This window comes from Bufo bufo, chromosome 6 (assembly GCF_905171765.1).
Source record: "Bufo bufo chromosome 6, aBufBuf1.1, whole genome shotgun sequence".
Taxonomy (NCBI): Eukaryota; Metazoa; Chordata; class Amphibia; order Anura; family Bufonidae; genus Bufo; species Bufo bufo.
This window is the reverse complement of record NC_053394.1, coordinates 32,340,954-32,412,016: the sequence shown is the minus strand read 5'-3', so window position 1 is coordinate 32,412,016 and position 71,063 is coordinate 32,340,954. Positions and strand designations below refer to the sequence as shown.

At 46.9% G+C, this 71,063-nt stretch overlaps 3 protein-coding genes and 3 non-coding genes across 9 annotated transcripts; 5 read left to right on the top strand and 1 right to left on the bottom strand.

Moving 5' to 3' along the window:
- Positions 1-2,985: 2,985 nt before the first annotated feature.
- AVPI1 (arginine vasopressin induced 1) lies at positions 2,986-9,696 on the top strand. Its single transcript, XM_040437165.1, has 3 exons — positions 2,986-3,083; positions 7,061-7,407; positions 8,982-9,696. Exons 1-3 carry the CDS (start codon positions 3,072-3,074, stop codon positions 9,157-9,159), a joined length of 537 nt encoding a protein of 178 aa, XP_040293099.1. The 5' UTR covers positions 2,986-3,071; the 3' UTR covers positions 9,160-9,696.
- A 4,665-nt stretch (positions 9,697-14,361) lies between these two features.
- Positions 14,362-49,801, bottom strand: PI4K2A (phosphatidylinositol 4-kinase type 2 alpha). 3 transcript variants are annotated; one of them, XM_040438746.1, is made up of 10 exons: positions 49,317-49,801; positions 35,979-36,179; positions 32,289-32,420; positions 28,527-28,680; positions 23,793-23,854; positions 23,608-23,707; positions 21,908-22,041; positions 19,986-20,171; positions 17,236-17,295; positions 14,362-15,435 (listed from the first exon to the last, which is right to left on the bottom strand). In XM_040438746.1, exons 1-10 carry the CDS (start codon positions 49,680-49,682, stop codon positions 15,274-15,276), a joined length of 1,557 nt encoding a protein of 518 aa, XP_040294680.1. In that variant the 5' UTR covers positions 49,683-49,801; the 3' UTR covers positions 14,362-15,273. The 3 variants fall into 3 exon arrangements, with proteins under 3 accessions (XP_040294680.1, XP_040294682.1, XP_040294681.1); XM_040438748.1 differs by lacking the exon at positions 49,317-49,801 and adding an exon at positions 41,722-41,865; XM_040438747.1 differs by lacking the exon at positions 19,986-20,171.
- Positions 49,802-50,592: 791 nt separating this feature from the next.
- MORN4 (MORN repeat containing 4) lies at positions 50,593-65,911 on the top strand. 2 transcript variants are annotated; one of them, XM_040438749.1, is made up of 5 exons: positions 50,593-50,702; positions 58,501-58,598; positions 61,636-61,750; positions 64,029-64,138; positions 65,518-65,911. In XM_040438749.1, the coding sequence occupies exons 2-5, from the start codon at positions 58,532-58,534 to the stop codon at positions 65,673-65,675; spliced, it is 450 nt and encodes a 149-aa protein (XP_040294683.1). In that variant the 5' UTR covers positions 50,593-50,702; positions 58,501-58,531; the 3' UTR covers positions 65,676-65,911. The 2 variants fall into 2 exon arrangements, with proteins under 2 accessions (XP_040294683.1, XP_040294684.1); XM_040438750.1 differs by lacking the exon at positions 50,593-50,702 and adding an exon at positions 50,784-50,893.
- Positions 56,285-56,357, top strand: TRNAA-AGC. The gene has a single exon. It is a non-coding gene; the product is annotated as a tRNA-Ala (tRNA).
- On the top strand, positions 56,666-56,737 carry TRNAG-UCC. The gene has a single exon. It is a non-coding gene; the product is annotated as a tRNA-Gly (tRNA).
- On the top strand, positions 57,039-57,124 carry TRNAY-GUA. The gene is given in 2 exon segments: positions 57,039-57,075; positions 57,089-57,124. It is a non-coding gene; the product is annotated as a tRNA-Tyr (tRNA).
- Positions 65,912-71,063: the final 5,152 nt, after the last annotated feature.

Below are 71,063 nucleotides of genomic sequence, written 5' to 3'. Positions count from 1 at the left end.
CCTAGTGTTATATGGCGGCACGATGGGCGTAGCAGAGGAAGCAGCTGCTTTGGGGCCTGGACTCAGAAGGGGCCCACCCAGGTGGAATATTGAATGAAACAGATGGAGTGGCTGCCGGGCCTCTTCTGAGAGAGAGATGTTGACTAGTCAAAGGACTGTGGGTTGCACAGGAGTTATGGGTTGCGAAGAAGTTGCTGGAGGGCCCATTCAAAAATTTGCTGTGTGGCCCAGTAAATTCTAGTTACGTCACTGGCGTGGCACACTGTACCTGCTCGCAGGTTGCACGCACATAGGCTTGGGATCCAAGTCACACAGATCAATTGTACGGTACCTGCATTTCAGTGGGGGTTTATATTGCTGTACAGCCGCATCGGGGGCCGCATTTCTAGTGGTATACCGCTCTAGGTACTAGTTCAATTCTATTGGGTAACGCAAAGAAGAATGCAGACTACATTGCAAAATAAGTCCCCATAACCATGGCTGCTGTCACGTAGGGTAGGGAACAGTGCAGCCCTGTACTCCACCTGCAGCACTAAATGCCGGCTCACAACTTGGCGACGGTCCCTGACTTGACTGGAGTGCAGCCCGACTGCCAGTGAATGGGGCTGAGCTGCACCCATGCCACGTGACATAGTCATGACTTCACTGACTACTGCGAGCGCCGCTGCCATCTCAAACAGTTGATCGGAGGGGATCCTGGGTGTCGGACCTCCACCGATCCGATACTGATGACCTATCCAAAGGACAGGTCATCAGTGAGAAAAAGGTAAAGAAACCCTTTGAGGTGAAATGTGCGGGAATCCAGAGCGCTTCTCTCCCCCTCAGTCAGTCACAGAGAAATATGTCGGCCATTTCGGTCTAGTGACTGCAGGTGAGAGGAAAGCTCAGTCAGTCAGTCTGAGAGCACGCTCACATGCTGCAGTCTGTGCATGGGGGCCACAGAAAATAGCACACCCCTGTGTCTGTCCAGGCCTTGTGCTGGACGGAGGACAGGGAGCCAGGAAACCAGTCTACCGGACATCTGGCCACCCTAACGAAGAGACAGTTGAGACATACCTCAGCTGTCCCGCAATCGCCACCGGAATCTGTTGGGAGGTGTGCTTAAAGGGCTTCTGTCACCCCATTAAACCGTTTTTGTTTTTTTTTTCTTTACTAATAATCCCTACACTGCGATCTCAGCATACATAAGCTAATTAATGATTTTCGTTCAGTAGAATTTGCTAAAAATCGATTTTTATAATATGTAAATTACCTTGCTACCAGGCGCAGGCGCATTGAGGAGCGAGCGGCCGAGTGAGTGGCCGCCTCTCAGTGCGCCGGCGCAGATTGAAGATAGGTACGGCCGCGGCGCAGGCGCCAGATATTGAATGAAAACAGGCAGGGCCAGCAGAGAACTATTCCGTTCCCTGGCCCTGTCAATCAACAAGCGGAGGGGGCGTCAGTAGGATCGGAGGATGCGGCTGCTACCAGCAAGTAGCCGCCCTACTTGCTGGTAGCAAGGTAATTTACATATTATAAAAATCGATTTTTTTGCAAATTCTACTGAACGAAAATCATTAATTAGCTTATGTATGCTGAGATCGCAGTGTAGGGATTATTAGTAAAGAAAAAAAAAAACGGTTTAATGGGGTGACAGAAGCCCTGGTTTTCTGACATTTTAATACTGATGACCTATCCTCAGAATAGGTCATCAGTATCTGATCGGTGGGGGGTCTAACACCCGGGACCCCTGACAATCAGCTGTTTGAGAAGGCAACTGCGCTCCTGAGCGCCGCTGCCTTCTTGCTGCTTTTCCTAGGCCAGCGATGTTCACATTCATTGGTCACGTGGCCTAAGAGAAGCTCAGCCCTATAGAAGTGAATGGGGCTGAGCGCCATACCAAGCACAGCCGCTATATAATGTACGGCGCTGTACTTGGTGAGCAGGGAGAAGGCAGAGGCGTTCACAGAAGTGCCGCTGCCTTCTCAAAACAGCTGGTAAGTGGGGGTCCCTGGTGTCGGACCCCACCAATCAGACAATGACTCATCAATATTAAAATGTCTGAAAACCCTTTTAAATTAGTTATGTCACTAAGGCTAAGTTCACACGAACGTGTGTGATCCGTGGCCGTATTGTGGGCTGCAATACACGGCCACAGTTCGGTGTGCATTCCGCATCACGGATGCGGACCCATTCACTTCAATGGGTCCGCAAATCCGGAATAGCGGAACGGGACCCCTCGGAAGCACTACGGAGTGCTTCCGTGGGGTTGCGTCCCGTACTTCCGTTCCGCAAAAAGATAGAACATGTCCTATCTTTTTGCGGAACGGGCGGATCGTGGACCCATTAAAGTGAACGGGTCCGCGATCTGATGCGGCTGACCTACGGCCGGCGATCGTGCATTGCGGCCCGCAGCACGGGCTAACACACGTTCGTGTGAACTCGGCCTAAGGGTTTAAAGTGCAAAAAGTGATATTTTCGGGAGTGTTTTCTTGCGGTCCACAAAACGGTTCGTTTGAAGGCACAGGTTCTTTCAAACACAGGGTGCGCCACAGACCCTGCTTATCAAAGCCAAGCACTGATTCTGACACCTAACCAACATGGCGCACAGGGGTTGTCACCCAGCCTTCTCAGATTCCTGAATGGCCTTTCTAATAAGGCAGCACAACAAGACTATTTGCTTTCCTCTAGGAAAGGTGGATGACCTTCATAGGACTTGTGAATTGGCAGCCATGTTTTTTATTTTGTTTCAGGGGTAAATGCTCTGTGCTGCTGTGGACTGTACTCTGTACTCTTTATTACTTCTGCTATGTCACCACAGGCAGGAGAGGCTGCGGCTGAGGGGAGGAGGGGTGACCGCTGTCCTCACACAATCACCTCAGCTCTCCCTCATGACGTCAATGGCGGCTCTGAGCCACGTCTCCCGCCAATATCACGGCCCCGCCCCTGACTGCGCTAATTGGCTGAGCTGTGTACTTGCGTCAATTACCTGGGGCGGGGCGGGGTTTGTACATGGCCTGAGAGGTAGTCACCGCCAGTCAGTCAGTCTGTACCGAGCGGAGGAGCGTCATTTGTCCGGCCTGCTGAGCCGCATGTCTGCACAGGTATGTGCGCCTTATAGCGTGTGATAGTACATGTGTAAACACTTCTCACACACGTTCTATGTCATACATGTACAGTGCATACACAGTGTGTGTAATATGTTTAATGTATGTAATACGTGTATAGTGTATGCAGTATAGCATGTTCTACATGTACTGTGCATGCAGTGTAATATCACATGTAATGTATATCATACATATACGGTATCACATATATAATGTATATAACATGTAATATAGTGCATATATCATACATAGTGCATATACTACCACATGTACAGATGTGTAATACATATATAATGTTACCATGTCTTGTGTATGTAATATACGGTATATATCATGCATATATACATTATATACCATGTCACATGTATGTACAGATGTGTAATACATATATTATATATATCTTATGTTGTCACGTCTATGTATGAACATGTAATATACTGTATATATCATACAGTGCATAAATGATCACATCTCTATGTATAGATGTGAATCACATTATATACCATGTCATACAGTGCACATAGTAATGTCATGTGTATGTAATATACAGTATATATCATACATATACGATCACATATGTATAGATGTGTAATTTCACATAAAGTATACATCATTCCTATACGGTGCACATAGTACCACATCAGATATCTGTGTGTTTGTGGCATGTATGTAATATCGCACCCATGTAATGTATGTAGCACATGCGGTGTGTGTGTGTGTGTGTGTGTCTGTCGCGTTGCTCTGCTATTCTGCACTGTCAGGGTAAGGTTAGGTTCACACCATATTCGACCAAAGACAATCCAAACATAAAGCGCACAGCAGTGGTGAAACTACAACTCCCAGCATGCCCAGACAGATCCTTTCACAGCAGCTGTAGATCTGCAGGGCGTCAGCGACCTCCGGCACGCCAGCTGCTATGAAAACACTTGCTGGGCTGTTCTGCAGCAAGGTCCCCCTTCAAATGAATGGGACTGAGCTGCAATACCAAGCACAGCCACTGTCCAATGTACGGCGCTGTCACTGAGGGGTGTAATGTCCCCACGAGACCCTTCACCCTCCGTAGAATTATCCAGCTTGCTGCAGGAACCTTTGGACTTGTTTGTATAAAGTACAGTGAGAGCAAATTAGTTTTGATGAGGGGGAGGGTTCTGAGTGCTGAGACCCCCACCGATCCCTAGAACAAAAAGGGACAAGCTTGCACACATCGCATTCTCAAAACTTTTCATAGGCCTCTATGAAAACTAAGTGACCCTGATGTGGATTCTGGATAGTCCGGTGCATATTAACCATAGGCTTGGGCTGATTTCACATTAGCGTTTTTTGCCGATCCGTCATAACGCTTCCGTTGCAATAATACAACCGCATGCATCCGTCGTGAACGGATCCGGTTGTATTATGTCTTCTATAGCCATGACGGATCCGTCTTGAACACCATTGAAAGTCAAAGGGGGACGGATCCGTTTTCTATTGTGTCAGAGAAAACGGATCCGTCCCCATTGACTTACATTGTGTGCCAGGACGGATCCGTTTGGCTCCTCTTCGTCAGGCGGGCAGCATCCGGGGCGCAATGGTGACTCAACGGAGGCAAACTGATGCATTCCGAGCGGATACTTTTCCATTCAGAATGCATCCGTTTTGGACCGCTTATGAGAGCCCTGAACGGATCTCGCAAACGGAAAGCCAAAACGCCAGTGTGAAAGTAGCCTTAGAGGCAGACCAAATACTTCTCACAGCTGAAGGTTTGTCACAGCTGCAGTTGTATCCTCCTGTGAGCTAAACAGCTTGGACTCCACAGACTGATACATTGTAGCAAACTGTCATGAAAGGGCAGAGAAGGGTGGTGATGTTACAGAATTACATAGACTGGATACATTTGTAGCAAACTCCCCCAGGAGTGAATAGTATTAGATTTTGTACAGGGTGTAATCCTCTGCTTGCTGTAAGTGAATGAATACATTCTTGTTCATATCCAGAGATTTTGAAAAAGGTGACAAAACAGAATCTTATTGTAAAGCAGAACATCAGTCCTACATGCAGAGTGCCCACTGTGCCTACACCACCCATAGTTGCATAGGGCATGGTGGGCGATGCCTATCTCTGGGTGCCCATGAGGTTGGCCCATCCTGTAGGGTGGTAAAGACTTCAGCGTGCAGGATTGTACCAGTACATGCTGTGTATAGAAGATTATTCGCTCCAACCCTGATGTATATTTGTACAGCATGTGATAATTATGTGACTCACATGGGCAGAGCCCCGGATCATAAGGCTGGCGCGTCTCCAGGGCAGGACGTGTGATGCCTTCTAATCACAGATAACGCAGGAAGGGTTAGCTGGGATTTAGGCAGCTTGGCGTGTGCTGTGGGTGATGCAGCAGGAAGGCCCCCATCAGTGGCGGTTACTGTGTGTCACTGTCATATGTACCCGAGCAATGTGACATCTTGCCAATTTCCTGTACTGGGGACCACAACCTCAGTGCAAGCAAAGCTAAATCTCCTTTCTTTTTTTTTTTTCTACATTGGTAAGGTTGGTTGCACATCGCCGAAACTATAATAGAAAATGCCTAATCTTGTCTGCGATTGCGGACAAGAATAGGACAGGTTCGATTTTTTTTGCGGGTGCGGATCCGGACAGCACATTCCGGCCCCATTGAAAATGAATGGGTCTGCACCCGTTCCGCAAAATTGCAGAACAGATGCGACCCCATTTTGCGGATGTGTGAATGGACCCTGAGGGTATGTTTGCATGGTTTAAAGTGCGGATTTTGGTGCATATTCCTGGGGGTAACATGGCAAATCCCCAACCCATTGTTTATGATGGAAATCCACTTTGCCATCCATATAGCTCCAGATCATTTCTGCATGGGGCTCATCCACCATTGGATCAGCAGCATAACAAACTACAAATCTGCATCAGAAATCCAAGGATCAGCCTTGTACTTCTGCTGCAAACTCCCCATCAAATAGACATTGCATTTAGAAGCGTGTGAACGTGCTCTTATGGTGAACGAAGTTCAGTTAAAGGTCCAGCTTTGGTGCCGCTGTATTGCATCCGTCTGACACTGTGCTTACGGTGTTTCTTTAGTTGACATAGAACGGGCCGCTGAGCTTGTCATTAGTCTCTGTTCCCAGTGGGGCTCGCAGTTAATGATCCCATGTCACACACGTTCACTAGGGCCCATTTAATAGGCCAAATACCTCTTGGCATGCAACTCAAATACTGGGAAGAACATATACGGTAGTCTGTGTGCAGATGAGGCCTAGGTCAAAGTCAGGGCCACAGGGGCTCCATGCTTTTAAAAAATCAATTGGAATCCTTAGGGCAGTGGTCTCCATGCTCTCCAGTATTGACAAGACCTCTGCCCCCTGCAAACCCTGGGGGTCCGACCACAGGGACCCTCACTAATCATGAGTAGAAGGGCTGTCTGGTATTGCATTTTACCGAAATGGAACTAATCTGCCAAAGCACGTGCGTTGCATGGTCCAGAGTGGCGCTGTGTACCATAGAACTACATTGAGTACCATGTTTGGCGAGTCCTCACCAACCAGACTTTGGAGGTATTTGGCTTGCCAGCTGTTGTGAAACTACTACGCCCAGCATACCCACACTAGGGGTTGTAGTTTCGCCACAGGTTGGAGACTCCAGACTTAGGAATGTTTTATCAATGTCGAAGTGTGCAGGGCCCCAGACTACTCCACGGAGCCAGGTAGCCACGGTGCTGCTTCAATATTACTTACAGATGAGAGCTGGGTGCAGAGATTTAAAGGGTTAACCCTCAGTGACTAGGTAATCTGGCTGAAGACACACCTGGCCAGGGCAAAAAGCAGAACTAGTTACAACAAGGAACTGAAACTTGTTTTTGCTCCGATATGGGGGAGGTAGGATACATAGCTCGCATGCATATCTTAATGAGACATCTGGATGCAAATCTTGATCTCTGAGCAGCTTTCACTTCATATTTTTTTTGTCTCTTGCAGTATTTGTCAGGCTGTTCCATCATGGGCACGCCAGCTTCTGTCATCAGCGCCCCTGCAGCAGCAGCAGCGTGGCAGGCCCCAGAACCACGGACCAGGAAAAAGGCCTCAGCCAACATTTTCAAAGACATTGACCTCCTGCAGATACAGACTCTCTTCCGCACCAACGGGGACGAGCTCGCGGATGAACGAGCTCAGATCATCTACAACTACGCCGGAGACAGGCACGTCGCAGACGCCTTGATCAAGCTCCGGAGAAAGAAGAGGAACAAGGGCTTTCGTTTATCGCATCAGAAACGGAGAAGTGATGGAATCGGAGGACTGTCTGTGCAAAACTTCAGTAAACTCTGGTAAGGGTCCTTTCTGTTGTGAGCCAGAATATCGTCTCTCCCCATTGTCTGGAAGATATGGGAAAAGTCAAGCAATAGAGGGACTGTACAAAAGCAGCCAGGCACCCTCGGATCGGTGGGGTGATTTTAAAGGGGTTGTCTCACTAAGGCTACTTTCACACTCGCGTTTTGGCTTTCCGTTTGTGAGATCCTTTCAGGGCTCTCACACGCGGTCCAAAACGGATCAGTTTTGCCCTAATGCATTTTGATAGGAAAAGGATTCGCTCAGAATGCATCAGTTTGCCTCCATTCCGCTCTGGAGGCGGACACCAAAACGCTGCCTGCAGCATTTTGCTGTCCACTTGACTAGACTAAACCAAACGGATCCGTCCTGGCACACAATATAAGTCAATGGGAACGGATCCGTTTTCTATGACACAATCTGGCACAATAGAAAAAACGGATCTGTCCTCCATTGACTTTCAATGGTGTTCAAGACTGTCTTGGCTATGTTAAAGATAATACAAACGGATCCGTTCTGAACGGATGCAGACATTTGTATTATCTGAACGGATCCGTCTGTGCAGATCCATGACGGATCCGCAACAAACGGGAGTGTGAAAGTAGCCTAACACTACCTGATCCTATACGGGTTCTGGCAGACTCGGTCCATCACTGAATAAGACTACTTTCACATCTGCGTCGTCTTGTTCAGGATTTGAGATCCGATAAAGGATCTGAAAACCTGAATTACATGGTTAGTATGCATCCATTTATGTCCTGCCGCCGGACACAAAACCATTGCAAGCAGTGTTTTTGTGTCCGGTTTGCAAAATGCAACTAACCAGATCTGGCATGAAAATCATTGTGAGTCAGTGGTGCCAGATCAGCATTTTTAGTTGGGGGGGTGGGGGGAATAAAAACTAGACTTGTATTATGGCGGATCAAAACAGAATGCCTCTTACAGCCTTCCGTTTTGCATTCCGTCATAGAATTCTGTTAAACGCAATCCATAACTGGATTCCTCCACTGCCCGAATGCCGAACCCATAAAGTTCAGGTTCGCTCATCTCTACTGATCACCAGGGGTTCCTGAAGCTGGACCTGTGGCCGATTTTAACTTTCTAACAACCAGGAATTGTTCAAAAGCGGAGAACCATTTTAAAAGGTGCATTCTAACCTTGGGCATTTATAGAATAGCCACAGGATATGCCGTTAACGTCTGATAGAAGCAGAAAGCTCCGGGACCAGAATTTTTGGGGAGAACAAGGTTTCCCGGCCTGCCTGGTGAGGGGGCTGAGGATAAATGGAGAAGCGGCCCCCATGTCTTTGTCGCTCTCCATACTTGTTCTACTGTTTTGTGTAAATCCCATAGAAGTGAATGGAGGGGGCCGCACACATGAAGCTGCTATCTCTCCCTTCATTCTCTGCCTATCCAGGTGGGTCACCCTCAACAGACATTTATGGCATATATCCTGTGGATATGTCATAAAGTGGGAATACCCCTTTAAAATTCATGATTGAACTACTTTTTTTTTTTTTTTTATTCCTCTCTTCTGAGAAGGGCTGACAGTCATTTTTCTAATTCCCTTACAGCATTAAAGAAGATGGGAATTCTGGGGAGGAGGACCCCCCTCAGCCCGTCGGTGATGCTCAAGATAGGCCAGCACTCTGCGGGGCCAAGAAATCTTCTGGAATCCACAGACAAAAGAATAAACTAAGACTGCACCAGAAGAGGCAGATCCCAGACTACCTGCACCAAATCAGGCGATGAACTGTGCAAAGTCCTGGGACGGTTGTCACCACTGCTGCTTCACAAACTGGAAACCTATGCAAGAACCAGCAGCTGACGGCGACCACGACTGCTGCTGCCTCTTATGTAATTCTGCACTACTGACACTAAATCCTTAGGTAACACTCCAAATTAGTAACTTTACATGGTGAAGACGTGGAACCATCCTGGCCGTTATTTATGGTATTTATTACAGGCAGCTATAGGGGAGCTGCGCCAGAGAAACACTATGTACCATTGATTATGGGCTGTCTATTGATCTCTAGGAAAGTTCTTATGGCCGAGTCTTTATAGTCCGATTGGGATCTGTCTACAGTGTTGTCCACCGCCGATATGATATCAGAGGTGCGATATCTCGCAGGAAGATATTTATTCAAAAGACTGGGATAAGTCTGTAGTCTGCTCATCTGAGCAAAGATCGATCCATGCTGAAGCTTAGTTATTACTGTAGATGGCGGCAAGTAAATAACATTGGGGAAAACCTCATCTTCTGCTCGGACAATAAAAAGTAAAAGCATTGTCGCGTGTCTGACATTTTACTGCAAACCCTGTGTGAATGCATTAGGCCGTGTTCAGTAGAAATTTCTGCTGCAGATTTACCAGGACTGCTGTTACACAGGGGGCCGCGTCTGGTGTTATATCGTTACACAGTTGGTCTGATGATCTCATGGTGCGGTATCGGATACACTACTGAAACCACCCACTGAGCTGACTTGATTCTAGCCTAACCCAGTGGTCACACCGCCGCCGATCAGACACTATCCTGTGGCTGGGGGATAAGTTCTGGTAATGGGACAACCCCTTTAAATGACTCAACACAACTAATATAACAAGTTGTTTCTCAAATTCCACACAATGTCATTTTGATTACAATAATCTCAGAATGATTCAACCCCTTCATGACTGTCTTTAGCACAGCCCCCTGCTTTTATGAACTTCTGCAAATATGATGTATAGCCGGACGCCAGCTTCTAGCAGTGTTCATGAGGACTCTTGGCCCATTTTTCATAGTTCACTAATATTCTCAAGGCTACATGCACACGACCGTATGTGTTTTGCGGTCTGCAAATTGTGGATCTGCAAAAAACAGATAACATTCGTTTTTTTTTTTTTTTTTGTGCGGATCCATTGTAACAATGCCTAAAACGGACAAGAATAGGACATGTGCTATATATATATTTTTTTTTTTTTGCGGGGCTACGGAATGGACATACGGATAGCACACTGTGCTGTCCGCATTTTTTGCGGACCCTTTGAAATGAATTGGTCTGCATCCTATCCGAAAAAAAAATGGAACGGAAACAAAATACGTTCGTGTGCATGAGGCCTATTTCAGGTGAGCGCGTGCGTGAGCTTGATCCTCCATTCTGGACGCTGCTCGTCTTGCAGGAGTGCACTGCATTATAATGATTTATAATGCTGTGTGCCTCTGCAGGACCTTACTGATACAGAATTATACTGACATAAAGCTGTCCCTCTGATCCTGTAGAAGTAAGGTCCTGCAGAGGCACACAGCATTATAAATTAGTATAAGGCCGAATGCACACGGCCGTGTTATGCCGGGCTGGATTCCTGTTCAGAGCAGGAGCGCACGGCGTCATTGGTTGCTATGACGCTGTGCACTTCATGCCGCCGCTGCTGTACAGTAATACACTCATATAGTGTATTACTGTACAGCAGCGGCGGCATGAAGCGCACGGCGTCATAGCAACCAATGACGCCGTGCGCTCCTGCTCTGAACAGGAATCCAGCCCGGCATACCATGGACCGCTCTCGGCCGCAGAACACGGCCGTGTGCATTCGGCCTGAGGCTGTGTGCTCCTGCAAGACGAGCGGCATCCAGAACGGAGGATCACTGAGTGTGTGAAATGGCCTTTAGGTTTGCATGCTGCAGCTGCCTTCAACTCCCACCAAAGATGTGGGTTCAAATCAGGCGCCTGTGACTGCTCTACAGAATCTTCTAGGACTTCTCCTGAATTCAAGCCTTGGTGGACTTTGAGGACTGCCTGGAATCGCTGTGCTATTGGAAGGTCCAATGGCGCCCAAACTTTAGTTTCCTCACAGAAGGCTAGTTAGAATTTTCTTTTAGTAAGATTTCCTCATACTTGATTGAATCCATCTTGCAGGTTTCCAGTGTCACAGGAAGCAAAGTAGCCCCAGAGCTTCGCCATGTCACTGCAAGCAGCAAATGCTTCGATTTTCCTCCTCCAGGCATAGATAGATCTGTAGGTCCAAAAGGTTCCCATTTAGTTTCATTGCTCCACAGAACATAATCCCAAACCTTTGTGGCTTATTCATATGGCTTTGAGCATGTTGAAGCTTTTGGGGCAGTAGATGTGTACGTCTTGGAATTCGAGGATGGAGACCATTGTTTAGTATTTGCCTCTTGCACATGACTGGATCAGTATTGAGGTCCACAAAATACAGATACTGTATTTTCTCACTATAAGGCCTCTTTCACACAACTTTTTTTTTTTTTCCCGTTTATGGGCCATTCTGTATATGGAACCATTCGTTTTTTCAATGGTTCTGCAAAAAAACAGAATGTACTCCGTATGGATTCAGTTTCCGTTCCGTTGAAAGATAGAACGTGTCCTATTATTGGCCGCAAATCCTGTTCTGTGGCTCCATTCAAGTCAATGGGTCCGCAAAAAAAAAAAAAAACACAGAACACATACGGAAATGCATCCAAATGTCTTCCGTATCCATTCCGTTTTTGCAGAACCATCTATTGAAAATTTTATGCCCTACCCAATTTTTTTCTATGTAATCACTGTATACGCCAAACGGAACAGAAATGTAAACACAACCGGAACAACGGATCCATGAAAAACAGACCACAAAACACTGAAAAAGCCATACTGTCGTTTGAAAGAGGCCTAAGGTGTGTGCCCCGTTGCCGTATTGCAGATCTGCAATGCACGGGAGCTGTTCCATGGGAATTCCGCATCACTGATGCGGACCCATTCAAGTGATCAAATCCGGAGATGCGGAACGGAACCACTACAGAGTGCTTCCGTCCCGCAAAAAGAGAGGATCGCGGACCCAATAAAGTGAATGGGTCCGATCCGCTGCGGCTGCCCCTCGGACAGTGTTCGTGCGTTGTGGGCCGCAGCATGACCACGGGGTGCACCCGTTCGTGTGCAGGAGGCCTAAATGCACTTTGCAAAATGAACAGGAATAAGACCTGTTCTATAATTTTTAGGATGGTGACAAGGATGCAGACGGCACATAGAGGACATCTGTGTACTGTGTTTTTTTTTTTTGGTTGGGGGGGAACATCATAGAAATGACAGTGTCACATCTGCAAAAATTGGGTATAGAATGTGGTTGTGTGCATGTGGCCTTACTGTGCAAACTGAAACCTCAGCGCCTGCTGTTAGCAAATCTTGCCGGATTTTTGCAGTTGCTTAAAAGGGAACCTGAATTTTGTGTATAGAGCTGAGGACATGGGTTGCTAGATGGCCGCCAGCACATTCCGCAATACCCAGTTACCATAGCTCTGTGTGCTTTTATTGTGTAAAAAAAAACAATTTCATACATGAGTCATATCTTAGGCCTCTTTCACACTTGCGTTGTCCGGATCCGGCGTGTACTCCACTTGCCGGAATTACACTCCGGATCCGGAAAAACGCAAGTGTACTGAAAGCATTTGAAGACGGAACCGTCTTCCAAATGCTTTCAGTGTTACTATGGCACCCAGGACGCTATTAAAGTCCTGGTTGCCATAGTAGGAGCGGGGAGCGGGGGAGCGGTATACTTACAGTCCGTGCGGCTCCCGGGGCGCTCCAGAATGACGTCAGAGCGCCCCATGCGCATGGATGACGTGATCCATGCGATCACGTGATCCATGCGCTTGGGGCGCCCTGACGTCACTCTGGAGCGCCCGGGGAGCCGCACGGACGGTAAGTATACTGCTCCCCTGCTCCCCACTACACTTTACCATGGCTGTCAGGACTTTAGCGTCCCGGCAGCCATGGTAACCACTCTGAAAAAGCTAAATGTCGGCTCCGGCAATGCGCCGAAACGACGTTTAGCTTAAGGCCGGATCCGGATCAATGCCTTCCAATGGGCATTAATTCCGGATCCGGCCTTGCGGCAAGTGTTCCGGATTTTTGGCCGGAGCAAAAAGCGCAGCATGCTGCGGTATTTTCTCCGGCCAACAAACGTTCCGTACCGGAACTGAAGACATCCTGATGCATCCTGAACGGATTACTCTCCATTCAGAATGCATTAGGATAATCCTGATCAGGATTCTTCCGGCATAGAGCCCCGACGACGGAACTCTATGCCGGAAGACAATAACGCAGGTGTGAAAGAGCCCTTACTTGTGTGACCAAAGAGTCATATTTTAAGCTCTGACTCACCTCAGGTTAATTTGCATATGTATCTAATCGTTTTTTTACACAATAAAAGCACACAGAGCTATGGGGACTGGATATTGCGGCCATCTAGCAACCCATGTCTTCAGCTCTATACACAAAATCCCGGTGACAGGTTCCCTTTAAGGGTCTCTGACCACTTGCCTCCTCAGGAATCTGCCGACAGCCTCCTCTTTCTGTCACGTCCAGGTAGTGTAGATAGTGGGGGTCATTTACTAACTCAAATGGCATATAAAAAGTTGCAAGACACGCGTTTTCCAACTTAAATGCCCGTGCAACAAAACTTCTGTGAAGAAGTTCGGGTCTGGGTACCAAACATGCCGATTTTTCTCACACTCTTGCAAAATGCATTAAAACCACGCATTTTCCCGCAACGCCCGTGTGAACCCAGCCTTACACTGTGGTTTTTCTGCATGAGAATCTGCAATGGGTGCAGGTACCATTAGGGTACAACCACACGGTCAGGTTTCCTGATGTCGTTTTGGAAGCCAAAACCAGTATCGAATTAAAAAAGAGGAGATGTTGGATCGGTTCTGTTTACTCTCTCTCTCCTTTTATGATCCGTTCCTGATTTTGGCTTCAAAAACTGCATAAAAGCTGATTGTGTCGCTGCACCCTAAGGGGCCAGTCACCCGGCGTTTTATATTTTTTTGGGGCGAAATCCAGCTTGCAGCGCTGAAGATTGGCTGATAAACCTAATATGTAATAGGGGGGTGGAATAATTCTGATTGCAGCTGCACACTCGCTAGTGGTATGTGGAACATTCCCGCGGCACGTAGTCAATGAACTCGGATAACAGCAGGACCTTTAAATGGTTAACATTTATTTTATCTGCCATAGGGTTTGCGTTTAAATTTATTTTTTTAACAGCCAGTTTTCCTTTCTGAACAAATCCACAAAGATTTGCCGAAATTATAAATAGCAGATTTTATGGAGAAGGCTAAAACACAACCGATGCTATCTGTACCTTTAAAAAATATAATACAACCCTCACTGAGGGTTTTGTAACTTAAACTTTGGAGCATGTGCAGGGATCACGAGCGTGTCATTGTGTGTATATCCCCTATACACACACACGGAGCAAGAGGCTGGGAAAACAAGTCCCCCCACTGCCTTCATACAGACTGTACAACTACCAGTGCATGCAATACCACTGGAATCCATTAGGTGGCAGTCTGTACGATGCACTGTCCAGTAATCTAGAACATGCACATGTCATACCTATGCGGTACCTCTAGTTCTAGAAATTTTGTTGCAAGGTTGGCGTGCATGACTAGGTTATTTCAAAATCAGGTTTAGGGAAGAGCCAGATCCGTGGAACTACAACTTCCAGCAATCTGCTCTAGGAGAAAGTGCGCAGGTACTATATGTAGTAGTATCAGGTAGTGTGGACGTTTTCCTGCTGGCTAGCATTTCTTGGATGGATTCGGTAATAATACAATTAAAGGGTAATTGCTTCATCTTGGCTTGAATTCTGTGATTACACGCGGTGTCGTATAGCATCCCTAATGCCACATGCATGCACCCAGGAATGGATTTAGTTTAGTATATATTTCATGGCAGTGAATTAGTCAATTATAATAGCGCCCCAAAAATTCAGACTGTACGTTCTCTCCACTTGTCAGTTTTCATCTCGTTTGATGTCCAAGTAGTGGCTTTACAGCTGCAGACTGACACCTTTCTGGCGTTTCCAAAGCAAGTGGTTGTCGGTGTGTTACCACCAGGAAAAGAATGGCTTGCGGCTCTGGAAGCTCTGTGTATAGGACTCGCTGGTGCTCTTCTGATGGGACCGCGCCGTTTCCACTATGACAGGCGGAGTCTGGACCAACTGCAACGGACTCTTCTCATCCTTAAGAGCTTGAGTCAAGTTGAGGATCTGGGGGGGGGGGGGGGGAAATAAATAAAATGGAAGATCACATCTCATTTACAGAAAATAATAATTTTTCTAAACATTTCTATTATATATAAATTTTACTCCCATCATGCCTCAGGATGGAGCACAGGATTCATAACTGCTAATGCCGCCCCCTGCTGGCCAATGCATTTTGAATGTGATATGAAATGCAGTGGGGAAGGGAAGTGACAACTCCACTATAATATTGACACTAAATACTATAATAACACTAGTAAATTATAATGCTCACACTAAATACTGCTACAAAATATTACAGTGTAAAATGTTAACTGCTAAATACTAGCGCAATAGTGAAACAATACTATAATTCTGCCACTAAATACTATAAAACAAGATAATGCCGCTGCTAAATACTATAATACTGCTAGTAAAAATTATAATACTGGCACTCAATACTAAGATACTGCTACTAAATATTACAATGCCACTGCTAAACACTATAATAGTGCCACGAAACACTATAATACTGCCACCACTAAATACTACAATACTGGTACTAACTATATTAATGCCGTTGCTAAATACCATAATAATATCATTAGCACTATAATGCTGTCCCCTATGCAGAAGGGTAATGCATTTTGAATATAAAAAGAAGAATTGTTGACTACACGCATCCAAAATGTAACGTACAAAGCAAATGACATCTTCTTGGCTTCCTCCCCCACCAAGTGACGTTTCGGGGGGGACTCGGCCCACCCTTACTCTTATAATCAGCAGAGGCACACCCATACATATATATATATCCTTTCTGCGCGGCGGTGCAGGAGGCCAAGAAGATGTTGGGATCTGCTTCCTTCACATGTTGGAATTTACCCGTGTAACCAGTGATTTTGTATGAAAGAGGACACGGGTCGTGAGTACAATATAATAGCATCAATTTCATGGTTGAAGTCCGCATGACTGAATCGCTGTGATTTGGGGGAGAGTGGAGCTCCTCGTGTGGCTATTTTGGACTGTGTTCATCCTTTCGTTATCTACAATTTTAGGGCCTCATGCACACAGCCGCTGTTCGGCCGTTCCGTGCAATTTGCGGTCCCCAATGCATGTGCAAAATCCATGTGGATTCCACAGACAGGTCCAGACCCATTCACTGCTACGGGAGCGTGATCAACTATTTTTTGGAAATCCCATACCGGTGAATGGGGAGCACACTACACACGCATGGCCAACTCTCCATTCACTGCTATGGGACTGCCGGAAATAGCGGAGCGCTTTCGCATGCGTGGTGTGCTTTCCGTCACTTAAGGGGCCCTGTCCTGGAGATATGAGTAGTTCCCATCTATCCTAATGATATGCCATCAATGTCTGACAAGGGAATGCCCCTTTAAAGGGGTTTTCTGAGATATTTTTACTGATGACCTATACTCTGGATAGATTATCAGTATCTGATTGGTGGGGGCTGACACCCAGGACCCCACTGTTCAGCTGTTTGAGAAGGCACCAGCACTCGAAAATGTGTAAAGATAGATGAACAATCGTCGATTGGTGGTCCACCGATATAAAAGAATATGCAGACAGACCCCCCCCCCCCCCCCCCTCCCCTAACTTAAGCTGCAATTGCACCCACTGAAAGACACCTTACAACAATACTACATGCCTTGCGGCTGAGGGAGACCACGTGGCCGCATCAGTGGCACCTCTCTTAAGTAGGTGCTGGAGATGCGGCCATGGTCCCAATATGCCAAGTGGTCAGGTTATTACATACACAGCAAGTATATGCACGAGCAAGGACTGTACGAAGAAAGGTAAATCACTTACCTGCCCCCTCATAACTGCTATCTGCTTGTGGAACTGTCCTCGATCAAACCCCGGATCTTTCTACAGAAAACAGACATTAATAATGGGTTATTATGGCGTCCTCTTGATGAGGCTAAAGTCATATCCGTAATTACAATGCAGATGTCCAATGCTGCGTTCCTAGAGTAAAGATGAGAAGGGACAGGAATTTTTTTTTAAAAGGGTGGTTCCGGAGAGGGGGCTTAGTCGGTCTGAGATCCCAACTAAAAGACATCAAGCGAGCATCATCTGCCACAGTCTACAGTCGTGGCCAAAAGTTTTGAGAATGACACAAATATTAGTTTTCACAAAGTTTGCTGCTAAACTGCTTTTAGATCTTTGTTTCAGTTGTTTCTGTGATGTAGTGACATATAATTACACGCACTTCATACGTTTCAAAGGCTTTTATTGACAATTACATGACATTTATGCAAAGAGTCAGTATTTGCAGTGTTGGCCCTTCTTTTTCAGGACCTCTGCAATTCGACTGGGCGTGCTCTCAATCAACTTCTGGGCCAATTCCTGACTGATAGCAACCCATTCTTTCATAATCACTTCTTGGAGTTTGTCAGAATTAGTGGGTTTTTGTTTGTCCACCCGCCTCTTGAGGATTGACCACAAGTTCTTAATGGGATTAAGATCTGGGGAGTTTCCAGGCCATGGACCCAAAATGTCAACGTTTTGGTCCCCGAGCCACTTAGTTATCACTTTTGCCTTATGGCACGGTGCTCCATCGTGCTGGAAAATGCATTGTTCTTCACCAAACTGTTGTTGGATTGTTGGAAGAAGTTGCTGTTGGAGGGTGTTTTGGTACCATTCTTTATTCATGGCTGTGTTTTTGGGCAAAATTGTGAGTGAGCCCACTCCCTTGGATGAGAAGCAACTCCACACATGAATGGTCTCAGGATGCTTTACTGTTGGCATGACACAGGACTGATGGTAGCGCTCACCTTTTCTTCTCCGGACAAGCCTTTTTCCAGATGCCCCAAACAATCGGAAAGAGGCTTCATCGGAGAATATGACTTTGCCCCAGTCCTCAGCAGTCCATTCACCATACTTTCTGCAGAATATCAATCTGTCCCTGATGTTTTTTTTGGAGAGAAGTGGCTTCTTTGCTGCCCTTCTTGACACCAGGCCATCTTCCAAAAGTCTTCTCCTCACTGTGCGTGCAGATGCGCTCACACCTGCCTCCTGCCATTCCTGAGCAAGCTCTGCACTGGTGGCACTCCGATCCCGCAGCTGAATCCTCTTTAGGAGACGATCCTGGCGCTTGCTGGACTTTCTTGGACGCCCTGAAGCCTTCTTAACAAGAATTTAACCTCTTTCCTTGATGATCCTATAAATTGTTGATTGAGGTGCAATCTTAGTAGCCACAATATCCTTGCCTGTGAAGCCATTTTTATGCAACACAATGATGGCTGCACGCGTTTCTTTGCAGGTCACCATGGTTAACAATGGAAGAACAATGATTTCAAGCATCACCCTCCTTTTAACATGTCAAGTCTGCCATTTTAACCCAATCAGCCTGACATAATGATCTCCAGCCTTGTGTTCGTCAACATTCTCACCTGAGTTAACAAGACGATTACTGAAATGATCTCAGCAGGTCCTTTAATGACAGCAATGAAATGCAGTGGAAAGTTTTTTTTGGGATTAAGTTAACTTTCATGGCAAAGAAGGACTATGCAATTCATCTGATCATTCTTCATAACATTCTGGAGTATATGCAGATTGCTATTATAAAAACTTAAGCAGCAACTTTTCCAATTTCCAATATTTATCTAATTCTCAAAACTTTTGGCCACGACTGTACATCTATAACACTGGGGTCCTTAAAAAGGATGTTAGGGAAGCAAATAGTATAGAAGATGGAGTATCCATCTCTCCATTGCCATCAGCTCCTCCTTTCTCAGGATATAAAAGCCTTAAAGGGAACCTGTCACTGGGATTTTGGGTATAGAGCTGAGGACATGGGCTGCTAGATGGCCGCTAGCACATCCACAATACCCAGTCCCCATAGCTCTGTGTGCTTTTATTGTGTAAAAAAAAGATTTGATACATATGCAAATTAACATAACAGAGTCATATCTTACTTGTGTGACCAGAGAAGAGTCATATTTTCAAGCTCTGACTCATCTCAGGGACAGGACTCATCTCAGGTTAATTTGCATATATATCAAATCGGTTTTTTTACACAATAAAAAGCACACAGAGCTATGGGGACTGGGTATTGCGGATGTGCTAGCGGCCATCTAGCAACCCGTGTCCTCAGCTCTATACACAAAATCCCAGTGACAGGGTCCCTTTAAATTAAGGGGGGCGCCCAATTGTGTTCAATGACTGGCAATTGTCTACTACACAGCCTCCAGGAAATGTCTTAAAAAAGGACATCTTTTTTTTCTTGTTGACGAACCACAAACGCTCATAAATTTTCAATGTAAACCACGGCAAATTGTATAAAGTGTGGGAAGGAATGTGACACACGAGTAACAGAGGCTCGTATTGTTACCCCGAACAAACACTTTCCTCATAACGTCTGGATTCTGTGTCACGTGTGTGACCCACATACCCCGACCACTTCACATTACCTCTCATTCAACCCCCCTCCCCCCAAAAACAAACAATAAACAGTGGTTGTCTAAGGTCACCTATGCCATGTGGTACATTAGGTCTATGGGTGTCCTAGAGGTGCGCTCCTGTTCGGGAAACCCCTCTCTAATGCAGAGTAGTGCATCCTGGCCCATCCATGTGAATACCTGACGTGTAGACACTACATATCTGTGCTGCACATGTTCGGCACATGTTTGGCCGGCTGCAGCTTCCAATGCATCGAGGGAACATCTGACTGCTGGGAGTTCCAGAAGCGGAAAATGGGGCAAACCGATGACCGCTAGTTTTTTTTCATGATTAGACAACTTCTATAATATAAAGATACAAAACCAGGCGCATTATATATATGTACCTTATTTTTCACCCCATAAGACACAGCTTTTTTCCCCCTAAAGTGAGGGCGAATACTAATGAGTGCTCCCATTATGGAAGCACTCATTAGTACGGGAGGATCGGGAAGCGGTGGTCCCCTGCTGCCGGCTGTACTGTGGCTGCGCACAGCGTGAGGACGCTCTGTGACCTCATGCTGTGCGCGTTGGGTCACAGCAGAGCCGACGGCAGGAAGAAGAGAGAGCTGGATCCTGAGAGCCCGCGGCGTCCGGAGCAGGAAAGGTAAGTGGATTTTTTATTTCGTGATCTGAGGCTGGGGGCTGAAATGAGGCATGTGGGGTTGATATGAGGTATGGGGGTCTCATCTGAGGTCTGAATGGGAGGGGGGGGGGATAATTTATATTGGGCTCTTATCCGAGGTCTGATTGGGGGTCATTCACATTGGGGTCTGAGCTGAGGTACGATTGTGGCTCTGATGTCTTATTAACATTGGGGTCTGATTGAGGGTCTTATTAATATTGGGGGTCTGATAAGTATGCTTGGGTGGAGGATTGTGTCTATGTGAGTTATTTGGTACAAGAAGAAATAAAGTGCAAGAAAGTTTTATTGCGAGTGCTGGAACCGCTTCTTCCGGGTCTGACTGGTAGTCTGATCTAAAGTCTAATGAATTTTTTCTTTTTTCCTATTGCCCTCCTCTAGCTGCGTCTTATGGGCCGGTGAATCCCATAGGGCGAAAAATATGTTAATTAAAGGGGCTGTCTGGGATTTTGATACTGATGGCCTATCCTCAGGATAAGTCATCAATATCTAAATCGATGGGGGTCTGACTCTTGGCACCCCATCGATCAGCTGCTTGAAGAAACAGTGGTGCTCTGGTGAGCGCTGCAGTCTCTTCCTTGGCCAATGATGTCACGTTCATCAGTCACATGGCGCAGCCCTATATAAGTAAATGGGCCTGGGCTACAATACCAAGCACTGCCGCTATACAATGAATAGTGCAGTGCTTTGTAAGCAGTGAGGAGGCCGCAGCACTCACCAAAGTGCCACAGCCTCTTCAAACAGCTGAACAGCACAGGTGCCGGGAGTCGGAACCCCACCAATCAGGTAATGATGACCTATCCCAGGCATCCTCAAACTGCGGCCCTGCAGCTGTTGTAAAACTACAACTCCCACAATGCCCTGCTGTCGGTTGATACCTGTAGGCTGTTCGGGCATGCTGGGAGTTGTAGTTTTGCCACAGCTGGAGGGCCGCAGTTTGAGGAAGCCTGACCTATCCTCAGGGCGGGCCACGAATATCAAAATCCTGGACAAACCCTTTGAGGGTTACTAGATCTATAGGAGGACAGCAGGGTGGCCGATATCAGTAGTACTTAGGCTTGCTGTATAGACAATGAAAGCTCCTGGCGTACATGTCAAACGTATCTATGGGGTTTTATTCAACAGGTGGAGGTCAAAAGACTTTTTTGGCATCTGACCTCCATCAGGTTGGTACACATCAGGATACCTATTTTTCCCCCCTATATAGAAAAGCATAGCCGACTACGCTATGCTGGGAGTCAATAAGTGACCTATACCACCGATGGAGTCTTCTGTCAGAGGCAGTTCTTCCAATGTCTATATCTGATGGAAGGCTCAGACGTGGTGCGAACAGAGCCCCATGTATGTAAATGTATCTGGGAGGTTCTCAGAAGTGGAGATATGCAAGATATCTAACCTTAAAAAGCTCATAGAGATCTTCCTCTAAATCTTTCACAAAATTTGGGTCTGAGATTTTCGGGAGGATGAGTTCTTTGATCTCCTGTGAAAATGGAACTTTGGCTTGTGGTAACCAGGCCCAGTAGAAAGGATCTAAGGAAGAGGGAAAAAAACATAAAAACTAAATGGTCCAATATGTATGAGCAGCCAAAGGGTAATGTAAGGAGCCGCAGTTAATATAGGAAGCCGCTCACGTAAGAGAACCTCTAGAAAAGCAACAAAGAGGAGTCCCAGCATCATATCATCACCCATATGGGTCATGACCAGCACTTGGCTCCAGCGGCACCACAGCACAGGACACTAGATTTTCATTTTTTGCCTGCACTTAGCCCATAAAAGCTATGGACACCATTGACGTATAAGATATGATTTTTACATGTTAGTGGTTACCTTGATTTAAAGAGGACCTTTCATGGGTTTTTATTAATTGAGATAAATACCTTTACTTGTGGGGTACCCCCCGCTGATTCTGCCACCCTGCTGATTCTGCACCCCGCAGTGATATTTTTTAAAAAATAAGGCAGGGTGGCAGAATCAGCGGGGGGTACCCCACAAGTAAAGGTATTTATCTCAATTATCTAAAAAAAAAATTGAAAAACTTGAAAGGTCCTCTTTAAAAAAAAAAAAAAAGTTGCACTAAATTTCAGTTTGCAATGTTCGATAACCAAGCTGTGCATCTGAGAGCTATTGAATGTCCATGGCAGCCTTAAAGGGGTATTCTGGGATCTTTATATCGATGATCTATCCTCAGGATAGGTCATCAATATGAAATCGGCAGGGTCCGACATCTGGCACCTCTGCTGATCAGCTATATGAAGAGTCCGTGGCACTCCGTGAACGACTAGCCCTCCTCCTAGGACATGTGACATCATATGGCCTAGGTGCAGCTCAGTCCCATTCTAAGGGGCTGAGCTGCGATACCAATACCAGCATTGTGTTTGGTAAGCTGCGAGAAGGCCACTGTGCTCACCGCTGCTCTGGTGAGCGCCCTGGCGTCCTCCCGGGTATGCCGAGAGTCGGAACCCCATGATCTCATACTGATGACCTATTCTGAGGAATAAAATCTCTTTAAAGGGGTTGTGCAACGCTGCAATATTGAGGTCTATCCTCAGGATAGGTCATCAATATCAGATCGGCGGGGGTCACGACTCGCGGCACCCTCGCCGATCAACTGTTTGAAGTGTCAAGAGGTGCCTAAATTACACTGCGCCGCCTCTACAAGTGAGATGACATGCAGGTAATTACACTACTATTGCTTCAAACAGCAGATTGGCCTGGGTGCCGGGAGTGTTGGACCCCCGCCAATCTGATATTGATCACCTATCCTGAGGATAGGTCCTCAATACTATAGCGCTGCACCACCCCTTTAACACTGAGAGAAGGAGAGCTGAGAGAGACATCAGAAATAGGATCAGTCATGGCAGATTTAGGTCAAATTCAGCAGGATCGACAGCTAGGTGAAGGACTCTGCAGATTTAAAATGGAAGAAATCTCTAAAGAAAACTATTTAGAAAGTTACTTAATTGTCCATTTAGGAAGCAAATAAATCAAAAAAAGTCAGTGAAAAGGTATTCTTAGAAAAACATTCTTAGACGGCCTATACGTTGGGCCCCCACTAATTGATTGGCAATAAAGAAGATAGTTGGAGTACAGACATACAGGCTCTCCAGGAATCGGGATGCTTGAGCGGGAAGGCCAAACCATTGTCAATAGCAGCAATCTTGATGATGGGTTCTCTTACTAAGATCCAATCTGAATCCTAAGGAGAAGCAAATGGTTCAAAAACTCCTTATGACAGCTTTGATAGATGTTAGAACGGTCCATAAAACCCATAAAATACTGACCCTGGACGCTGCATTCTCCATGGGGTAGTCGTACTTTATCAGCCAGTTGTCATTGCCTCGATCTGAGGAAACAAGTGAATGCAGAAGTTTCACTAAGTCGCATAATCCAACATCTACACACATTTTATATGTCGTCATTAGGCTTTGCCGTGCCTTCCTATATCGTCCCGATGGAGGCCAAAGAACGCTCTTAGGGCCTCAGTCTGATAAATGGAGCCCTATGGATACTGTTGATGTATATCGTCGCTCACATGAGCATTTCTACAGGGATACCGGAGAATAAAAACGGATTTCAATGGAGTATAGGTGCGGCCATGACGTGACTTGTAGCTGGAAAATCTTCCTGTAGGATTGGGTTACAGATGTCACATTTATAAATGTAAGAAACAAACAAACAGTGTATTATTGTCTTCTCTACCTTGAGTCGTTTTTCTCAGCACATTCTGCATTTTAATAGGATAAAGGGATCAGGTGGCAATCTAATAACATCTTTGGGACCTGCCTGAAGCTCCACCAACGAGATGTGGAATTTTAACCCGTATGATCCAATTTTTTTCGAGAGACAAGTGGAACCACGGTTAGCGGAGGGGAGGGGGACTCGTGACCTCTTAAAGGGGTTGTCCCACAAAAAATAAATATTCTACAGTTTTCAAGCCAGCACCTGGATCTGAATTCTTTTGTAATTGCATGTAACTGAAAACTAAGCATAGCCATTGAGTTATTCAATAAAATGTATCTGTATAGCGCCACCTGCTGTTTTTTTTTTTCTTATTCCTTTGATCCGATCACTAAACTATTTGCTCAGTTTCAGTTTCAACTGAGGAAAATAAACTGTCAGATGAAATTCTGAATGTAAAAATAAATTCCCCATTAAAAGTGCCCTGTCTGACCCAGGAAGAAGTAAAACAGCGACTTAAAAAGATTAAAATAGACAAAATCGCCAGGACCAGATGGCATACACCCCGGTATCCTAAGGGAATTAAGTAATGTCATAGCCAGACCCTTATTTCTGATATTTGCGGACTCTATACTGACAGGGAATGTCCCACAGGATTGGCGCATAGCAAATGTGGTGATAATATTCAAAAAGGGTCCAAAAACAGAGCCTGGAAACTATAGGCCGGTAAGTTTAACATCCGTCGTGGGTAAACAGTTTGAAGGTTTTCTAAGGGATGCTATCTTAGAGCATCTCAACGGAAATAAGCAAATAACGCCATATCAGCATGGCTTCATGAGGGATCGGTCATGTCAAACTAATTTAATCAGTTTCTTTGAGGAGGTAAGTTCTAGACTTGACAGCGGCGAATCAATGGATGTCGTGTATCTGGACTTCTCCAAAGCATTTGACACTGTACCGCATAAAAGGTTAGTATATAAAATGAGAATGCTTGGACTGGGAGAAAACATCTGTATGTGGGTAAGTAACTGGCTCAATGATAGAAAACAGAGAGTGGTTATTAACGGTACACACTCAGATTGGGTCACTGTCACTAGTGGGGTACCTCAGGGGTCAGTATTGGGCCCTATTCTCTGCAATATATTTATTAATGATCTTGTAGAAGGCTTGCATAGTAAAGTATTAATTTTCGCAGATGACACTAAACTGTGTAAAGTAATTGACACTGAAGAGGACAGTATACTGTATATATATACTACAGAGGACAGTATACTGTGTATATATATATATATATATATATATATATATATATACTACAGAGGACAGTATACTACTACAGAGGGATCTGGATAGATTAGAGGCTTGGGCAGATAAGTGGCAGATGAGGTTTAACACTGACAAATGTAAGGTTATGCACATGGGAAGGAATAATGCAAGTCACCCGTACATACTAAACGGTAAAACACTGGGTAACACTGACATGGAAAAGGATCTAGGAATTTTAATAAACAGCAAACTAAGCAGTAAAAACCAGTGTCAGGCAGCTGCTGCCAAGGCCAATAAGATAATGGGTTGCATCAAAAGGGGCATAGATGCCCGTGATGAGAACATAGTCCTACCACTTTACAAATCACTAGTCAGACCACACATGGAGTACTGTGTACAGTTCTGGGCTCCTGTAAACAAGGCAGACATAGCAGAGCTGGAGAGGGTCCAGAGGAGGGCAACTAAAGTAATAACTGGAATGGGGGACTACAGTACCCTGAAAGATTATCAAAATTAGGGTTATTCACTTTAGAAAAATGACAACTGAGGGGAGATGTAATTACTATGTATAAATATATCAGGGGTCAGTACAGAGATCTATCCCATCATCTATTTATCCCCAGGACTGTGACGAGGGGACATCCTCTGCGTCTGGAGGAAAGAAGGTTTGTACACAAACATAGAAGAGGATTCTTTACGGTAAGAGCAGTGAGACTATGGAGCTCTCTGCCTGAGGAGGTGGTGATGGTGAGTACAATAAAGGAATTCAAGAGGGGCCTGGATGTATTTCTGGAGCGTAATAATATTACAGGCTATAGCTACTAGAGAGGGGTCGTTGATCCAGGGAGTTATTCTGATGCCTGATTGGAGTCGGGAAGGAATTTTTTTTATTCCCCTAAAGTGAGGAAAATTGGCTTCTACCCCACAGTTTTTTTTTGCCTTCCTCTGGATCAACTTGCAGGATAACAGGCCGAACTGGATGGACAAATGTCTTTTTTCGGCCTTATGTTCTATGTTACTATGTTAACTGCCTCCTGAGCTGTCATTTTGATTTAAATCCAGCAGAGCTATTAATATGGAGATCTCTGGATCCATGTGAGGTACAGGGCTGGTTCTAGCTTTGTTAGAAAGAGATGGGCATGTTCTATATGATGTCTGATTTTCATTTTTTACATTAAGCATGAGAGAACCCCCCTTCAAAGGACCACAGGAATTTTTTTAGTTTTCGCACAGCATTCAATCAGGCAGATCTTCTGTATATTTATGTCCAAGTAGCTGTTTAGGGCCTTGTTTTTTGCAGAGCAAGTTGCAGAGTCATTGTACATATCAGCCAATCTTTAAAGGGGTTTCCCATGATTGATTTAAAAAATGAAAATCAAACATCATATAGACATGTCGGAGCTAGAACCAGCCCTGAACCTCACATGGATCCAGTGATCTCCCAATTCATTGCTCTGCTAGATTTAGTTCAAACTGGCAACCCCTCCTGAGTTGCCGTTCAGCTGCAGCTCTCTTCCCATCATCGCTCAGGGGGAGTATCCTTTCTGCTGCAGCTCTCTCCAAATCTCAGCTCGGGAAGGGGGGGTGTACTCTCTACTGCAGTCCTCTCCTTATTACAGCTCAGTGGGTGCGTCCTTTCTGTTGCAGCTCTCTCTCTGTAACGGTCACAATTTCTAGCAGTAGAGATACCTGGTGGCAGTTGGAGGAACTGACCACCTCTGTAGGTGGACGTGCACGCTACAATACAGTTTAAACACCAGGGGGCGCCATTATAATGAACTAAAGAGAATATCTCACAACTGGAGCATTTTTGTAACAGAAAAAAAATTACAAAAATTCTAGTTTTTCATGCCGAATTATATTAAAATAACATTTATTGCTGCCACAACCCCTTTAATTTAGATACATTTTTTAGAATGGCACAATGCATGAAAACATATTTCTGCTATAGTTTTATTATTGAGAGTTTACCTAATGTGTACGCTTATTACTAATTATTGACTTATAAAAAAAACGTAAAAAATGTGTTTATTGTATTATTTTTCTTTTGAGTTGATATTTTACTTTATTGTAAACTTTTTTTTAACTTTTTTTTTTTTTTTTTACAGTCCCAATACAAATTTTAACAATTTTTTTTTTGTAATGTAATGTCACATGGCTAGATGACATGACAGCCTGCGCATGTAAAATGAGTCAGGTACGCCTTTACTGGGGCTTATACTGGACGGTTCTGGGGACCCTATTGTAACCTCCTAGCTGCCCCATCTATCACAATGCAGGAGCTGGCAGTGAGACGAAAAAGCGAACCCCCCTTTCTTTTGTGAAGACCGCAATCTGCCTTGATCAAGGTGTAGGAGTTCTATGGTTAGCATTAAGTTATCAAACCCCCCTCCAGCGGGGGATCGTGTGGGCACAGGCTCAGCGCCCCCTGCGCAATCAGCTACATGCATTTACGGATGCTGAAAAGGTATTACAAAAAAAAAAAAAAAAAAAAAAACATTTTCTATTAGCGCTTTAATGGGTCACTTGATCTATCTAATGTTTATTTGCTATAAAGCTACAGAAAAAAAAAAAACTCCTGCTCTCGATCATTACATGATTTTGAGGGGGAAAACTGGCAGGAAGCGCGGTTGGAGTGACTGATGCCACGAACGTTTGCCATACATGACTGTGACGTGTGCTTTTGTGGTCAAGGATCTGGAGGGGTTTAACATGTATCCACCTCGTTTTGTACCGACAGGGGTTGTACCAAGATCAAACACTGATTCCATATCCACAGGGGATGGTATAAGTACCTGATTAGAGGGGGTCCTGTGTCCCCCTGTATGAATGAGTGGCAGTCAAGCATGTTCCCTAACGCCATTCATCGCTAAGGGCATGCCAAAGAGAAGCCAAGTGCAACGCTATCTTTGGGAGTCCCACAGAGAAATGGAGCGGCACCATTGATACAGGGAGACCCAGGACCCCCGTTCTGGTCGGCCCTTTAGCAGTTGGACACTTATCCCCCTACCCTGCGGAGACATGATGCATGATTTTGGCACAACTCTTAACAAGCAGTGGTGTAAATGTACCTGTATTCCGGATTATGTAATCTAAGACCACCAGCCTCTCAAACTGTAACTGTAGTTGCCGGTTGGTATTTTCAGGAAGGGGTTCCGCCTCAAACCTCCGCAGCCAATAATCTGCATCCTTATAGCCTTTAACAAACAGCTGGAAGGAGCCAACCTTGAAAAAAAACAAAAAAAACAAAAACATAAAATCTAGAAATATAGAAACGCCTGCTCTCACCCCTTATTAAAGATGTGGCCGCCATTCCTGCTCTGTCTCTGTTACATTCCTGTCTGTTCCTGTTGCCGGGACACGGAGGTCACGTGCTCGGCAGTCTGATTACGTGACCTGCCGCCCTGTACCATGTGACCACCCCCAGCCTTGCGATCGCTCCAGCAGGCTCGGAGCATCACCCAAGGATATTTCAATCTTCAAGTTTCAAATAAAAATGCCCCCCCCCCCCCCCCCCTGCCGGATAGGGCAATCCTGACGCAAACGGATGGCATTTGTCAGACTGATCCGGTATTTTTTTTATTTTCTTTGCATTTTTAAAGGTCTGCGCTAGGGCTGAAACGATTACTCGATTAAATCGAGTAATTCGACACAAAAAAATCCTCGATGCTAATTTTTTGCATCGAAGATTCGTTTGTGTCATGTGACCACGGAGCGAGAGTGAAGCGCTTGCTATTACTCCCCTCCGTGGTCTCCCGCGGCGCTTGGAATACTTACCTTTCCAGCAGGCGGCCTCCAGACACTCCACAGTACGTCCATGGTCCCGCGCTGCTCTGACCTCCTGACGTACGCACGCCGTGACCTGACGCACTGTGTGACGTCAGGAGCAGAGCAGCCCAGAACGATGGAGTGTCGGCAGCGCCCCTGCTGGAAAGGTAAGTTGGTGAAACCGAGGGGGTGGGGGCGCAACTAAGGCCAGGCGCCTGGAGTGCACAGCGTCATAGAAACCAGTGACGCTGTGCAATCCGGGTGTCAGGAGGAGCATGGCAGCAGAGCTGATGGCACTGGGGTGAGGGAGAGCTGATGGCACTGGGGTGAGGGAGAGCTGATGGCACTGGGGTGAGGGAGAGCTGATGGCACTGGGGTGAGGGAGAGCTGATGGCACTGGGGTGAGGGAGAGCTGATGGCACTGGGGTGAGGGAGAGCTGATGGCACTGGGGTGAGGGAGAGCTGATGGCACTGGGGTGAGGGAGAGCTGATGGCACTGGGGTGAGGGAGAGCTGATGGCACTGGGGTGAGGGAGAGCTGATGGCACTGGGGTGAGGGAGAGCTGATGGCACTGGGGTGAGGGAGAGCTGATGGCACTGGGGTGAGGGAGAGCTGATGGCACTGGGGTGAGGGAGAGCTGATGGCACTGGGGTGAGGGAGAGCTGATGGCACTGGGGTGAGGGAGAGCTGATGGCACTGGGTGGGGAGAGCTGATGGCACTGGGTGGGGGAGAGCTGATGGCACTGGGTGGGGAGAGCTGATGGCACAGTGGGGAACAAAGGGTGTTGGGGACTAATGGCAGGGGGTCTGAGTTTTTATAAAGGAAAACAGTCTATTATTTTTTTTCTTATTAGATTACTCGATTAATCGTAAAAAATAATCGATAGAATACTCGATTACTAAAATAATCGTTTACTGCAGCCCTAGTCTGCGCATGTGAAAACCGGAAAACCGGATCCGTTTTGCCAGTACACTTAATGCCGGATCCGGCACTAATACATTTCAATGGAAATTAATGCCAGATCCGGCATTTCGGCAAGTGATCAGTATTTTTGGCCGGAGAGAAAAACTCCGGCATGCTGCGGTATTTTCTCCGGCCAAAAAACGTAAGAGGGACTGAACTGATGCACCCTGAACGGATTGCTCTGTATTCAGAATGCATTAGGATAAAACTGATCAGTTTTTTTCCGGTATTGAGCTCCTGTGACGGAAAATCCAGAATGCTTAATAGTTGAATGTACGTTTAACCCCCTTCCCACTTCAACCATTTTCCATTTTTTCCTCTTCGCCTTCCATAAGCCATAACTTTTTTTTCCCTTTAACATAGCTGAACGGGTCTTGTTTTTTTGTAGGACAAGTTGTACTTTCTAACGACACTATTTAGTATTCCATATAAATTTAGTGGGAAGCTGGGAAGAAAATTTTCTAATGGGGTGGAATTGGAAAAAAAAAACACCTGGATTGCACCATAGTTTTAGAGGTTTTGTATTTATATAGGTTTTATATTGTTTTGGCATGTTTTAATTTTCTTCTGACAAACCTTAGATAGACAGATATATCTGTCTATGTAAGGGCTCTTTTGTAGTTTTTATTTGATACCATTTTGAGTATGTACAGTATGACTTTTAATCAATCACTTTCTATACAAACCTTTTAGGAGGCAATTCAACCAGAAAACTGGTTTGACAATTTAGTTTTTTTTCCCCCCTTATATTAAAATGTTTTACTTTATTTTTAGGCCCCTTAGGGGACTTATCATGCGATCATTAGATCACTTCTACAACAGACTGCAATGGCTTACCATTGCAGTCTATGGGAAAATCTCTGTGATCCTATTTAAAGGGCATCTGTCAGCAGTTTTGCCCCTATGACACTGGCTGACCTGTTACATGTGCATTTGGCAGCTGAAGACATCTGTGTTGGTCCCATGTTCCTATGTGTCTGCATTGTTGAGAAAAATTAGGTTTTAATATATGCAAATTAGCCTCTAGGAGCAACGGGGGCGTTGCCATTACACCTAGAGGCTCTGCTCTCTCTGCACTTTGACAGAACCAGGCAGTGTAAATGTTATCATCCCTGGTCCTGTCAATCAAAGTGAAGAGGGTGTTGCAGTTGCAGAGAGAGCTGAGCCTCTAGGTGTAATGGTGACGCCCCTGTTGCTCCTAGAGGCTCAATTGCATATATTAAAACCTTATTTTTCTCAGCCATGAGGCCACATATGAACATGGGACCAACACAGACGCCTTCAGCTGCCAAGCGCACATGTAACAGCTCAGCCAGTGTCGTAGGTACAAAACTGCTGACAGATGCCCTTTAAGGAGTATTCTCATCTCGGACATTGGTGGCATATGGCTTAGCTCTTTGGAGAGGAGTTGTACTTTATGTAGCTTCCATTTCTTGGTACACAGACAGCGTTTCATTTATATGCATTTTTTCATTTTTTTCTTTACAGTCAATCATAAATGGTTATGGATTTATCGCAAAGGTTGTTACAAGACCAAAAAATGTATATTATTTTATGTACCAGGACTTCTATTTAAAGGAGTTTTCCAGTGGAGAAAAAAAAAAAATTGGTGGCAGTGGACTGAGAGGGAAGTAAAAATACTCCCTTCATTGATCCCCTGCCGCTCCCGTCGCCCGCTGGTCTCTACCACCCCGCCCTCTCTCGACAAACAGGAAGTTCCCACTGGCTGAGGCATTAGTGATTGGCTGATTGGGCATTGTGTCGAGAGAGGACGGAGTGGTAGAGACCAGCGGAGAATAGTACATACGTCAGGACATACCCGAGTGTGCCCTAACAACAGGAAGTATGGTCAGACAGCCCTGGGGCCCTTTAACAGACCAATGGCTGTCTGCCAGAAGTAGACATGGGCCTTGATCACGTCACAGGGCTTGTTCTGCATTCTTGACCAGTTAAATTACTTATTCCTAGTGAAAGAAAACGAGCGCTGAGACCTGAGGCCCCAACAGAAGAAGATGTCTAATTATGGAGTGTTTTAATCAGATCAGTCAGCACTGCGCTCAACGGGCTGCATCCATACAAGCTATTGGTCCTTCTGCCTTACCTTAGGAGGCAATCCAATCCGATTAAACCGCTGACCAACTTTTGGCACTTTTTCCAACGCCAGCCGCTTCCCTCTGGACTTGACGCGGTCTATGGCGCTGTAATTAAATGTTTCACTGGATAAATATACAACCTGCAATAAAGCATAGGGCAGAGCTGACCATCTATAAGGATTACAGGAATCGAGAGCCGCGTGAACAGATTACGTTTCTATAATGAATATGAAAGTACAATGTAGAGGGAGATCTGGGAGTGGTCAGGGCCCCTCATGCTACTTTCACACTTGTGTTGTTAATACCGGTATTGAGATCCGGCAGAGGAAAACTGATCCGTTTTGATTTCGCACATCAGGAGGCATCCGTTCAGTTAGGATGCGGTTGTGTGAAATCAAAAACAGGAAAAAAAAACAGTTATGGTCACTAAATACATTGAAAGTCAATGGGTGACGGATCAGTTTTTTTTTAGGCTCCATAAAATTGACTTACATTGTTTTCAGGTTTTTTTTCCCCATTTTTATGACCGGACACAAAACCGCAGCTTGCAGCTTGCTTTCTGCTGGAACGGAAGACGTCCTCCTGATGCATCCTGAATGGATCTCTTTCCATTCAAAATGCCGGAGGACAAAACAGAAACTTTTTTTTTTCCCGGTATGGAGATCCTCTGCCGGACCTTAATACCGGAAAGCAACAACGCAAGTGTGAAAGTAGCCTTACTGCGCAGCCATAATACACTTCAGCTGGACGCCGCATTAAGTCAGACCAGCATTGATTGCCATTCAAAAAGTCTCTCTCACTCTGGAGGACCAAGACCGACCAATGGTTTCAATGGGATCTAATGGAATGCTTTGCTTCCCCTGATGGTGGCGCAGCAAGAAAATTGAGAACATGTACCTGGGCTTACAACCGATCGCTGGCATTCTCACCGGAGGAGACACCGTGTGATCAGTTTATTATTGGGGGCCCTTGCAACAATCAAAAAGAGACTGTCCAACATAGACAACCCCAATAAAGAGATTTGTAGATTGTAAGCTCTTGTATCTAGGATTCTCTCCCCCTCTGTACCAGTCTGTTAATAGTTTGTTTATTGTATTTTTTTATATTACGTATGTGTAACCCCCTCTTGATGTACAGTCCCATGGAATTGAAGGGGTTGTGCAGCGATTTCTATTAATGACCTATCCTCAGGATAGGTCATCTGTATCAGATCAGCGGGGTTCCGACACCCAGCACCCCCGCCGATCTGATGTTTGAAGAGGAGGCGGCGCTCCATGCAAGCACTGCTTCCTGTTCATCACCCTATAATGACGAGTACTCGGATAGGTCATTAATATAAATCGCTGCAAAACCCCTTTAATGGCGCAATCAAATACACTGCTCAAAAAAATAAAGGGAACACTTAAACAACACAATGTAACTCCAAGTCAATCACACTTCTGTGAAATCAAACTGTCCACTTAGGAAGCAACACTGAGTGACAATCAATTTCACATGCTGTTGTGCAAATGGGATAGACAACAGGTGGAAATTATAGGCAATTAGCAAGACACCCCCAATAAAGGAGTGGTTCTGCAGGTGGTGACAACAGGTCACTTTTGAATGCTGGCGGTGCTTTCACTCTAGTGGTAGCATGAGACGGAGTCTACAACCCACACAAGTGGCTCAGGTAGTGCAGCTTATCCAGGATGGCACATCAATGCGAGCTGTGGTAAGAAGGTTTGCTGTGTCTGTCAGCATAGTGTCCAGAGCATGGAGGCGCTACCAGGAGACAGGCCAGTACATCAGGAGACGTGGAGGAGGCCGTAGGAGGGCAACAACCCAGCAGCAGGACTGCTACCTCCGCCTTTGTGCAAGGAGGAACCGGAGGAGCACTGCCAGAGCCCTGCAAAATGACCCCCAGCAGGCCACAAATGTGCATGTGTCTGCTCAAACGGTCAGAAACAGACTCCATGAGGGTGATATGAGGGCCCGACGTCCACAGGTGGGGGTTGTGCTTACAGCCCAACACCGTGCAGGACGTTTGGCATTTGCCAGAGAACACCAAGATTGGCAAATTCGCCACTGGCGCCCTGTGCTCTTCACAGATGAAAACAGGTTCACACTGAGCACATGTGACAGACCTGACAGAGTCTGGAGACGCCGTGGAGAACGTTCTGCTGCCTGCAACATCCTCCAGCATGACCGGTTTGGCATTGGGTCAGTAATGGTGTGGGGTGGCATTTCTTTGGAGGGCCGCACAGCCCTCCATGTGCTCGCCAGAGGTAGCCTGACTGCCATTAGGTACCGAGATAAGATCCTCAGACCCCTTGTGAGACCATATGCTGGTGCGGTTGGCCCTGGGTTCCTCCTAATGCAAGACAATGCTAGACCTCATGTGGCTGAAGTGTGTCAGCAGTTCCTGCAAGACGAAGGCATTGATGCTATGGACTGGCCCGCCCGTTCCCCAGACCTGAATCCAATTGAGCACATCTGGGACATCATGTCTCGCTCTATCCACCAACGTCGCGTTGCACCACAGACTGTCCAGGAGTTGGCAGATGCTTTAGTCCAGGTCTGGGAGGAGATCCCTCAGGAGACCGTCCGCCACCTCATCAGGAGCATGCACAGGCGTTGTAGGGAGGTCATACAGGCACGTGGAGGCCACACACTACTGAGCCTCATTTTGACTTGTTTTAAGGACATTACATCAAAGTTGGATCAGCCTGTAGTGTGTTTTTCCACTTTAATTTTGAGGGTGACTCCAAATCCAGACCTCCATGGGTTGAAAAATTTGATTTCCATTTTTTAATTTTTGTGTGATTTTGTTGTCAGCACATTCAACTATGTAAAGAACAAAGTATTTCAGAAGAATATTTAATTAATTCAGATCTAGGATGTGTTATTTTTGTGTTCCCTTTATTTTTTTGAGCAGTGTAAATGATAATAATAAAGAGTTTTTTTAGGATATTAATATTGATGATGGTGACCTATCCTCAGGAAAGGTCATCAATATCAGATCGGCCAAAGAGGCCACAGCATTGGCCTCTCTCTAGGACATGTGACATCGCGTTCATCGGTCACATGGCCTAGGCGTCAAGTGAATAGGCCTGAGCTGCGATACCAAGCACAGTTGCTACTAAATGGACAGCGTTGTGCTTGGTAAGCTGCGAGGAGGCTCCGGTGAGCGCCGCAGTTTCCTCAAACAGCTGATGGCACAGGGGTGGCAGGAGTCGGACTCTGCCAATTTCGTATTGATTACCTATCCGGATAATAGTCCAAAACGGTACAAGATGGAGACAGCACATCCAATTGCAAAATTGGTGATCCTTTTTATTCCAGATGCGACTTTGCTTTGGATACCCAATTTTGAAATTAAAACCGATGTCTTAATCTTGTACAGTTTTGGACTATCCATTTATGTGGGGGAGTTGAATCTTACCCCTTGGGGGCGTGCACCTCCCTCTCCTTATCACTTGAAGTGCTGTCTAGATTGGAGTTTTGGATATAGGCCATCAATATGAAAAATCGCAGAGAAACCCTTTAATGAGTTCCACATTTCATGAACAGACTGAGTAGCCGGTTCCAGTGGCCCTCAAGTCTAAACCAATAGTCCATTGTGGCCATGTGCAATTTTACTGCAAATCAGAGGCGACGCCACATCTCCGTGGAGCCACAGCTGAATTCTAGCTGCCTGCATAATGGAGGAGTGAGATTACCCTAGTGCGAGGAACAATATTTAGCTCCAGTTTTTGGTCTACTAGACTGGCTCCGGCCTCGGACAGATATCCCTGGTTCAAAACAAGACAGTCCCTTCCGAAACAGCAGGGGCAGCACAGCTTCTGCAGCCACTTTGTCCACTTGGGGTTCAGCTGGCCGTAGGGCTCCTCTGTTTTTGGTTTGAAGACGGCAATGACTTCCTGGAAAATAAAAGAGAACATCATGCAAAAAATGCTTCATCAAGAGGTCAGGGATACCTAACATTTCCATCCAGGACTTTCATCCCCATCATAACATTGTGAGACCAGTCACCCATTCCTAATGTGAACCAATGTCATCAGCGAACTGTTATTAAGGAATGGAAACTTAAAATTTACACTTCAGAAGTTCGGATCTGTGGGGGTCCAGGTGAGGAGACCTCCACGGCTTGCTAAAAGGAAGGGGCAGAAGCGCTCAGATGAGCATTGTGCCCCTTAGTTCCTGTCGGTTCTGCTCTCCGAGGAGACCTGAACAAAAAGAATGGGGGTTGAGCGTTTCTGTCCCTACATTTTATAGATGTATAGGGGTCTCAACACTTGGACCCCACCTATTATAATTTCAGACATGCCTCTACGACAGTGGTCAGCAACCTTCGGCACTCCAGCTGTCGTGAAACTACAACTCCCAGCATGCTCCATTCATTTCTATGGAAGTTCTGAAAACAGCAAAACAAGTGTGCATGCTGGGAGTTGTAGTTTCACCACAGCTGGAGTGCCGAAGGTTGCTGATCCCTGCTCTATGAGCAATTTAAAAAAAAAAAGGACACTTAACTGATGGGACACATAAAAATCCTAATTTAGGCTATCTTTACATTAGCGTTTTTGGCTTTCCGATTTTGAGATCTGGCAGAGGACCTCAAAATCGGGCCAAAACGGTTCAGTTTTGTCCCCCCTTATTGTCAATGATGGATGCATCAGTTCCGTTTTGTGACAGTAAGCAGCGGTTTTGTGTCCGGTCTGAGAAATGGAACAAACCGGATCCGGCATTTTAAAAAAAAACGGATCCGTCCCCCATTGACTTACAATGATTTTAATGCCAGATCCGGTTTGTTCGGTTTCAATTTAATACAACCGCATACGAACGGAATGGATGCATAGTGTTGTATTAAATAAAGCGGAACATGAACAAAAAAAAAAACGCTGGTGTGAAACTAGCCTTAGATTATGTGCATTTTACATAATATTTCATAAAAAGAATAAAAAAACAAAAAATAAAAAAAACACACAACTACAGTGCATCGCATACTACTGGACCACGGAGACAAGCTTCCCCTTTTGAAGATGATGCTACAATGAGAGTCCTAGAGGTCAGTTGCCTGACTCGTGATCAGTGTGAGGACCATTAGTCACTGGTCACCTCCATTGCTGGGACAAATGGGGCAGAAATATGGAGACCTAACATAAATGCTGACCAGGCAGACATAATGTATGTGCCGCTCCACAGGGGCCACTGACACTATGTACTGGACATTAACGGGGTCCTAAGGAAAGCTCCTAGGTCTGCTGTGAGCATCCGATGGATGGTCAGTAACACTGACAGGCACTAATACTGTGGAATACTACTGTATGCCGGAACTTCTATTCAACCCCCTGCCCCCCCCCCCCCCGCCAAACACCCCTCTTTTGGAATGCAGCAACACAAAAAAATGACTTTTTTCAAGAAAGGAAGGAAGGGAATAAGAAAAGAAAAGAAAAGAAAAGAAAAGAAAAGAAAGGAAAGGAAAGAAGAAAAGAAAGGAAAGGAAAGAAGAAAAGAAAGGAAAGGAAAGAAGAAAAGAAAGGAAAGGAAAGAAGAAAAGAAAGGAAAGGAAAGAAGAAAAGAAAGGAAAGGAAAGAAGAAAAGAAAGGAAAGGAAAGAAGAAAAGAAAGGAAAGGAAAGAAGAAAAGAAAGGAAAGGAAAAAAAAAAAGAAAGGAAAGAAGAAAAGAAAAGAAAGAAAGAAGGAAAGGAAGAAAAGAAAGGAAAAAAAAAAAAGAAGGAAAAAAAGGAAGGAAGGAAAGAAAGAAAGAAAGGAAAGAAGAAAAGGAAGGAAGGAAAGAAGGAAAGGAAAAAAGGAAAGGAAGGAAGAAAAGGAAGGAAGGAAAGAAGGAAAGGAAGGAAGGGAAAGAAGAAAAGAAAGGAAAGGAAAGAAGAAAAGAAAGGAAAGGAAAGAAGAAAAGAAAGGAAAGGAAAGAAGAAAAGAAAGGAAAGGAAAGAAGAAAAGAAAGGAAAGGAAAGAAGAAAAGAAAGGAAAGAAGAAAAGAAAGGAAAGGAAAGAAGAAAAGAAAGGAAAGGAAAGAAGAAAAGAAAGGAAAGGAAAGAAGAAAAGAAAGGAAAGGAAAGAAGAAAAGAAAGGAAAGGAAAGAAGAAAAGAAAGGAAAGGAAAGAAGAAAAGAAAGGAAAGGAAAGAGGTAAAGGAAAGAAGAAAAGAAGAAAAGAAAGGAGTTAAAGGAAAGGAAAGGAGGAAGGAAGGAGTAGTAGTAGTAATTCCATAACATCGACATCCAGGATGAAAGGCTTCATTCTACATCCCCTCCATTGCCCCTTCTCTGACATGGCAGAAAGCTGCACCCTGTCCAGATCAGTGCCTAACCCTATTGAGAGGATACTCCAGCCAGCCTATGAGTACACTAATTAACATTACGCTGCCCCACTTAAGTCTCTCTCCCATCAATGATGTAGGACATGGTCATCTCTGATCATAAAGAAACACAACGTCTTCCATGGATGAAACAGAGGGGTAACAACCTCCAGACACTGAAGACTGGGTAATACATTCAGTGAAAACATCAAAAGGGCAGTGAAGGATCTGCCCCGGAAAAATCGGTTCTTGATGATCAAGGGTCTACATGTCGTGGTAGATTTCTGTAGACTTTAGGATCCAGTTAGATAGTAATTCAGCTGGTGAATATGTTAAATTATTATTCAAAATGGCCACTGCCCGGCCCCATTACAGCCACTCCCCTCAATTACACACAATTAAAGATTGAGTGAATGAAAAGAACACGGGATGAAATCTAAACCACATACACGGCAGTAGTAAAGTGCAGAAAACAGCCGGGTCGGCTTCCAAATTCCTGGTTTCCTTTATTTAAACGTGAACGGCTGTTTTGTTATTCTAATAAGAGCTGTAGATAGAGAAGGCTCCGTTCCGGCTGAGATGATAGGCGCCAACCCAAAATCAATAACAAGCAACCAACCGGTCTGATAGAAGAAAGGGAAAAAGAAACTCAGCAGATGCAGAAGACAGATAATGCAAGGACGCAAGCAACAACATTAGACGGGAAGATAACTGAAGCGAGGCAAAACGGGAGGACGGGTAAGGTGAGAAAGGAGGAGATAGAAATCTCCTGAACCCTAGAAATGACGAAATTAAGACAGGAAGGGAAGGTCGCCAATCCGCTCTTGTTTCAGAGTGGGGCTCAAACTAAACGGTTCCGCAGCTCAAAATACAGGGACATGAAATAGAGAAAGTTCTGCAGTTCTCACTTCACCAGCTGCCCAGATACATTAGACTTGTACTGCCTCATCCTGACAACCAACAAACTAATACCTTCTCTTTCTTGAGGGCTTTCAAAAAATTGGCCGGTAGACCATTGAGAGTAGTAAATGGTAGGCATCCCACCATAACGCATGTGTCAATGGAAGATTCAACCATTCACCTCATAATGTCCAGCACTAAGGGTGCATCTAGCCCTCACTCGCAGGCTTTCATCTATGTGACTGGCTGACCCTGGCTAAGGACTTTCTTCTAAGGGACAGGAGACTCTTGAGCACAGCATTCATTGATGGGACTGAAAGATCCTAACTTGAGGGCTTTCGTCGATGGGACTGAAAGATCCTAACTTGAGGGCTTTCGTCTAAGGGACTGGCAAACCCTCGTTGAGGGCTTTCGTCTAATGGACTGGCAGACCCTCGTTGAGGGCTTTCGTCTAAGGGACTGGCAGACCCTCGTTGAGGGCTTTCGTCTAAGGGACTGGCAGACCCTCGTTGAGGGCTTTCGTCTAAGGGACTGGCAGACCCTCGTTGAGGGCTTTCGTCTAAGGGACTGGCAGACCCTCGTTGAGGGCTTTCGTCTAAGGGACTGGCAGACCCTCGTTGAGGGCTTTCGTCTAAGGGACTGGCAGACCCTCGTTGAGGGCTTTCGTCTAAGGGACTGGCAGACCCTCGTTGAGGGCTTTCGTCTAAGGGACTGGCAGACCCTCGTTGAGGGCTTTCGTCTAAGGGACTGGCAGACCCTCGTTGAGGGCTTTCGTCTAAGGGACTGGCAGACCCTCGTTGAGGGCTTTCGTCTAAGGGACTGGCAGACCCTCGTTGAGGGCTTTCGTCTAAGGGACTGGCAGACCCTCGTTGAGGGCTTTCGTCTAAGGGACTGGCAGACCCTCGTTGAGGGCTTTCGTCTAAGGGACTGGCAGACCCTCGTTGAGGGCTTTCGTCTAAGGGACTGGCAGACCCTCGTTGAGGGCTTTCGTCTAAGGGACTGGCCGACCCTCGTTGAGGGCTTTCGTCTAAGGGACTGGCCGACCCTCGTTGAGGGCTTTCGTCTAAGGGACTGGCCGACCCTCGTTGAGGGCTTTCGTCTAAGGGACTGGCCGACCCTCGTTGAGGGCTTTCGTCTAAGGGACTGGCAGACCCTCGTTGAGGGCTTTCGTCTAAGGGACTGGAAGACCCTCGAGCAATTTCATCGAATGAACTGGCAGACCCTCGTAGAGGGCCTTCATTTATGGGACTGACAGACCTAAACTTTGTTGGTCTTTACATAAGGGTCTTGCAGACCGAAATGGGAGAGGAGAGGCTTCACCAAACAGCTGAAAGACCCTCACCTGGAGGGGCTTGCACGATGGCGATATAACCATCTCCTTCTGACTGGAAGAAACACGCATAACATTGATGGAGTTAGTCAATCTTCAGCATCACTCCTATAACCAAGGGGCGGTCAGATCCTCACACAAGTGCTTTTATCTAAAGCACTGGAAGACCCTAGCACAATATGAGTGCTGCACATGTTACCCTCCTCCTAAGAAGATGAATGTCACCGGAATTAATCAATTTAGGTTGGGAGGCTCTATCAAACAAAAGGCACACCCTACCATCACCTCGGTGGATCTAAGCTGGTATCCATCATCAGTTCTGAATTGAGCAAGGGCGGCAGAACGCTTCATTATGGCTCCCACTACTGGCATAACCATAATGGACAGGACCCAGCCATTTTAGATACCAGAACCAAGGGCCCCTTGGTAAGGAGTAGGGTAGAAGGGGTTGATGTAGACGCCATGTTGGTAATGTAGAACCCTATATTTGATCGGAGGATCCTCACAGTCCGACACACTAATTAACATGAACTTGTGGAATAGTAATGAAGTTATCTGCGGCCATTACTCCACCCTTCCACGTTAAAATGGGCACAGATGGCAATGGGTCTACAATGCAAGCGTCCACGTCTCACCCGGGCAAAAAATATTTACGCTTTCTAAAGTAAATCACTTCAGTACAAAAAGGAACTAAAACTAGAAGCCCTGAAAGAGGCGTACGGCAATGTACAGAGTGTATAAAGGATATAGGTCCATCACATCTCCTGGTGATGCCCCCTGTGGCCTCCGTACAGGATCTTTATCAAAGCCATCAAAAAATCTCTGAGCCTAATTCTATTCTAAATTATAAATCTAATCCCATGACATCGTAACCTCATAAAAGCCTCTGAAGCCAGACAAATCTATAATACATGCCTTTCTGGTGACTGTTCGTAATCCGACCATGACACCCGGGGCATGTAGCAGGGGTTCTGCATCTGAGTAACATACGACCCACGCCGCAGAGGTCCCAGGGACTGGGCAAACGCACCCCTGTTGTCCGTGCAGTCCTTACTTTACCCTCTGTAAATTGCTCGTTATTTCTCACAGGAAACGGTCTGGAGGAAATTTTTCAAGTGATCTGCGCCATTTTTTTGACTTAATAAAGTCGCAATATATGGAACAAGTGGCATTTTGAGTAAGAAGGCTTGGCGGGAGCAGGAACGGCCTCCTGCGGTCCGACAGACTTCTTAGAAATTATGCTACAAGCTGGCATATATTAAAGTAGGGGCACGGATGGTCATTGATGGAGGGTTATGTGACCGATCCATCTGGGCCTCCATCGACCTGCATCGTGCACAGCACTGCGCCAGCTTTCCCTGCAGAGAAGTTCAATGGTCTGGTCACCTCTTAATAAATTTGGCGCATCTTACTCCATGACAAGAAAATGGTGCAAAAAGCAACAAAAATGCATGCGTATGGCAAGAGTGGAATGTTGGGGGAATTTATAAAAAAAAAAGTGGCACATTTCTTGCACAAAAATGGCGCAACTTTTTGATTTTTAGATCTTAATAAATCTCCCCTTGGTGCAATATTTCAAAAAGCAGCCCCCGGGGCCAATTCCTGATGGCGGATCTGCGTCATACATTCACAAGAGATTATAAAACCTCCTCATTCTGGATCCACAGCTGCACCACGGACCTCCCTTCCAGGATGTTTCACTGCACTTAGCCGAAATCTTGAAAGCGTCTAAAGCTGAACACACACACAACAGCAGTTTATTCGGCGTTCTGGCGTGCCGCCCCCAGGCACGGTAGACGATAGGTGGGTTCGCCTGATATTTCTCCAACGTCGTTTATGGCGCTTTACGATTTACAAACCAGCAAATATTTTGCAATGCTGCAACCGAGCGCCGTGGATCTCGCTACAGTTAAGGGTCTAGTCACACAACTGTATGCGTTTTGCGGTCCACAAATTGCGGATACCAGCCCCATATGCATTCTGCATTTTGCAGAAGGCATACGGCCAGCCCTATGTTAGAAATGCCTATTCTTGCCCGCAATTGACAAGGTGTGCTGTCGCCATCTTTTGCAGCCCCACTGAAAAGAATGGGTCACAAAATTGCGGGACAGAGGCAGACCCATAAATACGGTCGTGTGAAAGTACCCTTAGGCCCCTTTCAGACGAGCGAGTGTCACGCTGCGGTCTCGCAGAGCAGCACCTGTCCTGACCTCCCTAGCACTGCCGGGGTCACGATAGCATCATAAATCAATATAATGCTATGTAACCTTTAGAGGTCTGTAGTATTGGATAGGACCGACATGTACACAGCATCATAAATCAATATAATGCTATGTGACCCCGGCTAGGGAGGTCAGGACAGGTGCTGCTCTGCGAGTCCGCAGCGTGACACTCGCTCGTCTGAAAGGGGCCTAAGGCTCACAGTCCTCTCCCATCTGGCATCGGATCATGGCCTCACAGGTAGATTTCAGCATTTTCCAATCTCCTTCAAAGGTCATATTACACAGCACGGCTTCTAGGGGAAAATAATTCCAAATAACGCACCATATAGCGACATATGGAGGAACTCTAGGGGCTTCAGTAATTTAAAGGGGACTGACAAACTGATCTATGACTCCCAGCAACCCCAATACTCAGCTGTAAGAAGGGGCCGCAGCGCTAGGCGGAGCTCTGCAGCCTTCAGAGTACACCAAGCACAGCGCCATACATTGTACAGTGGCTCTTCTTGGTATTGCAGCCCAGGCCCATTCACTTGAATAGATCTGAGCTGTACATAGACCATAGGACTGATGGAAATTACGTCACAGACTGAGAAAGAGACCACAGCGCTCACCTGAGTGCTGTGACCTCTTCCAATTGCTGATCGGCCTGGGTGCCGGGAGTCGGACCCCACTGATGACCTATCCTGAGGATAGCCCATCAATATTAACAACCTGGAATAACCCTTTAAGTCCAATCCTTATTGCAATATCTCAGCAGATTTAGACAGGCTCAATCACTTCTCCATTTTGGTTTCTTTTTGCCTGAAATCAGCAGCTACCTCAGTTGCTGAATAGGAAAATTGCACAACTAGCAGTTGCCCAATATTAATAAACTAGGAGAAGCAGCAATACTAATACTAGACCTGATGGGAGTTGTAATCACTCGCCCCGTCTGGCGCGGCCCACGGATCATCTACTATCAGTAAAGGTAACGGGGCAATTGCTGGCAGGCAATTCCGAGGTGCAGTAAAATCCCATTCAGGAGCCCTCCCCGGGGATGGCAGGCTTCCAGCATAAGCTGAGCAGTGACATTTACAGGACATTTTTGCATTTGACATTTGCATTTCCAGAATTTCGTGCTGGCGGTTGCTGCAGCACGCGGGATGAAAGGCCGCTATCATTTACGGGTGTCGCGTTGCGAGCATCGTGCAAGTGCAGGAGACATATGAAGACGTGTGAAATCTGTGTGACATGGGCACACTTGCCAACTTCTATCTAGTATCTTACTGCCAAAGCATGCCACGTGCAATCACCTGCCAGCACTGCCGATGACACAGAGAAGGCGGAGATGGGAAGTCACGTCTACAGAATGACAGGGGACGGGGTGACACAGCGAGAAGGAAGGATTTACACCAATTGTCTCCCCACATCGGTGTCCGCTACCATCTAGACGTCAGGAGGCCGTGGGTGCAGTCGTGTGACCGATCTGTCACTGGTTAACCACAACGCGGATGTGAACACAGCCTTTATCCTCAGAACAGTCCGTCACTAGCTCATCGGCGGGGGTTTGACATCCAGCACCCCTGCTGATCAGAAAACTAAAGGGGAGCCCGGGACTTCAGTGTGAAAGGGGAACTCCGGAGCCTTGTGTTCTGCCATTTAATAGGGAACCGAGGAGTCCCATGTGTTGCCAGTTGTAGGGGAAGCTAGGAGTCCTGGGGGCTCCAGCTAAAGGGGAACTCCAGCCCTGTTGTGCTGATAGGGAACTGGGGAGCATGAAGTGTTGCCAGCTAAAGGGTAACCCAGGAGCCCCATGGGCCCTCCGCTAGAAGGGGAACATAGGAGCCCCATGGGCCCTCCGCTAGAAGGGGAACATAGGAGCCCCATGGGCCCTCCGCTAGAAGGGGAACATAGGAGCCCCATGGGCCCTCCGCTAGAGGGGGGAACACAGGAGCCCCATGGGCCCTCAGATAAGAGGAACCCAGAGCCCTATGTGTAAACAACCAAAGGGGAACATAGGAGCCCCATGGGCCCCCAGATAAGGGGAACCCAGAGCCCTATGTGTAAACAACTAAAGGGGAACCCCATCTACAGCCAGTTAAAGGGACCCTGTTGTGCAGTCATGTAAAGGGCTAACCCAGCACACAACTAAAGAGGACCCCAAGTCACCCCTCCACAAGCAGCGTCCTGACACATCCTCCCCACAGGCTGAGATCCAGAGCACATGTGTCTCCAAGGAGCCTTAGACCCTCCTCCCCTGAAACTCCAGCCATGACATCCTGGTCACAGGTGGCCGTGTGACTCCGATCATGTGACCTCGCTGTCACGCCACCGACATCCGGGACTTTACCGTCTAGTCTACAGCTCTCCAAGACTCGTGACTCAAAGCCATGTGAACTGTCTTGCCGCATATCTGCTTCCTGTCAGCGAATGACAACATTACCCTTGTTTGTACATTCAGAGACAGAAGAACTTGCTGGGCCAAGGCAGATTTGTACATCTAGATAAGGAAGTCCCGGGGACATCGCTCGCCACCTGCTCAGGAGGTTCCCGGGTGGTTTTAATCCTCCATCCAAATTCCCAAGGAACAAATCACTCCGGGGTTAAAAGATTTGCTCAAAATTAGAAAAACATGGCTGCTTTCTTCAAAAAACAGCGCCACCCCTGTCCACAGGTTGTGTCTGGAATTGCAGCTCAGCTCCATTGGAGTCAATGGGGCAGAGCTGCAATACCGCATACCGCCTGCGGACAGGGGTGGTGCTGTTTGGAATAAAAGCAGCCATGTTTTTGTAATCCTGGACTGTCTCAGTATACAGTCTGGCAGCGAAGGGCCACACTATACAGAGAGGAGAATATAGGGCCCGATGCTGGGATCGGTTTTTTGTTGTTGTTTTTTTTAAAGAGGTTGGTCCATGTCGTACATTGGCGGCATATTCCCAATGTCAGATGGGTGTGGGTCTCAGAGGGGGGACCTGCACCTATCTCTACAACCTCCAAAGTGAAGGAGAGCGCATGCGCAGTGTGCACTCTATTCCTTTCTATAGGAGTTCTGTAAAAAGCCGAGTGAGCACGCTCAGGTATTTTCAAAAGTCACATAGAAATAGTGCACTGCGCATGTGCAACTGCTCTCTGCTCACTTTTGGTCAGCACATGCGCCTTTTGATACGCCGTTTTAGGCGGAGTTCACACGGGAGGTGAACGCATTGCACCCGCACTGAAACTGGACCCATTCATTTCTATGGGGCTGTGCACATGAGAAGTGATTTTCACGCATCACTTATGCGTTGCGTGAAGATCGCAGCATGCTCTATATTGTGCGTTTTCCACGCAACGCAGGCCCCATAGAAGTGAATGGGACTGCGTGAAAATCGCAAGCATCCGCAAGCAAGTGCGGATGCGGTGCGATTTTCACGCACGGTTGCTAGGAGACGATCGGGATGGAGACCCGATCATTATTATTTTCCCTTATAACATGGTAATAAGGGAAAATAATAGCATTCTGAATACAGAATGCATAGTACAATAGCGCTGGAGGGGTTAAAATTTTTTTTTTTTAACTCACCTTAATCCACTTGCTCGCGCAGCCGGCATCTCTTCTGTCTTCTTCTTTGCTGTGTGCAGGAAAAGGACCTGTGGTGACGTCACTCCGGTCATCACATGATCCATCACCATGGTAAAAGATCATGTGACGGACCATGTGATGACCGGAGTGACTGTTACCACAGGTCCTTTTCCTGCACACAGCTAAGACGAAGACAGAAGAGAAGCCGGGCTGCGCGAGCAAGTGGATTAAGGAGAGTTAAATTATTATTTTTTTTAACCCCTCCAGCGCTATTGTACTATGCATTCTATATTCAGAATGCTATTATTTTCCCTTATAACTATGTTATAAGGGAAAATAATACAATCTACAGAACACCGATCCCAAGCCCAAACTTCTGTGAAGAAGTTCAGGTTTGGGTATCAAACATGCCGATTTTTCTCACGCGCGTGCAAAACGCATTACAATGTTTTGCACTCGCGCGGAAAAAATCGCACATGTTCCCGCAACGCCCGTGTGAACTCAGCCTTACAGTCTTTGTGAGTCTGAGAAATTAAAAGGGGTGGTCTCCTCTGAGACTGTGGTGGCATATCGCTAGGGGTCCTGTTCTACCTCCTGAAGCGAGCACATGTGCAGTGCACTCTCCATTCATTTCCAAAAACAGCTAATCATGCTCGCTTCCTTGGCTTTTTTCGGAACTCCCATAGAACTTAATGGAGTGCACCCCACGGGCCCATTGTAGAGAGGGGTCCAGGTCTCAGAGGTGGGACCTGCACCTACAGCGCTGCCCATAATTATTCATACCCCTGGCAAATTTTGACATAAAGCTACTTTTATTCAACCAGCGAGTAATTTATTTATTTTTTACGGGAAATGACATCGGTGTCTCCCAAAAGACAATAAGACGATGTACAAGAGGCATTATTGTGGGGGGAAAAAAACATTTCTCAGCTTTTATTTACATTTGAGCGAAAAGTGTCCAGTCCAATAATGAATAGAAAAGCCTTTATTGGCTATTACAGCAATCAGACGCTTCCTATAATTGCAGACCAGCTTTTTGCAGGTCTCCACAGGTATTTTTGCCCATTCATCTTTAGCAATGAGCCCCAAATCTTTCAGGTTGGAGGGTCTTCTTGCCATCACCCTGATCTTTAGCTCCCTCCACAGATTCTCAATTGGATTCCAGTCTGGACTCTGGCTGTGGCCGCTCCAAAACGTTAATGTTGTCTGATAACCGTTTCTTCACCACTTTTGTTGTGTGTTTTGGGTCATTGTCATACTGAAATGTCCACTGGTGGCCAAGGCCACGTTTCTCTGCAGAAGGCCTGATGTTGTCGTTGAGAATCCTCATGTATTGCTCTTTTTTCATGGTGCCGTTTACTGTGATCAGGTTCCCTGGTCCATTGGCTGAAGAACACCCCCAAAGCATTAGGTTCCCACCACCATGTTTGACCGTGGGGATGGTGTTCTTTGGGTTGAAGGCTTCTCCTTTTTTACGCCAAATGAAGGAAACATCATTGTGACCAAACAATTCAATTTTTGTTTCATCTGACCATAACACAGAAGACCAGAAGTCTTCTTCTTTGTCCAGATGAGCTTCTGCAAAGGCCAAGCGAGCTCTTGTGTGCCTTATCTGGAGAAGTGGCGTCCTCCTTGGTCTGCAGTGTCCGTTGGATTGTCTGCCTTGAGACATTGCCACCAGCAGAGCCCAGATTCACCAGGATGGCCTTGGTGGTGATCCTTGGATTCTTTATCACCTCTCTAACTATCCTCCTGGCAGCTCAGGTGTCACTTTTGGCTTCCGACCACGTCCTCTGAGATTTTCCACAGTGCAGAACATCTTGTATTTTTTGCTCAAATGTTTTTCCCCACAATAATGCCTCTTGTACATCGTCTTATTATCTTTTGGGAGACGCCAATGTCATTTCCCGTCAAAAAATTACTTTCTGGTTGAATAAAAGTAACTTTAAGTCAAAATTTGCCAGGGGTATGAATAATTATGGGCAGCACTGTACCTGACACTGGAGGCCTATGTATGTGATCAGACTCACAGCATTCGCTGACCTTCGCCAGGGGCCCCTCATATATATGTACTGTGTGAACTGGGGGCCCAGCACATACAACCAGCCATTACCTGGGGGCCCAGCACATACAACCAGCCATTACCTGGGGGCCCAGCACATACAACCAGCCATTACCGGGGGGCCCAGCACATACAACCAGCCATTACCTGGGGGCCCAGCACATACAACCAGCCATTACCGGGGGGCCCAGCACATACAACCAGCCATTACCGGGGGGCCCAGCACATACAACCAGCCATTACCGGGGGGCCCAGCACATACAACCAGCCATTACCGGGGGGCCCAGCACATACAACCAGCCATTACCGGGGGGCCCAGCACATACAACCAGCCATTACCTGGGGGCCCAGCACATACAACCAGCCATTACCTGGGGGCCCAGCACATACAACCAGCCATTACCTGGGGGCCCAGCACATACAACCAGCCATTACCTGGGGGCCCAGCACATACAACCAGCCATTACCTGGGGGCCCAGCACATACAACCAGCCATTACCTGGGGCCCCTCCACATACAACCAGCCATTACCTGGGGGCCCTCCACATACAACCAGCCATTACCTGGGGGCCCTCCACATACAACCAGCCATTACCTGGGGCCCCTCCACATACAACCAGCCATTACCTGGGGGCCCATGCCTAGAGGCTGCTGTAGGGGGCCACAGGGGCCCGCGTCACCTCACCTCCTGCTCGTCTTTGACGAAGTAGCTGCCGCTGGAGCCCTGGTAGATCCTCTCCGGGAAGATGCCCCGGCTGATCGCCCTCTCCGCCCGCCTCACCACCTCCGTGAACTCCGGGTCGTCCGGGAAGCAGTTCTTGCTCCGGTGATGGCTGCGCTCCAGCAGCGGCTGCCTCTCCTCTGTGGGGGAGCCGGGGGGAGAAGGCGCCGGGACACACTGCGGGGAGGACTGCGGGATCCGAACCACTACCCCGGGCACGGTGCGAGCGGCGGGGCTGAGCGGTGCCGGGGACACCGGGGAAGGCTTAGACTGGAAGGTGTAGTCAGGAAGCTCCCGCTCCGGAGACACCAGCGGGCTGTTCTCGTCCATGGTGGAAATAGAAGAGTGCCCGGGCGCTGCCAGGGACAGCCGGAGGAAACGGCGACAAAAGCTACAGAACAGGTGACAGGCAGCTGACTCACAACTGCTACCGGAAACTTCCGGGACTGACAGCCAATGGGAGCGAGAGGGAGGGGACCAGCGAGCCCCGCCCAGTGTCACTACTAAACGCCGAGCGCGTTACTGTGCAATGGAGCTTTGCCCTTCTCAAAAATGGCCGCCATGAAACCCGACACCGATATCACCATATGGTCTTGTCATACTATCCATGAGAGAGTGTAAACTTTAGAAGCGGTTCATGTCCACTCGACGTCTTTGCGAGGTGTGCTAATTAATTAGCAAAGAGTCACTCTCACTTTCATTTGTTTTCCCTCATTAAACATGGCTTCTACCCAGGTTTCCTGGTGTGTCCAATCACAGCGGTCAATGATGATCGTTGTCATGACAATAGTAGACACTCCCGGGACTCGGCCAATGGTAGAAAAAGAGGGCGTGGTGAGCATCATTGCCCGTCAGTACGGATTGTCATTTCGAGGTAAAAGCATGGAGTGTATGGGCACCCGGGAGGTCACGTGATTCATTTGACGCTAGATCGTAGTTCCATGGCGCTCTGATGACGTAATGCCCGCTTCTAAAATGGCCTCCTAGACTTTCTGGTGTAATGCCCATAACATAACTTCAAAATAATTTTTCAACACAGACAGTAAAATATAGAAATATGAGTTATCTTCGTTGTCTGAGTAGATCGTAAAAATGAACAATACAGCTGCTTAAACGTTACATTCACATTCTTTTTTTCCATCATTAAACATGGCGACTACAGTTCTTTCCTGGTGCGTCTGTCCAATCATGGGCGTAGCTGATCTGTGTTGTCATGACAACAGCCATCGGGGCTGATAGACAGATACCGGGGGTGGGGGGATGAGACAGGACCACAGACAGGGCTGGGAGCCGAGCCAGTGAGTGAGCTGCGAGTTGTATGGGGAGCCCAGAAGGCCACAGCCTGGAACAGTAAGTGCTGCCCCCTCTCTACACTCATGTCATACAGCTCTAGCACTGCTACATCGGGCAGCTGTCAGTTTACTCACCTGTTTGCATTGTGTGCATGACTTGGGAAGCAGCTGATTCAGTGCAGGTAGCAGTGTCCGGCTCAGGGATAGTGCTGGTTCTGTCACCTGGAAGTTTCTTACAGCAGTTGTAAGGTAAGTCAGGCTGTCTGCAGCCTTGTTATGGGGCACTGGGGGGATGAAGCTTTTACGGGGGCTGTGCAAAGCTGCTACGTTGATTTGGGGTGACTGCGCCTGTTCTGGGGTGACTGCGGCTGGCTGCGCCTGTTCTGGGGTGACTGCGGCTGGCTGCGCCTGTTCTGGGGTGACTGCGGCTGGCTGCGCCTGTTCTGGGGTGACTGCGGCTGGCTGCGCCTGTTCTGGGGTGACTGCGGCTGGCTGCGCCTGTTCTGGGGTGACTGCGGCTGGCTGCGCCTGTTCTGGGGTGACTGCGGCTGGCTGCGCCTGTTCTGGGGTGACTGCGGCTGGCTGCGCCTGTTCTGGGGTGACTGCGCCTGTTATGGGGTGACTGCGGCTGGCTGCGCCGGTTATGGGGTCACCCGGGCTGGCTCACAGCTAGCGCCAGGGATAGGGAAAAAAATTCAGGCCTCCCCTTAAGGCTCATGCACACGAATGTATTTTCTTTCCGTGTCTGTTCCCTTTTTTGCGGATCGTATGCAGAACCATTCATTTCAATGGGTCCGCAAAAAAAAACTGAAGTTACTCCATGTGCATTCCGTTTCCATATGTCCGTATTTCTGTTCCGTAAAAAAATAGAACATGTCCTATTACTGTCCGCATTACGGACAAGGATAGGACTGTTCTATAAAGGGCCGGCTGTTCCGTTCTGCAAAATACGAAATGCACACGGACGTCATCTGTATTTTTTGCAGACCACAAACTACGTACGGTCGTGTGCAGTGCTGTACTCCATTATTGTACCATGGAGACCATGGCTGTCGGATACCGCCGCTGTGTCCCCAGGGTCTGTCGGTTGGAATAATTTACTTCTCTCAGGTTCACAGTGACCTCTGACCCCGCCTGCGGTATTGGAATGATTTATGACCTTGCGGTTTCCTTTTGCAGATGTGCTGTCCTCAGAAGGGCCGGGGTGTTGTGTCTCTTACATTATCTATTTACTAAGGGGGAGGACTTCACACTGTCATAAAAACGGAACTGAACAAAGTGACCTCCCCCCTGTGCGACTACAACTCCCAACAGGCACTGGCAATCAAGCTAGATAGGAACCTGTCGCCTCAAAAACGCATATAAAACCGCCAGCATTCCCTCCTAGTAGGCCCCTGTCTGTTAATAGTCATATGTTTGATCCGGTAGTCTGATGCTCCGTAAATTCAAAAAACAATGTTTTAAGCGCCATCAGCGCTATCTTGCCGGTCAGCTTGAAGTCAAGGTAAGCAGTGCGGTCGGAATCGCACAAGTCTCGCACATGCGCGGTGCGCTCCTCGGTTAAGCACAATCCTGTCTCCAGCTGGGGCTGTTAGAGGAGCACTGCGCATGCGCGAGACTTGTGCGATCCCGGCCGATCAGACAGAGGGCTACGATGAGGTAATGCTGGCGGTTTTATATGCGTTTTTTTTAGGTCACAGGTCCCCATTTAAGAATTGTTATGAATGCAGGTCCCTAATATGAAGGTTTGAAGGGTCTGTATAAGGGCTCATGCACACGGAGGTGAAACCGCCACGGTAATGTGAAGGAGGCCTTTCATAAGGTGCTATCCAGAAGCACGGTATGGCGGCACACCTTAGGGAAATAATGGGTAATTGTAAATGAAAAAAATAATAATCGAAACCTAAAGCACTTTTTGTATTATTTTTTGGTGCTCCTGATGGCCCACATGTGGATGAGAGGTGAAGAAAGGACATCGCCATGCGGTGGCTTTGTATCCCGGGGGGGAGGCTGGAGTACCGGGTGGGCTCGGTTGCCCTTCCTATTCTTTACTGTCATTAAGACAAGTGGTGTCCTGGGAATTTTGAGGCGACTGCCCGCTGACATCATCCACGAGGAGCGGCTGCAGCATCCATTACGCGATTAAATCATCCCGTCTGGACTTAATCACCTCTGTGCCGCCGACGCCGCCTCCCTCGTTAAGGATTTTATGGCTACTGTAAAGGAAATGGTATATTCAGCGCTGATGACCGAAGCTGGAGAGAAAAGCTGAGATTTCATTCTATTATTGAAGTTGATTTATTTTAAATTTTTTGCCATTTACAAGGTTTTCTCCCATTCTTCCCTTTCTGTGGGCAGGCAGCAGCTCATCAAGCGCCTGCATCTGCCCTCGTTAACCTCTTCTTCCCCTACAGTAAAAATAGTCCCGAACTTATAGCTACCTCTCAGGATTGATGAGGGTGGTGATTTTTCTTTTGAGCCCATTTGCCCTTTATCTCACCCACTATTCTTCCTAGTATATTTTATAGACATTGCTGCCCCTTGCTTTGGTTCTGATCGCTTGGAATCACAGAGATCAGCTGTGGAGACACCAGGCAGTAAGGCTGGTTTCACACGGGCGTTGCGGGAACATGCGCGATTTTTCCGCGCGAGTGCAAAACATTGTAATGCGTTTTGCACTCCCGTGAGAAAAATCGGCATGTTTGGGCTTAGGATCGGGGTTCTGTAGATTGTGTTATTTTCCCTTATAACATGGTTATAAGGGAAAATAATAGCATTCTTAATACAGAATGCATAGTACAATAGCGCTGGAGGGGTTAATTTTTTTAAAATAATAATTTAACTCCCCTTAATCCACTTGATCGCGCAGCCGGCTTCTCATCTGTCTTCTTCTTTGCTGTGCACAGGAATAGGACCTTTGATGACGTCACTACGCTCATCACATGGTCCGTCACCATGGTGTGAGGGACCATGTGATTGGATCATGTAATGTGACGTCACCACAGGTCCTTAGCCGGCAGCTCAACATTACAGAAGAAGACAGAGATCCGCAACTACGCGATCAAGTGGACTTGGTGACTTAATTTTATTTTTATTTTTAACCCCTCCAGCCCTATTGTACTATGCATTCTGTATTAAGAATGCTATTATTTTCCCTGATAACCATGTTATAAAGGAAAATAATAATGATCGGGTCCCCATTCCGATCGTCACCTAGCAACCATGCGTGAAAATCGCACTGCATCCGCACTTGCTTGCGGATGCTTGGGATTTTCACGCGGCCCCATTCACTTCTATGGGGCCTGCGTTGCGTGAAAAACGCAGAATATAGAGCACGCTGCGATTTTCACGTAACGCACAAGTGATGCGTGAAAATCACAGTTCCATAGAAATGAATGGGTCCGGATTCAGTGCGGGTGTAATGCGTTCAACTCCCATAGCGCATCCGCGCGGAATACTCGCCCGTGTGAAAGGGGCCTAAGTCTTCTGTTTCCCAACAGCGCCACCGCACGGTGAAATGAAGCATTACACAGTGTCCTTTCAGGTCAATGGATTGTCTGTGTAATACGATCAGGATGGTTCCTCAACTCCGGTCCTCAGGGACCACCTGCCGGTCATGGTTTTGGGATTTCCTTAGTATTGAGCAGGTGATATAATTAGTGTCAGTGCATCGGGACTTACCGCAGGGGGTTACTCTCAAATCATGACCAAGGTGGGCCCCAAGGCCTGGAGTTGAGGAACACTGCTCCAGAGGGAGAGACGCTCTTTATGACCACTCCGGCCAAGAGATGAGGATTCTGAATAGAGGACCCCCCCTCTATTAACCCAGAATTCCCTGTATCAAAAAGGGTATTATAAACTGGACAACCCCTTTAAATATCCTCAGTCTGCTCACAGACACATTTCATATCTTCAATGCATATTTCTTATTACAGAGGCAGACGTGAGTGAATGTTTTTCCCTTCATCCCGATGCCCCGAGCCCCCCAGCTCCACGCCGACGCTTGTAGATGATAAAGTCCAAAAAATAGTTGGCTGGTCCCCGGGGCAGCATCACATGGCACTTAGGGGGGCTCATGGTGGTTAATTAAATTAGTTAATTAAGACATTAGTAATTTCCCCGCAGGTGGGTCTTACGGTCACTGACCACAGCCGGCAGCCTATACTGCAGCATCCATTGATTTCTATGGGCATGACATTGGTCTGTATAGCTATTCTTATATGACCCCTTAAAGGAGTGGTGCCCCTTTTCACCAGGCATGGGTAAATGTTTGACTGGTGGACGTCCTACTATTAGGACCCCCACTAATCACAAGAAGCCCCCCCCCCCACCATAGGAATGGAGCACTGGTTGAGCATGCACGCTGCCGAACCTTTCATCTCTGTGGAATCGCCGTACTTTGCTATCGCCTGCGGCCTTGTGAAGAATGGGACCCCTGTGCCGGGGCTCTGTGAGGGTCCTAACACCCCTCCTATAAGACTCTGCAACAGGGGACATGTTTAAATCTTGGCACGTCCCCTTTAAGTACCAAGTCTATAGTGGTGTTAAAGGGGTTGTCCCAACTCAACATTGGTGGTATATCGCTAGGACATGCCACCTCCGGGACCTGCTCCTATCTGCAGAATGGGGTCCCTGAAGTGAAGGGGAACACGCTGCGCAAGCGCGGCCAACCTCCATTCACCGCTCTGGCTAAGCGAGCGCCCCCGTCTCATAGCGGTCAACAGAGGGCGGCTGCACATGGACTTTGGGGGGTTCCCATTCTGGAGATACAAGCGAGTCCCAGAGGTGGGACCCACACCTATGTGACATTTGTGGCATGTCTTAGTGATATGCCACGAAGGTTGACGTGGGAGTACCCCTTTAAGGCCTGCAGGAACGTTTCATTTTTTTTTTTTTCACCGCCATAGGCCCCTATCACACGAGTGTGACGGATCAGGTCCGGATGCGTTCAGTAAAACTCGCACTATTTTGCAAGCAAGTTCAGTCAGTTTTGTCTGCGATTGCGTTCAGTAGTCCAGTTTTTTCCGCGCGGGTGCAATGCGTTTTGTTGCGTTTTTCACACGCGTGTAAAAAAACTGAAGGTTTGCAAACAACATCTCTTAGCAACCATCAGTGAAAAACGCATCGCACCCGCACTTGCTTGCGTTTTTCACTAAAGCTCCATTCACTTCTATGGGGCCAGGGCTGCGTGAAAAACGCAGAATATAGAAAAACGATTCTCACGCAACGCAGAACTGATGCGTGAAAAATAAATGTGCACAGACCCATTGAAATGAATGGGTCAGGATTTAGTGCGGGGGCTGTGCCTTCACGTCACGCATTGCGCCCTCGCTCGTGTGAAAGGGGCCTAAATCTTTCGGGGGCAATGGAAAAACAAAAACAATTCCAACATTGTGTTTTTATATTTTGTGCTGTTCAGCATGTGACATAAGTAAGGTATTATGGGGCTGTACGATCACATCAATACCAAGTGTCTTTATGTCGTTGATGGAGCCTTCTGTGACCTAGCAACACAACAGCCAATCGGAGCGCTGCTTTCAATGTTTAGCCCGCTGAGATACAAATGTGAAACGGCCTGTGATTGGCTGCTGCCATCAGCCATGTCTTCACAAGCTGCTGTGTACCGGTCTGTAATGTGCAGGGGGATTAGCTCAGATGGTAGAGCGCTCGCTTAGCATGCGAGAGGTAGCGGGATCGATGCCCGCATCCTCCAATATTGTTTTCTTTCTTAATAATTCCCTTAATTGATTGTATTCTATTGCTTAATTAAACGCTTTACTTTTCATGGCTATATATCACCCACATCAAATAAAAGTTGACCATTCTATAAGCTATTTGTGTATCCACATCTGTGTAAAATAGTGGGAAACCTTAGACAAACCGCAAGGGGGGGGGGAATAAAAAGCTGTAGCCACGTGTGGTCTAGTATTCGAACATTACAGGGTTAATTCTGTATCATAACAAGTATCTCGTGTGTCGCCTCCTACTAGTTAGGTGTGTCGCAGGCTGTGAACTCGTGAAGCGTTGGTGGTATAGTGGTGAGCATAGCTGCCTTCCAAGCAGTTGACCCGGGTTCGATTCCCGGCCAACGCAAGTCAAATTTTTATTGGTATTTTTTTTTTTCTTACGATATATATTTTTTCAATTATATTGTGTAAACTTTATTATAATCTTTTTATTATAGTTATATGTTACATTTTTCATAATTATTGTGTGAGATGACTATTGAATAAAAAGAGAATATCAGTAGTTGGTGGAAGTGTTTGCAGGATGCTCAGTAATGAGAAGCGGTGACTTGTAATGAGAAGCGGTGACTTGTGGCAGCCTTATGTATTGTGGGCAGGACCGTGCTTTGTAGCTACACATAGCCTGTGGAGGAGGCAGCTGGCAGGTTCCTTCGATAGCTCAGCTGGTAGAGCGGAGGACTGTAGTGGTGATGCGGTAATCCTTAGGTCGCTGGTTCGATTCCGGCTCGAAGGAAGATTTTTTTTTTTTTTTATTCTTTAGTTTCACTCTATAATTGTGTTCGATGGTAACTTGGTGATTTATGGATAGTTTTATGGTTTTGGAATTTAACAGGAAGCGTGCTAAATATTTTTATATTATGTAATGTGCGTTACATTAAAGTGTTCCCCAAAGCGGACACTAGGTGGTGCTATTATGCTGCACAGAAGTAGAAATCTCCAATACGGTAAAAGATACTGGGACGCTTGACCACAATGTATTTGGGTCATTTTAAAGAATTGCCTCTGTTTGTTTGGGGTTATGGTCATTGTGCTTGCAACTACATAAGGGGCTAGTGCTTTTAGGTGACTTAGTATGGGGCGCACTGTAAGGGTGCATTTGTGTATGGCCATACATAGGGGGCACTGTATGCAAATATTACCATACACAAATGCACCCATACAGCGCCCCTCCCCCATACAAATTTGCATACAGTGCCCCTCCCCCATACATATTTGCATACAGTGCCCCCTCTATATGTATGAGGGGCATTGTATGGGTGCAGTTGTGTAAGGCAATATATAGGAGGCACTGTATACAACCACTGTTGGGGGCATTCCCTGGCACTGGTTAGGGGCACTATAGCTGGGTGGCACTGTATGCGGGCACATGGTGAGTGGCACACATGAGCTACTGCAAACCCCTGCTATGAATCGTTTCATGTCATTCAGTCAGTAATTAATATGAAGCTTCTGGTTTTTCCTTACAAAAGAAGTTCTGCAGCAGCTGAGGCATGCTTTATAAGAAGTAATGTATCCCTGCTATGAAAGGGGTATTCCTACAGTGTTAGATCTTATCAGCAAGGGTCCGACTACTGGCAAACCTGCAAATCAGCAGAATTAATTGCCGCCTCGCTCCAGTTTGCGCTGCGTCCCATTCGTTGCATTACGTGGCACAGCGCCATACATATGGTACTACAGCTCAGTCCCATTTACTTAGCTAATTTACTGGGGTGACAGGAGTAAGACCCCCCCATCAATCAAATATTTGATGTCCGGTCCTAAGGGCTCATGCACACGGCCGTATGTATTTTGCGGTCCGCAAACAATATGGATGACCTCTGTGTGTATTCTGTATTTTGTAGAACGGAACAGCCGGCCCTTCATAGAACAGTCCTATCCTTGTCCGTAATGCAGACAATAATAGGACATGTTCTATTTTTTTGCGAAACGGACATACGGAATGCACACGGAGTAACTTGTGTTTTGTTTTTTTGCGGTCCCATTGAATGGTTCCGCATACGGTCCGCAAAAAAAATGGAATGGACACGGAAAGAAAATACGTTTGTGTGCATGAGCCCTTAAAATGTATTTCGCATCTTTTTTTATTTTTTCCTTCTCTTTTTACAACAGGTTTCATCATTCTTTGTGAGCACCCGGAGTAATGACACTGATTAAAGGCTCCTTTACGTATTCCACCGGGGAGGAATATCATGGAGAATGGAGGGAAGGTAAGGACTAGGCTTTTAATTTTCTGCACTGCATTCACAGAAATGGCTGAAACTGCCCTGACTTAAAGGGGATGTACATTAATATGGGACAGGATCATATAAGGTGAGTATAAGAATGCTCACACTTTGTAATATATAACTCAAGATTTTGACGGAACAAACATAGAGTATATAGGCAGGATTTTGCATGGATGTAGCTGCTGGTGCCGTCTCCCTCCCTAGCTGCTGGTGCCGTCTCCCTCCCTAGCTGCTGGTGCAGTCTCTCTCCCTAGCTGCTGGTGCCATCTCTCTCCCTAGCTGCTGGTGCCGTCTCCCTCCCTAGCTGCTGGTGCCGTCTCCCTCCCTAGCTGCTGGTGCCGTCTCCCTCCCTAGCTGCTGGTGCCGTCTCCCTCCCTAGCTGCTGGTGCAGTCTCTCTCCCTTGCTGCTGGTGCCGTCTCCCTCCCTAGCTGCTGGTGCAGTCTCTCTCCCTAGCTGCTGGTGCCGTCTCCCTCCCTAGCTGCTGGTGCCGTCTCCCTCCCTAGCTGCTGGTGCCGTCTCCCTCCCTAGCTGCTGGTGCCGTCTCCCTCCCTAGCTGCTGGTGCCGTCTCCCTCCCTAGCTGCTGGTGCCGTCTCCCTCCCTAGCTGCTGGTGCCGTCTCCCTCCCTAGCTGCTGGTGCCGTCTCCCTCCCTAGCTGCTGGTGCCGTCTCCCTCCCTAGCTGCTGGTGCCGTCTCCCTCCCTAGCTGCTGGTGCCGTCTCCCTCCCTAGCTGCTGGTGCCGTCTCCCTCCCTAGCTGCCTTCCTCAGCTGCTGCCCTTTTCCTTCCTCAGCTGCTGCCCTTTTCCTTCCTCAGCTGCTGCCCTCTTCCTTCCTCAGCTGCTGCCCTCTTCCTTCCTCAGCTGCTGCCCTCTTCCTTCCTCAGCTGCTGCCCTCTTCCTTCCTCAGCTGCTGCCCTCTTCCTTCCTCAGCTGCTGCCCTCTTCCTTCCTCAGCTGCTGCCATCTATCAGGGACCCTATTTGTTGCCCACAGCAACCAATCGCAGCCCAGCTTTTATTTTGTATCCTGCTATTGTGAAGTAAAAGCTACACTGTCATTGGTTGCTATGGGCAACAAAGGCAATTTTTATTTTAGGCATACATTTTATTATTATTTTTATTTATTATTAACCCCTTCAGGACCCTGCCATTTTTCACCTTAAGGACCCGTCCATTTTTTGCAAATCTGACATGTGACGCTTTATGTGATGATACCTTTAAAACGCTTTTACTTATTCAGGCCATTCTGAGATTGTTTTGTCGTCACGTATTGTACTTCATGACAGTGGTAAAATTAAGTCAAAAAAATTAATTTTTATTTATAAAAAAAAATCAAAATTTACCAAAAATTTGGAAAAATTTCCAAATTTCAATTTCTCTACTTTAATAATAGATAGTAATACCTCCAAAAATAGTTATTACTTTACATTCCCCATATATCTTGGATCATTGGATCATTTTGGGGATGCCATTTTATTTTTTGGGGACGTTACAAGGCTTAGAAGTTTAGAAGCAAATCTTGAAATTTTTCTGAAAATTTCTAAAACCCACTTTTTAAGGACCAGTTCAGGTCTGAAGTCACTTTGTGAGGCTTACATAATAGAAACCACCCAAAAATGACCCCATTTTAGAAACGACACCCCTCAAGGTATTCAAAACTGATTTTACAAACTTTGTTAACCCTTTAGGTGTTCCACAAGAATTAATGGAAAATAAATGCATTGGCTGTATGTGTAATACAGTGTGTATTACTCGTACAGCTTCCGGCCTGTGAGATCCAGGGGGCTGGATCTCACAGACTCTTCACCGGAAGGCAGCGCGATGCCTTCCTTAGACATCGCTCTGCCTTCCATGCCATCGGGTCCCCATCACAGCAGCACGGGGACCCGATGGCAGCTCCGATCCCCGCCAGACATCGCACGTGCCGCGGTCAGCGCTGACCGTGGCGCATGAAGGGTTGATGCGTTGGCATCTGTGATTTCACCGATGCTGGCGCATGCAGCAGGGGTCCGGCTATCAGTGACTTCCGAACCCCTGCCGCTGATCGGGCGTGCACAGCTCCTGCACCCGCACGATCACCATGAAGTACATGTACGTCACGGGTCCTTAAGGGGTTAAAGCGCCATTCATTCCATAGCGCTGTACATATGATAAGCGGTGCACATACATAATACAGACAATTGCACTAACCATAAACAAAATGAGTTACAGACTAGTACAGAAGGAGAGAGGGCCCTGCCCACGAGGGCTTACAATCTACGTGGTATGGGAGAAGGACACAGTAGGTGCGGGTGAAGCTGGTAATGGCGGTATAGAGGCAGCAGGGTCACTGGTTGTAGGCTTGTCTGAAGAGGTGGGTTTTTAGGTTTCTTTTGAAGGATTCCACTGTAGGTGAGAGTCTGATATGTTGGGGTTTACATTTCCCCCTTATAGTGCAAGCTTTTATAAGTGATTATCATTTAAAGGGATTGTTCACCCCGGGTGCCTTTCGGACAGACCCCTTAACACGGCTGGACCTGTGGAGGGAATCATACTTGCCTGCCCCACGCCGCTGCGCTCCAGCTCCTTAGCTCCCCCGCCGTCACTGCAGCTCTCCAGTCTCCTGCAGCTAATGACTCACATGTATCCATGTGTCGTGTCTCTGGATCACGTGACACGTCACCGCTGCGGCCTGTCATTGGCTGCAGCAGTCAAACCGGATGTTGACGCAGGGGGACCGGAGAGCTGCAGCCACAGCGGGGTAGCAAAGTAGCTGTAACCCAGGGCAGTGGAGCAGGTAAGTATGATTCCCACCTCAGGTCCAGCCTGAGAGGCCTCTCGGGGGATGAATGACCCCTTTAAGTAGTGTGAAATTAGCCCGATCCTGGGTTTCCAAAATCGGCACCGTTCCTGTCCACAGGTTGCAGGACAAACCCATTCACTTCAATGGAGCTGAGCGCAAAACGGCAACATTCTGCTGCAGATTCAGTAAAGGCGCTACATGTATACCTGACCTAAAGCGCACCTCGCTCTCCCCTCCGCAGGTCGGCGGCACGGCCTTGGTCAGTTATTATTTGCAGATGGAGCCATCTATGTGGGACAGTTTGAGAACGGACTTTTCAGTGGCTACGGGGTTCTGACCTTTCCTGATGGCTCAAGGTAAGACATCTGCTCGAGCACGTTCTGTAGACACCAATTCACACCACTGTTCATCAGTAAGTCATCAGTCCGAGCCCTACTGAGCAGAGCTGTCTTAGATGGTCACCAGAACTAATGACAGTTAAAGGGATTGTCCAGTCAGTAATAATTCCGACAACCCCTGCTGCTTCCGCTCTGACACCTCCCGGGTCCCCTGCCAGTCTGTATTTTTCCTGGACCCCCCTCAATACAGAAATGTGATTATTTCGCCAGTCACTGACCACAACCAGTGACGGGGGGTCAGCATCCTCCTGCATGCCAGCTGCTGTTAAACTACAACTCCCAGCATGCTGCATTAACTTCTATCATAGTTTCAAGATCAGCTGAGCAAATGTGCATGCTGGGAGTTGTAGTTTCACAACAGCTGGAGTGCCGGAGGTTGCTGACCCCTGGTCTATATGGTCACATTTCCATGTCGAGAGGGACCAAGAAGCACAAAAGGGAACCTGGGAAGTGTCAGGATGGGAGTGGCTGGTTTCATCATCGCTTTCCAAGACCTATAACTTTTTAACTTTTTTTTTTATCAATGTACCTGTGTGAGGGCTATGTTTTGCAGGACAAGTTATATTTAATAATGCAGCATTTTGGGTACATTTAATCATTGACTAAAGCCAGCTGTCGGCCCTAAAAAAGACGTATCGGTGGTCACTAAGGAGTTAAAGGCTATGAACACCTTTGGGGGGCAATAATCTTTATGATTGCATTTTACTCATTTTGAGCAAAAAAAATAATTTTTTTTTCAATTGGTCTTTATTAAAATATTTCAGCAATTTTTATGATAAAGGGTTAAAGGGATTTTTTTTTTTTTTTTACTATTGATGACCTATTCTCAGAATAGATCATCAATATCAGATCTGCGGAGATCCGAAACCCAGCAACCCGGCCGATCAGCCTTTTGAAGAGAAGGCAGCGCTCGTACGATCGCTGCCTCCTCTGCTCTGTTCAACTGCTCGCCGCAGCAATTGCAGTGGTGAGCAGATGTAATTACAAGTATGGCGTCCCCCTTGACTTCTATGGGACGGCTCTATCTGTTCAAGTGAATAGGACGGATCCGTTGCCTTCTCTTCAAACAGCTGATCGTGGGGGTGCCGGTTGTCGGACCCCCGCCGATCTGATATTTATGACCTGTCATGAGGATAGGTCATCAATAGTAAAAAGCGGACGACCCCTTTAAGTTTTAGCCTAGCTATGAGCATCTTACGTTATCTGACGGTTATGTATAGCCCTTATCTCTGAACTCCTAACAGCTCATAACTACTTATTTAAGCTAGTTTCACACTAACTCTTAATATCCGACAGGCTGTTTCGGCATATTTGCCAGGTTGCGGCCCGATCTTTGCTGGATAGGGTCGGACGACGGCGCTTTAGCTTCCGGCAATGGCGGAATGCAGAGAACAGCCGGATATTAGCACTAGTGTGAAACAAGCCTTATCAGTCATATAAGAACTAAGCTCTAATGAATGTTTATGAGCAGTGATGGTCAGTTCGCAGTGTTCGCCAGCGAACACATGCGGGCTGCCATCTTTAGTCAGGTAGACTCACCCGTCCGGCGATGCACAGGTAAGCCCTTACCTGTGCCTGTGGCGGGAGTCGGTCTGAAATCAAATGCAGTCACCGGGAGCAGGCAGTTCCGAGAACAGCCCGATGAAGGCCCCCGGCGGCTGTCCTCGGAACTGCCTGCTCCTGGTGACTGCATTTGATTTCAGACCGGCACAGACACAGGTAAGGGCTTACCTGTGCATCGCCGGACGGGTGAGTCTACCTTACTAAAGATGGCAGCCCGCATGTGTTCGCTGGGCTGAACACTGCGAACTGACCATCACTGTTTATGAGCTGTCAGGAGATCAGAGATAAGAGCTACACATGAGCCGTCAGCTGTCGGGACACAGTGTAAACTCAAAGCCTGCTAATAGAGAATCTCAAGGGGGGTAAAGAATTTTAAGAAACCAACCAGACCAACAGAAAAAATGATTTTTAGCTCAAAATGAGTACAATGCCATAATAAAAAAAAAATTGCCCCCAAATGTGTCCATAGCCTTTAAAGGCTTGACAACCCCTTTAAGGTGCTCCTCTTTGCCCCTGGAAACATTAGCTAGTCGGCATGGTTAGGACCATACATTAGGTAACCAAGGGTTTTGGGGTTGTTTGGGAGCAATCTCGGAAAAGTTAAGCTTTTGGTATTTTTTTTTATTTTTTGTAAAATTGATGCATTATTTCTTTTATATCTTACATATATAAGGTACGAAGGGGAGTTCGTTCAAGGAAAATTTCAAGGAGCGGGTGTATTCACCAGATATGACAAGATGAAATATGAGGGGGAGTTTAAAGGGGGCCGCGTTGAAGGCTATGGTAAGGCAATGGCTGTCGGTAGGACAGGTTTTTCTTTGTGTTATTTCTTCCTTGAGCTTTGAGAAGCCGAGCCGGGGTTCACACGTTTAGACTGTATTCATCTGGGGAGGGGTACTGCTTCTCACCCAAGACACCCAGCAGTCCATGGAGGCTTATTTTCAGGCAATGCTCCATGGGAAAGAAAGTATGCAAATTGAAGGAGTTGTCCCATTAAGACAACCTATCCCCTATCTCCAGTGGTCGATGGTGGTCCGATCGCTGGGGTCCCCACTAATCCCTAGAATGGGGGCCCATGCTCTCCTTTTGAATGGCGCAACAGACACGTGTGTGTCCTCCATTCAACTCTGGGACTGCCAGAGATAGCTGAGTACAAGCTCTCGCTTATGTCCGGTAGCCCCATAAAGCTCAACGGAGAGGCAATGGGCCTATGTGACCGCCGCTTCATTCAGACCGCCGTTCTCATGATCGACGGGACCCGGCAGTCAGACCCCCCTCAGATCTGACACTGGATCAGGGCTACGTTGTCTTAATGGGATAACCTCTTGGTGGCATATCACTCGGATAGGTCAGATAGGTACGAACCCCCAAAGTGAGTGGAGATCAGCCGCGCATGCGTAGCCGCCTTCCATTCATTTCTATGGAACTGCAGAGAACAGCCGAGTGCACTCGCTCCGCTGTTTTCGGAACTCCTATAGAAATGAATAGAGAGCACGCCATGCATGCCGTTGGCTCAACTGTCTTCGGCAGCTCCATAGAAGTTCATGGAGCGGTGGCCGCTCTTGCGCTGTGTGCTTTTCCATTCATTTCTATGGGACTGCCGAAAATAGCTCTCGGGACTGCCGAAAATGCACTCGCTCAACTGTTTTCGTAACTCCCATAGAAATTAATGGAGAGTATGCTGTGCATGCATGGTGCACTCTCCTTCACTTTCAGGGACCGGTTCTGGAGATAGGTGCGGGTCTCGGAGGAGGGACCGCACCTTTGTGACACCTTTGTGACTCTCTTACGTCACTTTTGTGGCATAAAACCTGGGTCAAATGTGCCCTCTTTAAATCTCTTTGTACAACTGGGCACTGAGCTGGAGCACATAATAATAATGCTGTAGGGTGAACTATGTGCACATCCTTTGGACCCCCTATCATCAGACGCCACACCTGACCACAGGTCGTGTGTGGTATTGCAGCTCAGCCCGATTCACTTCATTGAAGCTGTGCTGCAATACCAGACCCGACCCCATGGACAGAGGAGGCGCTGTTCCTGGCGGGCAGCAGCAGTGTCTAATCGTTTCACTCTCTTTTTTCTTTTTGTGTGACATTATTTATTTATTTGGGTTTTCTAAGAACCATTTCCAATGTTAACGCTCCGTATATTCTGCGCAGGTCTTTTCACATTTTCAGACGGTTCCCATGGAATGCCAAGAAACGAAGGCCTCTTTGAGAACAATAAACTGGTAAAGCGAGAGAAGTGTCAGGCCGTAATCCAGAGGGCCGCAAGTGCCTCCAAAGCGTCCTGCTGCCTGGCCGCCAACCAAGGCTGAGAGGCCGATGTCGCCCTCCGAGGGCGGACGTGTCACCCATCACAGTCTACAAGTGCACTCACTTGGTTTTTTTTCCCCCTCTTTTTTGGCTTGTTTACACTGCTTGCTGGTAAAAGCAGACGGACCGCTGTAGTCAATAGCGCTATAGAAATATATATATATATATGTTTATTTATTACGGGACATACGCTGCTGCTTACCCTTCCAAGTGCAATGGAACTGAATACAGTGCCTCCTTCAGTGAAAAAGAGCCCAGCAGCTTTCAACGAATACAATTCCTGCAGTACATTCTGACACTATCCTCTTTGCAGGTTTTTTTTATTTTATTTTGTCTTTACGCAGTATCAAAGCTAGTTGCATGGGCATTATATATTGAGGACTGAAAGGCGATTCACATGTCGTCACGGAAGAGAAATACGTAGTTAAACGCTCCGACATCATCACAGCCTTGATGAGAACGTGGACTGCCATTTCTCTTAGAGGTACTCTGGTGCACCCAGGCATAGGTATGTCCCATCCTCCTTCCTCATGGGTGCTAGGGTGCTGTATAGGACCACTCTCTCAATGATGAAGGAACTGGCCCAGGGTTTATAACGCCCTTGATCTGAGACAGGAGGGCATGGCGGCATTAAACAGGGGGCCTCGGATCCTTCGATGTATGTGCACCATTGATTTCTCCCTTATATGGTTAATATCCAGAGCTGGCCATACACATTAGATGTGTCAATCAAGCCTGCCTTTCGTGTTGGGGCTGACCAACGTCTCATGTGTATGGGGACCTCCCGACTCTACCTGACGGCAGATGTAATCAGGAAAGATAAGGATGGGGCTGTTCGATTTTCAATATGCCCGATCTTCCTGTTCTCGGGCAGAGGAGTCTGCCAGCAGCTTACCCTCCCACTTGGAAAACAGGCATGTGTGTTGGGAGAGCTGACTGTCCGCCATACGAGCGTTCTGCTAACATCTGAAGTGCATGGCCAGCCTAAAGGGCATCTGTCAGCAGTTTTGTACCTATGACACTGGCTGACCTGTTACATGTGCGCTTGGCAGCTGAAGGCATCTGTGTTGGTCCCATGTCCCTATGTGCCCGCATTGCTGAGAAATATGATGTTTTAATATATGCCAATTAGCCTCTAGGAGCAACGGGGGCGTTGACGTTACACCTAGAGGCTCTGCTCTCTCTGCAGCTGCTGTGTCCTCTGCATGACATGACCAGGTGTGATAACGTTTACACTGCCTGGCCCTGTCTAAGTGCAGAGAGAGCGGCAGTTGCAGACAGAGCAGAGCCTCTAGGTGTAATGGCAACGCCCCCGTTGCTCCTAGAGGCTCATTTGCATATATTAAAACATCCTTTTTCTCAGCAATGCGGCCACATAGGAACAGAGGGCTAACACAGATGCCTTCAGCTGCCAAGCGCACATGTAACAGGTCAGCCAGTGTCATAGGTGCAAAACTGCTGACAGATGCTCTTTAAGTATCGCATTGGTATTATCAGCAATAATTGGGTGCACCTTTTTGTTGCACGGTATAAAAGGCGAGTATGTGCCTGGGGTATGTTCAGGTTATGTATGTGCGGGCTTGTTCCCGGTATACTGTGGTGTGAGATAGCTGACAATCATCATGTGGCAGAATCCCTTATACTTTTTCAAGCATGATTGAGTCTGTGGATATAAGCCGTAACATCCAACGTATTGCGCCCATCGTAGATTGGGGGGGGACCTCACACAGTCGAACTACCTTGACCAGTGTATATAGATATAATGCAGCAAACTAAAGCTGGCTGAACACGTGTCTGATCACCAGCTATTCCTCCCAACTTCCCCGTGTACATAAGCCAAGCGTGCACGTGTCCTCGGTGGGGAGAGGGCAATATAGACACCTCTGGCGGATGTGACACCTTAAAATCCAAAATGCCCGATCCTTCTTCCCCTTGACATCTGCCGTCAGGGAAGAGTCGGGACACCCCTTGCCCCAATCGCCCGTAGACTAGATGGTTGAGCAGATGTGTATGGTTGTCCTAGGAGAAAGTCCCAGCCTACAGCTCTCTCCTGACTCCCCCTCACACATAGACACCCATTTCGGCCAGACATGTATGTGTGCTCAATGGGGAGAGACGAGAAAGACACCACCAAACACCTCTAGCAGAACTTATCACCCAGAGGAGCTAGAGGATTGGGCATTGAAGCGAAACGTTCCCAACCCTCCTGTCCCCCAGACGTCATCTGTCAGGGGAGAGTCTGGAGCTACCCATATAGGTTGGATTGTCAGCCCCTCCTGCTGAAATCATCGGGTTCAGAGAGTCTTAAAAAGGATGTCTTACCCCCCAAGACAAAATGAATTATCACGGGTAAAAAATGGTTAAAAAGCCCCTCACTTGTTCACCAGCACTCTGCTTCGGTACCGAGGGTCCCATTGCCGCTGCTTCCAGTCCCCAGTGGATCCCATCCATGGTTACTCAGTGTTGACATGTTCTTAAGCAGCATGTGACTCCAGAGGCTCATTGGTTACATATCACTCAGGAACATGTCCCTGCTGAGGCCAGTGAATGGCTGCAGCAGTTCATGTAACCATGGAGAGGATCCACTGTGGACTGAAGGCAATGGGGATGGGACTTGGTGCTAGGCAGAGCAGCATTCAAGAGGTGGATTTTTTTTTTTAAATTACTTTACACACATTCCCAGCGGTAGTTCGTTTTGGTTTAGAGGTTGGACCACCTCTTTAACTACAAGAATGGAAACTGGACTACAGTATCTTTTATTATGACGGGAGAAAAGCTTGCAATTTACAACTCCGGGAGCCAAGGGGAGCACTATCCCTTTAAATAGGCTAAATTCTGCTCTCCACATACCCCCTTTTTTACTCCCGTTTCAGCCTGGAGAAGTGCACCAAAATCTCACCGCTCGGTTCTGATTAATGGTTGAGAGGGCTCACCATTGTCAGCTGGCTGTTTTGGGACCCGCTGGTTAGCTTTTGTGGGTGGGCATACCTGCATCCACTAGTTCTGTGATATAGGAGCACCCGCAAGATCTCTAATACAAAGGGACCTGTCCTGGTGACAGGTTCTCCATGAAATATATGTAGTCTACATCACGGCAAGGTGGCACCAAAGTGGGGTTTAGGCTTCATGTTGCCATCTAGGCCATTGGGTCCAGTAAGGTGCAGAGCATACTGAGAGCTGTGGTGTCAGATACGTCACTTGAATTGACAGCCAATTGGTGCAAAGAAGAAGGGTCTTGTCAGTGGTAATAACCATTGAGATACCAGCTGACTACTTATGGTTTTTCTCCTGTGCTACCTTTATATTCATGGCGCCCATTTGGCCTTCCGTGCAATAGTCTTGGTATATGTCTGTGTCTCCCGGACAGGTTGAATGTATTTCACTGCATTGTTCATTGACGGTCACTGAATGTTAAATGTAACGCTTGTCCTGACTCTGCACATAAAGAACTTTAGAGTACAGTTGGCCATCGATGGCCAACAGTCCTTGGACATGTCTTAACCTGCTCATGATGACTGTGGTGGTTGCACCATGCATCTTTGGGTGTCTATACTAACCAAAAACTGGAAATGACTTTGACAGGAGTACAATTTCGGCTTCACTTTGACCTCACAAACACTGGTTAGATGCCTTCTGCTTTACCATGTGCATTTCATGCTTTTTCTCATGAATGTTTAACAATACTAACCCAGTAGGCCAATACAATGGACGACACATGGAAAGGTTGACGTTCAGACAGATGTTGGCTACCAGTCTTGCTAATGTTCATTTTGCCAAAATTTGACCTTCCGATCGTCCAAAAGTGACTTTTCAGACACGTCTGTGGCCTTTAGTTCCACTCTCAGCATGTACTACTGCACAGCCATTCTCCTGGCTCAGTAACCATACTGGGTGACAGAACCTACTCCAAGGCAAAAGTTAAAAAAATGTTCCAACCCAGTGAATTTTATACTACAAATAACAAAAAAAAAAGGCTAAAATAACAAGAGGAGTAATACTAACCAATCCACTGACACTTCCATTTCCCTGCTACCCTGATCTTCTGCCGCTATCTCTTTTAACCCTGGTCTCTCTTGCTGCTCTCTCTTTTTATCCTGGTCTCCCATTGCTCTCTCTCTCTTTTTATCCTGGTCTTCCATTGCTCTCTCTTTTTACTCTGCTCCTAATTCCTCTGTTTTTACCCTGGTCTCCCACTGCTTTCTCTTTTTAGCCTGCTCTGACGCCATTTTCTCTTTTTACTATGGTCCCCTTCACTGTCTCATTTTACTCTGGTCCCATTGCTCTCTTTTTTCCCTGGTCTTCTTCCGCTCTCTCTCTTTTCACCCTGATCTCCTGCTGCTTTCTCTTTTCACCCTGATCTCCCGCCACTTTCACTTTTTACCATTGTACGCTGCCGCTCTCTCTTTATTCTGATCTCTCACCCCTTTCTCTTTTTACACTGGTTGCCTGACGCTCTCTTTTTACCCTGGTCTCCCACCACTCTCTCTTTTTACTATGGTCCCCTTCACTCTCTCATTTTACTCTGGTCCCATTGCTCTCTTTTTTCCCTGGTCTTCTTCCGCTCTCTCTCTCTTTTCACCCTGATCTCCTGCCACTTTCACTTTTTACCATTGTACGCTGCCGCTCTCTCTTTATTCTGATCTCTCACCCCTTTCTCTTTTTACACTGGTTGCCTGACGCTCTCTTTTTACCCTGGTCTCCCACCACTCTCTCTTTTTACCCTGATCTTCCACTGCTCTCTCTTTTTATCCTGGTCCCCGGGTGCTTTCTCTTTTTAACTTGGTCACTCGCCACTCTCTCTATTTTTCCCTGGTCCCCGATGCGCTCGCGCCACTCTCTCTTTTTACTGGCTCCCGAAATGGTGGTGGCCAGTGATTGGCTGCAGTGGTCACATGTCTTGTTGACATAACTTCACTGGAGCCAGGAAAAGCTAGGGTTGCACAGGATGTATCACGTGATCCTCATGGGTTGGACACAGATCAATTGCAAGGTGATGGCCTATCCGGAGCATTGGCCATCAAGATTGTATCCTGGAATACCAACTTAAAAGAGGTTTTGGGTGTTTCACCACTTTTCATGCGAATGTATCTGCCCACAGATAATTCACCCAAAAACTAGAGTTCCCATCAAAAATTTTCAGCAGGGTAATGAAAATGTTCTAAATATGTCTATGATCCATGAGATGTGGGAAGATCATTCCCATTGTCTTATTATACCTGTGCATGTATTTAGGGTGATTGAATTTGGACCTTTGCTCATGGTCCTGAAACGGGCAGGCATAAAAACCCAACAACATCTTGGTTTCTGGAATCTTGGACATCTTGTAAATCAGACATCCACAACCTCTGGCACTCCAGCTGTTGTGAATCGACAATTTCCAACATGCACAC

Bases quoted from the DNA above. Each gene is read 5' to 3' on its own strand.
- MORN4 (XM_040438749.1), top strand. From the start codon at position 58,532: ATGACACTGATTAAAGGCTCCTTTACGTATTCCACCGGGGAGGAATAT. The intron at 58,599-61,635 runs GTAAGGACTAGG...TCCCCTCCGCAG, and splicing joins TCATGGAGAATGGAGGGAAG to GTCGGCGGCACGGCCTTGGT. The intron at 61,751-64,028 runs GTAAGACATCTG...TACATATATAAG, and splicing joins ACCTTTCCTGATGGCTCAAG to GTACGAAGGGGAGTTCGTTC.
- PI4K2A (XM_040438746.1), bottom strand. From the start codon at position 49,682: ATGGACGAGAACAGCCCGCTGGTGTCTCCGGAGCGGGAGCTTCCTGAC. The intron at 28,681-32,288 runs GTAAGGCAGAAG...TTTTTTTTCAAG, and splicing joins GGATTGGATTGCCTCCTAAG to GTTGGCTCCTTCCAGCTGTT. The intron at 22,042-23,607 runs GTATGTCTGTAC...CCTCTTCCTTAG, and splicing joins TCCCGATTCCTGGAGAGCCT to ATCCTTTCTACTGGGCCTGG.
- AVPI1 (XM_040437165.1), top strand. The intron at 7,408-8,981 runs GTAAGGGTCCTT...ATTCCCTTACAG, and splicing joins CAAAACTTCAGTAAACTCTG to CATTAAAGAAGATGGGAATT.